We start from the raw sequence: 72,089 nt of genomic DNA, 5'->3' as shown, positions 1-72,089 counted from the left end.
CGTCTAGTCAACTCTATAGCAGGCCACTGACGAGCCTTCCAAATGGATGCCGTTACAATGGATTCATCCAAATGGACGGCATCCTAATATTAAACATTGTACGTTTTTGACATTCACGGAGCGATTTTGGATTGCAGCCACGCTATTTGGACTGTTGGAAGGCTCGTCAGTGGCCAGTGGCTGCTGCTCGACGCAACGATGGCACAATTACTGCGCAGCGACGCCATTTTCCATAGCGCTGACTAGACCCAGACACTCAAAAGACGCTAATAGTGTGGGGTGGTCCCAAGATAGCTAAAAACTAAATTCCCCAGCCATCTTAGTTACAATCAACGATCCAATAAGCCGTCATCGCCACTAACGGACGGCGGGCTGTAAGCAGACCGTTTGCATGCAACCGCGGCCGATCACCGCCACTAATATCGCGCGATCACATCGGAGACAATGGTTCATGGGCATTTTACACTCTACGACAAAACTTCTCGAACATAACCTATAATTTATAGTTATAATGGTTTCTAGTTAAAATAACACTCATTAAATCTAAATTCCCTAGCCATCTTAGTTACAATCAACGATCCAATAAGCCGTCATCACCACTAACGGACGGCGGGCACTGTAAGCAGACCGTTTGCATGCAACCGCGGCCGATCACCGCCAATAATATCGCGCGATTTTACACTCTACGACAAAGCTTCTCGAACCGAACCTATAATTTATAGTTATATTGGTTTCTAGTTAAAATAACACTTATTAAATCTAAATGTCCAAGTCATATTTATCCTTAGGATTTTATACTCTACGACATAGCTTGAAACTTTCAGAATGTATGTTATAAGTTGGCATTAAGGGCTCTTTCATGAGTCAATACAAAGTTCAAGATCAAACCTGGATCATCAGCGTCAGTAAAATATAGAAGAAACTGGTTCTATTCTAGGTACCTACAAGTTTTCTGTTTGACCCAAATAAATAAATAAATAAATAAAATTTTCAGTGTTAACGCAGCGGCATTAACGTTGGAACAGGAAGTGTGCTGCAGTGGGCTTCCGAAATCTTGAGTGGGCACCTTAAATCCTGGTCCATTAACGGGTGTGGCGACTAGCGCTTATCTAAACTATAGACACTATTTTTAAAAGTAAAACAATAACATAGTAGAATAGAAACAAAAATCTCTTGAGCGTGTCGTACACCCATCGTTCCGTATAAAACCCAATACAGACACGGATATAATCTTAGAAGGTATACTCGTTATTGGCTCACAATCTTCGTTATCGAACCCCTTTGTTCGATCCTCTTTAACAATTTATATGGACAGAGCTTTGAATAAATTGTATCTTAATACCGGTACATTTACCTTTTGACCACGTATAAAATCTTTTGTTTTTGGTTTGCTAAAACCTCAGGTATAAAACCTCAGCTTACATTTTTCTGAGTAGGTACATAGTTATTTTTAGTCAGTGATATGAGTATGTGTATGAGTATGTGTACGGCTAGACGGCTTTCCTGCATAGACGCCGTGTGAATGATTTTGAACGTTGCCATACAAATGATGCTGTCACTACGATATCAATAAAATCTCGTATAGATACGGTATACGGGAAAAAATAACGCGGTGTGAACCTAGCCTCACAGAGAAAGGTACCTATAGTAACCAAATAACTCTGGGTATTTTTACCTATTCCTACGTAGGTAAAGGCAGTTTACACATTATCATCTGACCTTATTTGCGAGCTGATCGGCAAAGATACCCGCATATCCCAACACAGCAGTGAAGCCGTATGACTACATCTTGACTGCTGATATCATTAACATAGCAATTTTACATTAGTAACCAAATAACTATGGGTATTTTTACCTATTCTTACGCACCTAAAGGGGAGTTACACATTATCATCTGACCTTATTCACGAGCTGATCGGCAAAGATACCCGCATATCCCAACACAGCACTGAAGCTGTATGACCACGTCTTGACTTCTGATATCATTAACAAAGCAATTTTACATTAGTAACCAAATACCTAACTATGGGTATTTTTACCTATTCTTACGCGCCTAAAGGGGAGTTAGGACCTTATTTGCGAGCTGATCGGCAAAGACACCCGCATATCCCTACACAGCAGTAAAGCCTGACTACATCTCGACTACTGATATCATTAACATTGCTACTGTACACTAGGAACCAAATAACTATGGGTATTTTTACCTATTATTACGCACATAAAGGGGAGTTACACATTATCTTCTGAACTTATTCACGAGTTGATCGGCAAAGATACCCGCATATCCCAACACAGCAGTAAAGCCGTCTGACTACATCTTCATACTGCTGATATCATCAACATAGCAATTTTACATTAGTAACCAAATAACTATGGGTATTTTTACCTACTCCTAAGTACCTAAAGGGAATTTACACATGATCATCTGAACTTATTCACGAGCTGATCGGCAAAGATACCCGCATATCCCAACACAGCAGTGAAGCTGTATGACTACATCTTGACCGCTGATAACGGTTACGGCTCACACGTCATTAAGCAGACCCGAGCGGCTATTAATACTATCTTCATTGGAAACATACGGGGTTCTGTTTGGCCAATAACTGATGCGTTTATGGCAGAAAGTCTAGAGTCAGACCAAGAGAAGTCTGCACCGATATTGATAGCACACGCAGTGCAAGTGTTATTTTAAACGTCAAACTTCTATGCAATTATGACGTATAAATAACACGCGTATAAATGCACTGCGTGTGCTATCAAACTCGTTGCAGACTTATCTTGGTCTAACTAGAAGTGTGGGGATGGAACGTATCATAACTGTAATGGCTCCTCTACAGCTACACCATCGGCAATGGTGGTCAATTACAGAATGGGCGACGATTCTATCGTGTGGGGCACACGCCCAATCATGGCCGCCACTTCCTTTGATGTTTGCCCGAAAACCGACAGAATGGCGATTACGCTTCATCATCGATCACTGGCCACTGTAGGCTATTAAGCCCTCCACACGATCGGGATCACCTGCAATTGCCCATCTTAGCCAATGGTGTAGGAGGAGAATAAAGACAGGCCCCTGTTTCGCGATTCGGACAATTGTCACCTGACATTGACAACTAACCGAATTAAACCGAACATTGATGGTCCAACAAGTAAACAAAGTAGTAAATTAATATAATAATCTCAAGTTCTTGTAAATATTCTACCGTGTGTTTCCATTTCAAGATATAGACGCGTAGCACGGAAGCGAAGGGAAATGGAGCCTTTATTTTTAGTGCTCTTTAACAATTATGTATTATAATACTATTGCCATTCACAAGAAAAATATTCAGCAATCAATAGGACTCAAAAGTAGCTACAGTGTACGCATATGTTTACTAAGGTCAAAAAGAATAGATAGTATAGAGGGGTCCTGTCATTGTAAATTTTGTAGTCACTGTAAATTTACTGCCATCTATCGACACACGACTAAAACTCAAAATGAAAACGTATAAAGTTATCAAAGAATGTATATATATATATATATATATATAAATGATTTTATTATTTTTATATCATTTTGATCCATGTTCATTCACTGATATCTATGTGTTAAAATTGTTAAAATATGAAACGGTGTCGTCACGCCATCTAGCCGAGGATAGGCTAAAGGTGTGTGCGGCATCTATTCGAGAATGACTATTACTTGAATTCCGAGGCACGTTTTTTCCTTAGACTTTATTCGTCTTATACGAAGTTACATATGTCTTTGCTAAGGTGGTGGTACTGGTGCTCGACGCAGTCCCAGTACATGTCATCTTGAAACTTAAGTCATTGTCAATAGAGGTGACAGCAGGGTGTCATCTATTGGGCATTAGCATGTCGAGCACTAGTACCACCACCTTACTACGTTTATGTAGACATACTTACTTTGCTTTAAATAGTCGAAATTAAAGTAGTGAGTTATTTCGTACTCATTTCAGCATGAAAATATTGGCAAAAATTATTAATACTACGAGTATACCTTCTACTACCATAAGTTCGAGAAAAAACATACGTTACCTGCTATTTATTACACCCACACATCTTACTTATACAGAACATCAATCTTAACGCCCGTTAAATCCACAAGTTTATCTGTTCGACATGCAAAACACCCATCGCCCGAGGCACATTTCCATACCCTTAAGTGTCCCTTACACGTCCCGACTTGTCCCTTACACCCGGACGTGTCCCTACAACGTCCCTTAACGCAGTTTGAGACATTAGAAGAATCCCTGGCGACTCACGATTTTTGGAATGTTGACTTTGGAAATAAAAATGCGTTGGGGACATAGACTTAGACTTATATCCACCGGGATATGGACCGTGATTACATGTTGTATTGTTTTCGAGCTCCCGATATTTCGACGCAGTTACATGCATCTTGTTCACGGGTAACTGAGTTCTCAAGTCTAATGAAACTATAAACTAACCGCGAATCATTCAAAACTGACTTACTATCTATAGACAGTTTTTTAATTCGTTTGAAGATTACAAGGATATAAAGATTAAAGAGGCACTAGATTGTAACTATAACTAGGCACCAGTTAATCCAGATGTAAACCCTCCTTTTAAAGATAACATTATGCTATTATAGAAATCATTTAAAATTGGTTGGGGTAACGTCTTTGTATTAAGAGCCCATCAACGTGTACACTAGCGCCACTGCTAAATAATCGCGTCTATGCATCCAAAGTTAAAACGGCCAGTTTTGTTTTGAGTTCAAAGATCGACGAATCCAGCAACATAAAAAACTAGTTTGATGTATTCAAAAGGTATTTAAATACAAAATACAGTACGTAGCGGCCCCCTTTTTTAAAGATCTTTCGTTAAATTTGAATAATCACGATTATTCAGCAGTAAACATAGTAGTTAAAAACGTTATTTCTGTGTTATCTAAAATATCTCTTTATTCGGATATTTTGAGTTGTATTATTCGAATATTTTCGGATATTATTATTGTAAGCCCTAATGATTACCGCGTGTAGTCTTGTGTGCTTCATCTAGTAGACAGGAGATCTACGTCTAGAACAATCGGATTTGGGAATACGTGGCAGAGGATCAGATTTTATTTTGTTTTTCCCGTGGTATTGGCAGTTTGGAAGGCTTCGTAATATTAGATCCATTTTTACTGAGGTTTATATCAGTTTTTGTGCTGTTTCTTTAGCGATTCTAATTGACACTTAAGTTTTTGGCATTTTTTATTTCTTAACACCTTTTTGTGTCGCCGGCCAGTATCCGCGCCATTTCAAATGAGGTAGCATAGCAAGGTTGAATATTAAACACGACTCATCAACATCCTAAATGAAACCGTCAGTAGAAATAAATTCCTCTGTAATATAATTTTTCATATTTGTATACGTATTTACGACAGGAGCTTGCATCTTGCATTAAAGGTTTATTTCTGCTATTTGCCGTCTCACCGGTGCAGCTGGGTCCTAATAGTATCTCACACACTTTATAACCAAATTAAACTAGTTCATAACTCTTCTCGAGTCTTCTAAATTGAGACATATCTCTCTTATCTTCAAATGAGATATTCGTAATAACGTGAATTCATATCATATTACAATTCCTCTTTTCTCGAAACGAAAAAATATGGTTATCTGTAAAGTCGGTTTACGGACGATAATTTTGCGTGATAACGTCATAAGAAAACATTGATGAAAAACGTTACCATGGAGATTTGTCCACAACGTTACCATGGAGATCTGTCCACAACGTGACACTTTTTCGTGCATGCAACCGATGTTCATCGATTTATAATACGTTATCACGTCAAAAATGGATATTGTCGTTTTTTCGTTTTTTTGGATTCACTTTTTAACATTACATTTGAAGAATTAGGTTAATATTCTTATAGCCTTATTCATAATCGCGTTACAAGCCTGAATTAGCTATCGTTTAATCGTTATCGTCTTATCGTTTGTCTTAATCTGTCATTTTGACTTATATAAGTTATATATTTGTAAGAAGGGATTAAACAAAATTTAACTAATGGACGCTTGAAAAGTTTTATTATTATTATGGATGGCCCACTAGGCCCGGGCCTAGAGCGTTAAGATATTAGGGGCGGCAGCAAGACGGCAGTCTATAGATGGGAGCTGAGAAAGGGGTGGCTAGTCGTTACTACAGGGCCTGGGGCCTAGGGCGCCCAACACTGCAAATCCGTCACTAGACATATCGGTAACAAACCAGAGTCGATTGTCCTGTACAGAAGATTCACTCTCTAACAAAACGCGTCTGTTACGATTAGGACAGATATGACCGCTAGGTGGTGCAAGTCCCACGCGCGGCTTATGGCTAGCCACCAAAATTGGTGTGGGACGGATGTACGTGTAGCTACTTGTTGCGAGTGAGCCACGCCTGCTATGGATGAGGTCTTGGTGGCTCAGTTGGCTGGGCGCTGGAGTATCGATCCAGAGGCCGTGAGTTTAAGTCTCACCCAAGGCAGTAATTTTTCCACTTTTAAATTTATTCTAAGCTTAATAGCATCGTTCGCAGACGTTTCTGCTTGTTAAAAAAATAATTATATTATCAGTAGCAGGCCGCAATAACTCCTTAACAACCGCCCAGTTAAACTGATGACCCAAATAAATAAGTAGGTATGTAGTACTACTTTACAAAATATCAGTTGAAGTACAGCGTTCAACAACTTCCGCTTTCCAATAAAATAACAATAAGTGGATCCAATAAATAGGAGCCAGGGAGCTTTGTTAAGACTTTATAATAGATTTGTATCGGTGGTCCACTTAGCGGTGAGTATGCTTGTGCTCCTCTTGACACTGCGAACTTATGACTAAAGGGAACCAAGTTACGTGACTGCTTTTCCTTACAAACTCCCATCCTCTCCATGTTACTCCCCGGATTTTAACATAAAATATTTATAAAAATATATATATTGCTGTCGTCCAATATCCTCTAAAAATTGGGTCATATAGACAGACAGATAAATATTCCTCCTGTACTTACCTGAAAGTAGATACTGGAGCCTGATTTTAGGTTATGACACATCGCCTGTAACCGGTTCTTAACTTTGTTTGATCAAGTTATAAGTACCTACTTAGGTACTGTTATGTGGTTTTGTCGCGTTTGCCTATCCAATACTATACTTGCAGCGACCAGTACGGCTACCACCAGTTTTGACATTGACATAACGCTCACGTTTACGTAACTTACTTTCTATGCATCTCGCTCGTACTCGCATATGCGAGCAATAGTGCAAGCGAGATGTACAGAAAGTAAATTACGTAGACGTGAGCGTTATGTCAATGTTAAAACTGATGGTAGAGGCTCTGAACGACCATAGAAAGGCACCCATTTCAGTCTAGTCTAGGTAGTTTGGCGCTCCAACGCGGTGAGATCCACTAACAATTTTTTTTATAATTGATCCAATGGGGGGATGAGTCAAATTAAAACTATTTCCAAGTGTTCCAGTTGGGGAAATAAGACAATAATTTTCCATTTATTTCCACCTATTCTAGTTGCTCATGGGCCGGAACTGATAGGGTCAATGCGTCAGTTCACCGTCCAGTGCCTGTTTCCGTCCTATGCCACTTTACAACTCAAAGGCCGAAATCACTTTCAAGCCGCTTTATAGATAAACAATGACACAATTTCAGAGCAAGAGAAATGAAAAATAATTTGATGGTATTCAAAAATAATAATACGTTGACCATAATACACTGTATAACACTTTAAAGTTTAAACTCTCGCGTTTTGTACAAATAAGTATTTAGTGATATCTCTCGATATCTCCGTTGACACGTTTGCTGGGACGTCAGTCATTCGTGACCACAGCTGGTGCCAGCTGAAACGTCGCATTTAAGGTGCAAATAATGAAATTATATCGCGGCGGACCCGTTTATATCACTAAATACATATAGAAGACTGATCCCGAAAACCAACATTTTTCTCTTGACTCGTATTAAAAATTACATCGATCGGGATATAGACTGTGATTAGCTTTTATATTGTTTAAAGCAGGGATGATTTTTTTTCTTGTACCCTATAGTGTGGTTGTCGTTGCATAGATGATTTAGGTGAAAGACCTTTGACTATTGTATTGAACCATAACAAACGTAAAAATATGAATTTTGAAGTAAGTTTTTCTCTAAGTACCTATTCAAAAAAAGCAAAAAGTGAGGTCGCGCTAAACCGCAAGGGTATGAGATACCACTTTCGAGGTCACATAGTCCTAAGACCTTTTCCAATTTAACGTTGTGTACGGTGAGTTTCATCAGTGGTTACTCATAGAGTACGTCTGAATGTCTGTCAAATTAAACCAGTTTGACAGCACTGGCTTCCCTCGAATGCGGCTGACCCATCTGTACTGTATTTAAAATTGTATCTATTCAAAAATATATAAAAACTTTGATAGCGCGATGCAGAACTGCAAATTTTAATGCGGTTGGATTGAACGAAATTGGACTTTAACGCGCGAGAATAAGGGTTGTAAGGGCTTCTTAGCGTATTGTCAAATACTGGCCCAATTTATGGATTGATTTTATTCTTCGTTTTTATTTTGAAATGTTTGTTATAGATACAGTTTAGTCGTAATTGGTCCCGGTTGCATCTTGTTCACGGGTATATCCCAGTCGATATTATTATAAGTCTAGTGACATTAACCGTGAATCATTTAAATGGTTATTGTATTAAGAAGTGTTAGGTATGGCAATTTCGATAGGTTCAAAAAGAAATATACTTGTGTAGGCACCTACTTAAGCTATTAATATTTTATGGCGCAGGTAAACACGAAATGCAGTGGAACGCCGTTTTTCGTTTCCTTTTCATTTTTGTTAGTTTAAAAAAAAAACCTTTTCACTACACCAACCCGCAGCAAATATTAAATGTAAAATATCAAACAAAATCAAATCTAAATGAATGTTATTAAATATTTATCATCCAAAATCATCATTTAAAAGTCAACTTTACCAGCAAACATAAGAAAACAGCTCAAAATTTGCATTTGATTACTTTGCCTCACATGTGAATAAAATGCAACTTTGCTATCAGTTTTTGAAGTGCAAAGTAAGCCTTTCCGAGCTGGTGTGGTGAAAAAACCTTAGCCAAGTGGAATAAATCGACGAGCGAGGCACTTTAATTTAACTCATTTCAGTTATCGCTTAAGCTGTTTGCAACTAAGTTTATATACAGTAGAACCTTGATAACTGGAATCTCGGTTTGATGAAATACGAGTACCTATATTAGTGTTTTTTCCCTGCAAACCCCAAAACCAAAGTAGGTATCGTTTAAGCCAAAGTAACCAACAATTAATTATACGGTAGGTAATTCAAAAACAAAATGCGATACGTACGTGTGTAGGTACTTCCTACGTTGGTACCCCGATAAAAAGAACTAAAACTTATATTTTTACGTGTATAAATACAAATGTTCAATCAATCAATCAAAATATACTTTATTCATGTAGGCCTAGCAACAAGCTCTTATGAATCGTAATTAATCTTAATCTAATTATCAGAGCAATTTATTGATGTTAATATTATTCCATAATAAAATTGGATTATAATATTATACATATCAAATTTCACACTAAAAATTTCACAAAAGGATCGTCAAACATTAAAAAGATTGTATAAAAAAATACTAGTCTAGAATAAAATCTAAATGTCAAAAAAAATTGGTTTTGTTTTATTTGAGAATAGATTATTTTAAATGAAATCTCTTTTAAGTCGAACAAAAACCTATGTTATAAAACCCACTTTTAATTAAGTTAAAAATCAACATAAGAGAAAACTTGTCACCACGAATTTCTGACTTTTCCCTGGAAATTCCTGTTTTCGAGGTTCTACAGTTACAATTTTAGACTTGGTTTCATAAAGCCCGGTGATCCTACGAACTTTGAAAGCGCCCTGGATGTTTAGATTATAATGAAGGAACGTGCTTAATTTTAAATGCATTATATAGGCATCATGTGATATTTTAATGCTTTGAGGTTACTTACAACTTTGCCTTTTATGGTCTATTTAACAATAAATTCAATAATACCTATTTATAGAGTTAGACCGAGTTAAGTCTGCAACGATTTTGATAGCACACGCAGTGCAAGTGTTATTTAAATATACCTACCTACGTCATGATTTCATAAAAGTTTTACGTTTTAAATAAATAAAGTACTTAAATAAAATAATCATTAATCATATGATTGGACAATTTTTGATTTTGTTATTTAGTGATATTGATTAAATTATATATTTATTTAGGTACATAGTTTAGCCTCTTATTGGCATCATTATATTAGAAAACCCACTGTTTTTTTTTGCATTGGTTCGTATACTAAAGATCAAGTTACACTGCTAGAGTTAGACCAAGAGAAGTCTACAACGATTTTGATAGCTTGACGTTTGACGTTTAAAATAATACTCGCACTGCGTGTGCTATCAAAATCGTTGCAGACTTGTCTTGGTCTAACTCTAAACGGTGAAGGGAATTGTCGCTTGCGGTATTTCCGGACCGGTACGACCCTCTTTGCAACCCCCATGGTGTTGCGGATGTCCTTGGCCGACGGTTTAGGGTCATTCTCGCATTTCGTGCAAATCGGTATTATTTGCAATTTACCAAAAATGTGATGGTGTTTTCGAATATCTGTTAATGCAAGGTTGTAACATAGGACCTAAAGTATATTGGCCCGCCATGAACAATTCTAAAAAGGTGGTTATTTTCTTTATATTTACAATTAACCCCCACTATTTTCATTCCTCTCTGCATGTAACGCGTGAAGTTAAACTTTGACCTCCATTTGAACCTTAAGATACTAAAAATAGAAAACTTGTTGTTGGTTCAGTAAACAAGTAATTTAGTTATGTTTTATATCCTATAATATTATACGCTAAGAAATTAACAATAAAACTATACAGCCTTATAAGTGATGGTCCAAGCAATTTCTTCATTACCGACGCGAGAAATGGATTAGCTATATTTTGCTATATAGCAAGGGTATATAGCACTTCCCGCGGATACAACACATTGTTCGTCAATCAGTTGGCCGCGTGCTACCACAGCGGTCGTCCGTATGTTGCTTTAGACGAAAATACCTACGTTCTCTCGTGTCGGGAAGGAGTGTGGTTCAGATAAATCTTCATCGCCATCTAGTGATTTATACAGTAAGTACCAATTGTACATTATTAAAATTATACCTAATTGATGTGTTTTAGGGTTGCCTTTCGTGTGGCTTATTCTGCGAAATCAAGGTCTGATATCAACCGACCTAGGCGACGAAAACTTCCAAAACTTCATTCATATCTGTTTCATTCATTTCTTTTCCTTCCAATTTTGCCAGGGAAGGTAATGAACGAATTTAGAAGGTAATGATAATGTATATCAGGCAGTGCATTTAATGGAAAGAGGGTTAAGTTATTATAAATAGAATGTTGGTATAAGCATTTAAAACTATGTAATAATATATAGGGGAGCCCAACTGGTGATTTTTTGGATTTAACTAGAGCGCAGTAGATTAACATAATCTGCCGCTCTATGGCCGCTCTATATATAATACCAGACCGCACTCAAGGACTGTGCTGAGAAATTTGACACGTTACTAAGAGACTAAGTGAGTTGGAATCATCTGATACCTGTCGACGATAAGGTAGAGAACGGGGCAAATGTTTGGAATAAAGGGCAGAAACTACAGAAACATAAACACAGGCCGATAAGCAATAATAGTGCCTCCGCCGTCAAAAGCGACAATTCCCAATCCGTGCGTGATAAATCTCAGAAAACTGATACCAGCAGTAAAAAGCGGTGTAATATCCCTCTCAGGGCGGTGGACCATCGCAAGTTCATCCATCTGTGGAATATAGCTTGAGGATCGGAGGACATACGGGCATATCTGCTGTTATTCATGGTGCACTGTCGATGAACTTAAGCTCAAAGGGGACTCCAAGACTTTCAAAATAGGAGTACCCTCGACAATGTATGAATCCTGTTTATTTCCAACTATGTAGCCCGATAATCGTGGTCATTTCGTAAATCCAACGTCAATGGGAGTCAGACAAAAACCAACCAGTAATACTTAGTTCGGAATCCTGATTTGAAACCTTCACTGGATCTAATTTACCAAAATGTAAGGGGTCTTAACACCAAAGTAAGTTTTTCGGGCTTCTATGCTGTTGGTCCAGACTACTTAGGTACCTGCATAAGGGGTCTTAACACCAAAGTAAGTTTTTCGGGCTTCTATACTGTTGGTCCAGACTACTTAGGTACCTGCATATATCTTAAAGGGGTGTTTAGAGCATTTGAATGGTCCAATACACTCCATGCTTAATCTGGTACCTACTCTCCACAAGTACATAATTATCATCACCATTGGAAGATTTCACGGGTAAGACCGACCCAAAGTCAAGGTATTCTTTTCTTTCAGCTTTAGCAAAGCTGTTTGAGTCCATACTCCATGGCACGTTGTCGAAACAAGTGAAACCATTATTCTTGTGCAACACTCAGCATGGTTTCAGAGTGAAACGGTCTGTGAAAACTAACCTGACCTTGGTTGACAGTGACATCATCTCAGAGCATCTGGATATGGGTATCCTGATAGACGTCCTGTATTATGATTTCCGAAAAGCCTTCAATCGTGTGGGTAACGATGTATTCCTACACAAACTAGACGCTATTGGGTTCAATCCACATTTGCTTAACATTTTTGCCGTTATCTGCGTGATAAACCGCAGCACGCAACGACCAGCATGGCCACTTCGTACCAGATCCGTACCATACTCGTTCTGGTGAAAGCCAAGATTCAATCTTGGGGCCTTTCCTATTTGGAAGAATGGTCAATGACCTGCCCTCGGTTATCCATAACGCTCGTTGTCTACTCTACGCCGACGATCTTAAATTGGTATATTGAGTTGAGAAGGAGGAGGATTGTAAGTTGCTGCAGGAGGATGTTTCATCATCTCTGTTCCAATGGAGTCGGGGTAACAAACTGACTTTCAATGCGGCTAAGTGTCAAGTGTGTAGTTTTAATCAAGCCCTATTTCCTACACATGCTCAAGAGTCGTCTCAGTAAAGGATCTTGCGGTCATATTCGATACGCGGCTAACATTTCACGACCATATCAAAGCACTTGGTACTGTAGCTTCAGTAGATTAGGCTTTGTCACTCGCATTGTCAGAGAATTCCATGACCCTTGCCCCATAAAAGTTTTTTACAATGTTCTGGTCAGAAGCAAGTTGGAGGCGTCAGCATTAGCCTGGATCCCTTACGAGTCACCGTACATTCTACTATTGGAAAAGGTCCAAAAGAATTTCCTTAGGATGTATTACCTAAAAATATTTATTTTAGGAACCCTGGGCTTCATTTCTTTGGAGGTGAGGCACAACTTAAGCCTACTACTTTTAGCTTGTTGGGCTTTTTGTGGAGACTCTGGCTGCCTTGAACTAGTAGAGAGGCTTGTAAGACTTTTTGTACCGGACATTAGAAATATAACCCTTAGGCTTCTCCTGGTGCATCTCCTGTTAACTCATGAGTGCTTGAGATTTTGCGAGTTTATGGAGCTACGGTGGATGGATTGGCAGTCGAGTGTATTTGGATGTTAATTTTAAATTAAAGTATGTAGTTTCTCAGTGTGTTGGTGACAAGACTGATGTAGTGCTGTGTAATCATTAAATAAATAAACAATACGAAATACGTCTTCAATCACGTAAATTGTGCTTGACAATCGCTACAAGCTAGGTGGTAAATCATAAGTCGCGATTGTCAAGCCGGAGTATTTGTTAAGTCGGCTTGATCGTCTGCACAGCGCTTAAGACACGTGATTTTAATGTTGTTCATTATATTAATGGTGTTAATTTTCATTAACTAAAGTTTTTTTATTGCGATTTCATAAGTTTGTTTCATTACCCTCCACTGATAAAATTACCATCCATGCCCATTTCATTACTAGCGCGTAGTTCATTACCACCAGTCTTATTAAATGAAAAGGAATAAGGTTACGAAGGTGCCTTTAGCATAAAAGTGTCAATAAATGAATCCACAATGCATGAAAACCCAAAAATTTACCATTTAAAAGAAAATTTACAAATCGAGAGAACATCACCGATTTGCACGAAATGAGAGAACGACCCTTTAATGCTTACCATCACGCGATTCCTCTCCTTGTTTGCCTCCTTTATACTCGTAATATATAATAATAATAATTTCAGCCTATATGTATACGTCCCACTGCTGGGCACATACGTCCCACTGCTGGGCACAGGCCTCTCTTGCGTGAGATTGCTTGGGCTTTAGTCCCCACGCTAGCCCAAGTCGGATTAGGGACTTCACATACACCTTTGAATTTCTTCACAGATGTATGCAGGTTTCCTCACGATGTTTTTCTTCACCGAAAAGCTAGTGGTAATAAATATCAAGTGACATTTCGTACATAAGTTCCGAAAAACTCATTGCCCCGAGCAAGGGTTCATGAACCCGCGACCTCCGGTTTGAGAGTCGGACGTCATATCCACTCGGCCACCACCGCTCCTCCCCACCTTTATATCATTAAAAAACATCATTTACTTGTCTAATGTTGTATACGGTCATTATACGATGTGGGAGCAAATATTTCATCTTATCACAATAAATACGTATAGTCCGTATCTTTAGGTATTTAAAAAAAGTTAACAAAGAATTTGTAAATTTTCGGGTAGTTACGAGTATATCATTTATTGGTTAATCAGCCAAATATAAAACCGCCTGTTCATTGAACGACCTGACTTAAACCTACATAATTATTTGATCATGTAATGTTGTCAAGTACCCTCAACTGGCTTAAGGAGCCATTTGAGGGTAGATTTTGTTTACTTTTATTTAAATACCTAAAGATACAGAGTATAGGTACAATCAGTCTATTATTTAAATAGCCATTGTATTGATGTTATTTCAGAATAGATTATACAATCATAAATTCTTCATGTGTTTTCCTTTCAATAAGCAGCAACTGTCAATATATGGATATTAATTGATAAACAAAACGGATGTTTTAAACACAATAATGTTCATAATTCATAATTCTTTATTGCAACCATGGTACAGTATAGATGTCAAATATAATATAATATATGTACAATGTCTCACATGGACCCTGTAAGGGCACAGCATAACTTACTTATAACTATTATAATTTTATTGTACTGTATGTACTTAACAAAATTGTATGTTATCAATGTAATGCCATACTTAATTCAAATTATTTTACAGATGTAGCTACTTAGTGCATAATTGAATTGTTTTCCTTCGTATTTTCTCGGAAACGTTCGTATTTGTCATGCTACTTCAATTTCAATCAACCTCAGTACTTTTTGTATCGAGACTGAATGAAATAGCAAGACACGTTCGTACGTTTCTGTGAAAATACGAAGGAAAATAATTATGCTCTACATCTGTAAATGAATGGCTACCACATTATAAACTTTTATGAAAAGTGGCCATACTACCTGAACACAATAGACTTTGAAATGCTTAAAGTAGTATAAAGAGTGTTTATATGTATTTTGTAATTGTATTGTTTTGTAAGTGTTTTTATATTTTACTTTTATATTCATATTATAAAACCTTAACCTAACCCAAGATAAATAAGAAAAAAAGAATAATCTAAAAACCCCGACAAAATTAAACAATATATTCATCATCATCAGAACTTAAGAGCTTTGCTCTTGTCGGTGGAGTACCTAATCGCCAATAATTTCTTTCTTGTGCCAGTCTTTTAATTTCCTCATACGACGCATTATTTTTTATTTGGCTGAGATAAGTAATTCTAGGTCTCCCTTCTTCTCCTGTCTTTTCAATCCTGCCTTCCAAATAAATAAAACAACATATTACTCCTCTCTAAATGTATTTTTTTCCATGAGAAATTAAAAAGAAAAGCGAACATAATTATTAAAACATAATTTCATGTATGATATTGACGGGTGCATTACATTTGTTATAATTACTTTTCATATATTATAGTTTGATATATCGTTATTTTGAATAACGTAATAAATGGCATACTACCGTAATACCTAATTAACGGTATACATAATGTTATTATTGGTATAATGGTCATAAGGTATTTTTACACTTCGTCTAATATACATTGTCATAATTATTACATACTCTAAAGCATATTATTTGTTATAACAAGTGACTACACATAATTATTTATGTGGCATAATAGTTGCATGACATAAATGGGTTAGGTTAGGTTGGAATTGTGACTCCGCACAAACGAATACCACCTAACAAAAGGAGGGTTAGGTTAGGTTAGAACTTTGACCCTCCGTAGAATAATATACTCTGGCAAAAAAGTGGTTTAGGTTAGGTTTGAACTGCGGCCCCCGTAAAACGAAAACCGTCAAAAAATTGGTTAGGTTACGGTAGAACTGCGACCTCCCTAGAATAAAATAGCTAGCAAAAGCAGTAGGGCTGCGTACTAGTTATAAAAAGTATGTAAAACTTTACGTTATCAGTAAATTAAATATGACAAAAAATGTTATACAATATATGTATTTATACTTGATAAAATTGTATGAAGTATTACGTTATACAAAAATATAATATAACAAATGTCATTATAAAACATGTATATATACTATTTGTAAATTATATTACACTTTATTTTTATTTTTTTTTATTTATTTATTTTCCCACATAGGTATACAAGATACACTTGTGTCCGTCGTGTACAATACATTATTGTTACATATCAGTTGTATTATTAGTAGTAATACTCGTAATTAAACACTTATACAGACTTATTATCTACTCTTTACGTTACAATATCACAATCATCCCAAACATTTTTATCAGTTAAATAATCTGATATTTTATAGTAGGCTTTCTTAGTTAAATTGGTTTTCACGACTCTTTTAAATTGATGGTATGGTAAATCTGTTATGTGACTAGGTATTTTGTTGTAAAAATGGATCGATTGTCCTACAAATGACTTTCTTACTTTTCCCAATCGCAACCGCCGCACCGCAAGTTTTCCTTTGTTTCTCGTATTATAGTTATGTATGTCACTAATTTTTAGAAATTCCTCATAATGTTTCCTGGCGTACATAATAACTTCATAAATAAAGAGCGACGGTAATGTGATAATGTTTACGTCTCTAAAAAGATCTCTTATCGACGTGCGTGGTTTTAGATTATAAATAGCTCGCACTGCTCTTTTTTGAAGAACAAATATGCTCTCAACATCTGCAGCTCTTCCCCACACTAGGACTCCGTACGACATCAGACTGTGAAAATAGCTATAATAAACCAATTTTGCTGTATCAGCATCTGTTATTTGTCTTATTTTTTTAACGGCATAGGCAGCAGAGCATAATTTACTACTCAAGCTAGTTAGGTGCGATCCCCATTGAAGTTTTGAATCGATAGTTAAACCTAAAAAAACTGTGCTTTCCGAAAACTCTAAAACATCCTGTCCGAGAATCAAATTGGGCTTGTGACCTATTTGCTGACGGCACTAGGCATTATATCAATGACAGTTTAGATGAAATCACAATATAATAAAGGAAACTTATAATAAAAATTACATTATAACATATAATAATATATCAAATGGCGTTATAACAAATGTATGATAGTTTTTTTATAATTATATTAAACATTACACACCCGATATTGACAGTCAAAAATAAAGTAGAATACTTAATAAGTCATAATTTTCCACGCTCATGGTATCCCTCAGAGAAAAACAATAGCCAAATTAACAACACAAATGCCCAAACTCCAACTGAACCCAAAAATGTCATAATCCCAACACACATAATAAAACGGCACAAATAAGGGCAAAGATAATCAATATCAGCTTGTAATGAGAAAACTTGTTGCGCAAACTGGCAAAGTTGGGCCGCGTTAGGGACGCACCTGGCAATGTATTAGCCATGCTTACAGAATAAGGCGGGTAATATACCTTACCAAACCTCTATCTACACCGGCCCGATTCGAACTTTAAGATACGGTAGTTACATCTAGAAACGATATGGATTAGATATGTGTCGCTTAACTTCAAACTCGGGTAAATCCATTCGACCCTCTCAGCAAATATCTACCCTATTACCTTTTCTTAATACCATAATCGCATAATCTGACAGATGGATTTACCCGAGTTCGAAGTTAAGCGACTCATATGTCAATGTTACGTTTCTTCAAACAAAATCGTCACTTTTGACACTGACACATCTAATCCATATCGTTTCTAGATCTACGAGTATTAACTAACGTATCTTAAAGTTAGAATCGTAAAAATAATTATAGTTAATATAATTATTAATTATGTCACAAATATAATGTATATAAACTTAATTTTGATATTTGTTACTTGCCAAATAAAAATAAAATCCAGGAGATTAGAAAATATGCTCGCGTAGAGCCGCAGTGGACTGTAATTTTAGAAATATATTGTATTGCTATGCTGATCCAAATTGAAATAGTTTGGCTTAACGTTTTTTGCTAGGGGTCCCCGGCGTGAAGAGGCCTCTGCTGATTGCTCCTTCCGTATTTCTAATGTAGCAATACACTTAGTGATTTTTATTGAGAATAAAACTGAACTTTTGTATAATGCTGTTCTTTAAACGAATACTTAGAACTTATTAAAAATACTTAGATGGACCTTATACACTAAGGAACTAACAAACAAAGCTATCGGGTCAGGTGGGGTAAATATAAGACACGGGTAAAAATAAGATTAAGTTTTTAAGACTCATAAACTTATTCTACTTCATTCCTATTCAATTTATAAAGAAGCCTTGTGTGTAGACTTCTTTTTAAATGGAATAGGAATGAAATATAATAAGTTTTTGAGTGTTAAAAACTTAGTCTTAATTTTACCCGAGTCTTATATTTACCCCACCTGACTATCCCCCGTTGGTTTAGTAAAGTAACTATGCGGTTTTATAAACACACATGATGTGTCATACACAGTAGGTAACGTTTTATTCATTTATCAAAGTATAGGGTGTATTCGGGTAATTTCGTATATCAGTTACTTGCGAAAATCAGATGAAAATCACCAAAATTGCATCATAATACGAGTCCCTTTAAGCAATTATCAGACGGTTTCCGACATTTGAAATAACCCGATTATACCTTAAATATTTATTTTAGTGTCGACGATACCACACCTAATTTTGTCACTGTTATTGTATTGAACCAATTGTATCAATATCTTGCACTAACCAATAAATTACCGCACTTACCAAAAAACCCGTATGTCGTTATAAAACTTCGCACGGAGATACGACCTTTCACCAATAACCGACATTACGTCACCACACGATTGCTTTGCGCGAACGCATCGAGTCAGTCTCATTTAGCGCACCGACATATTCGCCGCGTTCGAATTTCGAATTGTTTGTTTTTAAATAAATCAACTGTTTTCGCGATGCCGCTGCCATTATATGACACGTAAGTGGCCAGTGTTTTTTAATATTTTTTATTTTTTAAACGCGTTTTTAAAAAGAAAAGTTCGTATTGCGTTTTTTGTTTATGTAATTAGTTTGTAGTTGGCCTGGATTTTTTTGCGGGAAGTGAGTTGATTGCGATTAAATAATATGGTTGTGTCAGTTCTATCTATTTTTTTCCTGTTATCGAGTAGGTATTTGGTTTTTTTGCATTCGCAATTTTTTTCTACCTATAGGAATAGGAAACTTGTTAGTGCGTAATCGTAGTAACAATTTGACAATTGATTGGAATATTTTTTAGTTTGAATTTTTCTTTTACAAGGTAATATGTAGATAAATTAAAACTTTTCATTGTCAAATTATACATTTTTGTAGTATTTATTATGGAGTGACATAATTTTGACCATGGTAAATTGGGGTAACTATACCTACCCTACATTTACCATCACCGACTAAGATACTTAGTACACATTATGGTATAATAATATACTCCGCCTGGTACTCTATTCCGAGATTCGCGTATGACCTAACTGACACGGGCCTACGTCATCATGCTGTTTACAGGTTCTCAAACTTTAAAATGTGGGAGAATTTTAACCAACGGTGAAAATTATTTTAACGGCATTAATTTTAAGTTATTCATGTAGAAACATAGTAAAATAAAACAAATCTAATGTATTAAATTAAACTTTATTTATCTATACAAGACAAACGTTTAAAAAACTAATTCACAGTTACACATTAATTACCAAGCTTACGACGTGAAAAGTTTGGAAAACACTGCGACTGCTGACACTGAGCGAGAAGGAAATAACAATTAACACGCGTTCGACAAGGATGACGGTCAGGGCATGAAGTTATCTAGATCCGAATTGTCAAATGTGACAGCGCTATCCTGTGTTGCCAGTAATGTAAACAGAATTACCCGAACGTCTGAAATTTCTTTCGTGAATCGGAAGATATTGCTAACACATAATTAAAAATGACGTGTTATTGTAAAATTTAAGATAAAATACATTATAAATGAAAATTATAAAATTATAAAGAAATATTTTAACTTATTAACCATAGCTATAATGTACCCATGTAACATGTTATGTTGAAATAAAGTGGCAATGTTATTGTGACGTAGGCCCGTGTCACTCTGGGAATAGAAGACCATGTTTTATTAGACCATGGTACACATACGAGTAGGTATTCGTATGTATAAGCAAAGATATTACATATATCTCCTATAAGATAAATAAAGTCTAAGAAAAAAACGTGCCTCGGAAATCAAGTAAAAGTCATTCTCGAATAGATAGCGCCATACCTTTGGCCTATTCTCGGCTAGATGGCGTTGGCGACACCGTTTGATATTTAACAATTTTAACACATATCAGTGAAAGAACATGGGTCAGTATGGAACAATAAAAATTAAAACTCATTTATCCGTAAACATATTTTGATTAATTTATACATTTTCAATTTCATTTTAAGTTTTAATCGTGTGTCGATAGATGGCAGTAAATGTACCGTGACTACAAAATTTACTTTGGCAATAGCCCTCTATACTATCTATTCTCTTTGGTATAAGTAATCAAATCTATTGATATTATTAAAAAATAGTAAGTATAGTACAGTCGACGTACCCAAAAATAATTATGTTTAGGTACACGTTTGCACCGTACGCCTTTGTAATAAGGCGAAAAATGTAAACATATCATTGACGTCGATTGTACAATAAGCAGGTTTATTAGAAACATTTGATTTTTTATTTTATTTTTGTAAATATTATGTAAACACGTGTTGTGTATAAAAAAGTGATTACTACTACAAGTATAGTAACTATACTTGATTCTCGCGGGAAGTAGAATTAATAATCTTCCAAAAAATTCACGCATTGATTGATTTCGAGACGAATATATTACTCCTAATGATAATTAAGGTATTTCAAACGATTAACAAAGTAAACAAGAAACCTTTATTCGTCCAACGAAACGAATAAAGGTTTCTTGTTTACTTTGTAATGTAATGTTTTTACGTTTTTCGTATATTTATTTCCAGTCTTTGCAGCTAATAAATACAATGAGTTACTGATCCGGCATAATTTATAAACACAAATTTTGGGTTGTAACAGAAAATAAATATTTTCTGTTTGATGTTCAATTCAACCCAAAATAGGCTTTATTTCGTTGGATTTTATTCAATCAAAAACATTCAATTGAGCACTCCGTTGCGGCAAAAAAAATCGTGAATAATCTAAGAAAATTGTTTGTTAAGGGCATTCATTTTATGGTGTTTGTATAGGTCTATATTATATCTGCCTATCGAAGTCTATTTACCTCAAAACAACTCCATGTTAATGGAGTCGGTACCTAAAACGTATTTATATATTCATTTGTATTGCTTGCACAATTTAAATCATTCTGGGGAAAATTCGGCCTTCTTTTAGTTCATAGAGATAGGGAACAGTATGGAAAAATTTGATATAGTATTCGAATTCGTCGCGTCTGTCGAACCACGTTCGAAGTGGTGCCTCCCTGTCACACTTACGTACAAATTTACAAGTGCGACAGAAAGGCAACACGTCGCCGGCAGGCCCTCAGCTCCCGTGTGCGGTTAATTGCCGTTACACTCGCGCCGGTAATTGACCGTTTCTTTTTTTTTCATTTTTATTATTGTGACCTTTTTTGCCACTTTTGTGTTATTTCTAGTCAGAATCGCGAGCCCTTTTCATCCTTATAGGAGAAAAAAGTGTCTTAGAATTTCCAAACATTTTTCATACTTTCCTTTTTGTTACCGTCATACAAAGTAAATGGGGAAATGGTAACACAATAGGAAAAAACCCTGGGACATCTTTTTATCCCATCAGGATCGAAAGAGCTCGTGATTCTGAGTAGAAATAACACACAAGTGGCAAAAAAGGTCACAATATATAAAAATGGCAAAAAATAAAAGAAACGCTCAATTATACACGCAACAGTGACTAGAGGGCCGGACCGTGTTCGACGTGTTGCCTATCTGTCGCACTTGTAAATTCGTACGTAAGTGTGACAGGGAGACAACACGAACGTGGTTTGCGGTAGGCCCTTAGTCCTTTACATAATTACAGTTTATCTTATTATTCAATTTAGTATTTTTCAACCTTTTAAAAGAATAATTTGTTTGCAGACCGCAAAATTTAAGGGCAGTTATGTAGTTAAGACTTTAATGAACACACTTTCATAGGTTTTATTTAAAATGTACGACTTTTATTTTTCACCATAAAATAATTTGGCAAGCAATGTACTCGTACCATTACTTTGTTTTAACTAAAAAAAGTCCGATTTACTGACGCGATGTAACAACTGTCATAAGTGATTTGTACCAAATTGTAATTAATTTGTGATAATTTGTAAATTTTTCGAGCGGCAATGTAGTTCGTACATCGTACATCGACATCACTTGTGTGACAGATAAAAAAATCAGAATCGTTTTATAGAACTGAAACCTACATCAAGTTCAAATTTGCGGTTATATCAAAAATACACACTATAGGTATATTAATAAGAAAATGTAATGCATATTAGTAGTCTATAATAATTACGTATCTCTAAAAAGGGGCATTTCACGTCAAGCGGGCAGCGAAAAAAGGGTAACGATCCGGATTTTGTTTATAACTGGGTTAATTGAACATGTATGTGATCTAAAAAAAATGGCATCTTTACTTTTTTTATTTATTGCTTGGTTACGATTATATACGACTTTAAAAAAAATACAAAATCTGAGTAATGGATTTTTCAAATGTCGTGGATGCAAATCATCAAATGCATTTTAAAATAACTTAATGGTGTTTTATATAGAATAATAATGGTATTTCTTGAAAATGAAAAAAAAAGTTAATTTTTTTTTTTCATATAGTAAACTGGAAGTTTATATTTAAAAAAAAAAATTTTCTAACTTCGCATTTTTTCATTTTTTTTATTTTAGTATAAAAATGTAGTTTATAACCTGGAAATGTTATGTAAAAAAAATTATAGTTGTATCTTGAAATTCGTAGAAGACATGTGATCAAAGTATGAAGGTACTGCGCTAGGTTACGCGTCTCTCCGTACGGAAATGTTGCTTAATATGGCAGTCTAAATGGCAAACATAGGCAAACACTGCAATATGTTATAAGTATTTTAATGAAAAACACTTCTTATTTACTTTTGTGATACGAAAATAAAATGAGAAGCAATATTTTATCTCCATGTACATGCTGACTGTACATAATTAAATAAACAAATCTCTTATTAAATAATTGGTACCAGTAAGTTATCACCTCATATCGACGTTATATGCTAGAAAGAGATAGATAGTGACGCTATGCAAGCGTCATTCGATATTTGAATTTCCGTTACCTCTTAGTGTCACTTAGGCCGCTACCGCGTTGTGTTCTGTTTTCTGCAATTAGTCGTATTATTAGTCGCAATAATATTCAATATTTGAATACTATGAATTATTACGGTGATCGATGTTATAATCCTTTTAAATTAACATCTCACCCGAGAACTAAAATTGTGAGAAAAATTTCTACAAGTTTAGCTGAGAAGTGGGGATTGTCAGCATTTGTTTACGTGTGCACGTCCTGCAGAATACGACTTTCTAAGGAAATATCGCCGGAAAACAATCCCGATATTGTGCAGTCGCAGTCGTCTCAAGGTAGCCAGATATCAACTGATTGTTCACAGCACCAAGAAAGTGATTCATTTGTTCCGGAAGACGAATGTCGTAAAACTGTTTCTACTCAAACAGACATAGCTATAGCAGATGAGGAAATTCTGTGTCAGCTGAAACAGAAATACAATGAGCCGTCTACATCTGCGTCTAAGAAAATGCTAATACTTACTATTGCTCCAAAGTCTTGGAGTGAAAGCAAACTCGCAGAAGAATTTGGGACATCGCGACGACAAGCTAAAAAGGCTAAGGAACTTGTGGATCAATTTGGCGTTTTGGCATCACCCAATTCCCGTAGTGGCCGTAAGCTACCGGTCGAAACAGAAGAGTTAGTCAGAGCATTTTATCTTCGTGAAGATATTAGCAGAGTTATGCCTGGAAAAAAAGATTTTGTATCAGTCAAAACGCACGACGGCAGAACACACTTGCAGAAACAACTTTTGATGTGCAACATTAATGAGTTGTATCAACAGTTTAAAAATGAGTATCCTGACATTAAGGTAGGCTTAACTAAGTTTTACACACTCAGGCCGAAACAGTGTGTCCTTGCTGGCGATTCCGGAACCCACGTTGTGTGTGTGTGTACATATCACCAGAATGTTAAACTTATGCTCAATGGAGGAAATATAGATTCACTTACTGCAGAAACCAACATCCACCTTGCTTGTTATAAAGAGTGCCTGCGAAGAATGATGTGCCCTAACCCTACGTCTAAATGTCACTTGATGACATCTAAATCATCCCCAACTGAACGTTGTAACGATTGTCCTGGATTGGATGCGATTCGGGATCACTTAAAAAATGTTTTTGATGACAATAACATCACAAACGTTCAGTATGAACAATGGATGGGAACGGACCGCTTTTCGATAGTCACCCAAGTGCTTCCCGCAGATGACTTTGTGGATAGCTTTTGTAATGCTTTAGATATCCTAAAACCACATGCATATATCGCTGAACAACAAGCACTCTTTTTTAAACAGCTAAAAGAGACAATATCTGAAGGTGAAATCTTAGTCCAATGCGATTTTGCCGAAAATTACAGTTTCGTTATACAAGATTCCGCACAGTCCTTTCATTGGAATAATGATCAGTCAACGCTGCTAACATCGGTATTTTACTACAAAGACCAGAATAAATTACAACACGGAAGCATTGTAATGATATCCGATGATCTAAAGCACGATACAGCTTCATTTTACGCATTTCAGAAAATATTTCACACACATCTCTCAGAAAAAAATATTGCAGTGACAAAAATTATGTATAGCACCGATGGAGCCTCACAACATTTTAAAAACAGATTTAACTTTGTTAATATACATTGTTATAAAGATGACTTTGGCATTGAAGCAGAAATTCATTTTCATGCAACTTCACATGGAAAGGGGCCTTGCGATGGTCTTGGCGGGAACCTGAAAAGACTAGCAACTCGTGCAAGCCTTCAAATGCCAACAAACAGAGCAATAACTACACCTTTGCGTTTATATGAATGGGCGAGAACATCGTTAAAGGAAACAGCAGTATATTATTGTGCCAAGGAAGATATACAGCAACACAGACTGTTCTTGCAACCACGATTTGACAGGGCTATCACCATTCCTGGAACGAAAAAATACCACGCTTTTCTACCGACACCTGAGGGTATAACTATAAAACGGACCAGTTTTACCACAGACTCTAAAGTAGTTAAAATAACCAAATAAATAAAAGATTTTATTACATGCTACTCTCTTGTTTTACTTATTCCAAGTGCCCAATGAAAAAACATAAAAAATATAGAAGTATTATACTTAATTTTAATAATATCGTAATAGTAATAGCCGTTTTGCATACTTATAAACCATATGTTACACTTGATATCACCGCACTACGAAACAACTCAGGAAAACGTGCCGTGACTACCGTGCAGCACCGTAGTTTTTTGATCAGTTTCTTTTACGAATTTCAAGATACAACTATAATTTTTTTTACATAACATTTCCAGGTTATAAACTACATTTTTATGCTAAAATAAAAAAAATAAAAAAATGCGAAGTTAGAAAAAAAAATTTTTTTTATATATACTTTTAGTTTACTATATGAAAAAAAAATTAAATTTAACTTTTTTTTTCATTTTCAAGAAATAACATTATTATTCTATATAAAACACCATTAAGTTATTTTAAAATGCATTTGATGATTTGCATCCACGACATTTGAAAAATCCATTACTCAGATTTTGTATTTTTTTTAAAGGCGTATACCAAGCAATAAATAAAAAAAGTAAAGATGCCATTTTTTTTAGATCACATACATGTTCAATTAACCCAGTTATAAACAAAATCCGGATCGTTACCCTTTTTTCGCTGCCCGCTTGACGTGAAATGCCCCAAAAGGTACAATTAAAAAAACTTGCAGACGTAGCTCGACGCTAGTTAAACTCCTTATTCTGCCGTTTTTAATGAGGATTAAATATTGTTTATTTTGTGTTAGTTGCGCGTTCCGTGAGCTCGGGATTTTAACTTTTTTAGATTTAGAATATTACTAGTGGCTCTGTGAGCTGTAGACCTCGCGAGCTGAGCTTAAAACTGAGTAAATATATGGCTTCGTTGTTTAGAATAATTTAGAGAATCTAATTTGACAATTAAAACCTTAACTATCGAACCTGCTTACAAAATTCGGGAATTGGTTTAGAAATGCGACCAGTAGAGTAGAACAGATGGACATTCGAAACAATTTTTGGCTAACAGGCCAATTCAAACGTACACTGATATCAGAATAACGTCTAACTGATGTCATTTAGTTATCGTGCATTTCGCTGGTTCTTGTCCGTACATGTATTGGCGCAAGCGAGACGCATGATGACTACTAAATAATAACATGATAAAAATATCATTCCGATGTCAGTGTACGGTCGGTGCCCCAACTTAAGTATCCACGTCGCCATACTAATTGTATAGAAAAGTGGATAGAGTTAGACCAAGAAAAGTCTGCAGAGATTTTGACAGCACACGCAGTGCCAATGTTATTTGTGCCAGTGTCAAAATCTCTGCAGACTTTTCTTGGTCTAACTCTACTTATGTTAGGGAACCAACATTACCTTTTAATTAGCCTGTAAACTGCAACTGAGAAGCTTCGTGCGCGTTTGGTTTGCCAGTCTTTTCAGTCTTTGTTCCTCCTCGAGTCGCAATAGAAGGAGTTTCATGCTTTTAATTTTTTAGTCGAGAGAAGAATTTAAATATCTAACTAATCTAAATTCTAAAGAGAATAGATTGTATAGGGGACGTGCATGAACTATAGGGGGCAGCACAGGAGCCGTCAGATCTTTGGCGCGAAGCGTAGATGTGTAGTTTATGATTCCGATGTAGCCCACAAGATGGCAGAACCTACTATGCACAAGAAAACGTACCTACGAGAACGGTTGATGGTAGAACTTGCTTTGGCAATGTACATGTTTCCGATTCAGACCACAAGATGGCAGACCCTCCAACGCGCACGGTCCCTATAGTAGAGGGTTATTGTCGTACTAAATTTTGTAGTCACTGTAAATCAGTGCTGTAAATTTACTGCCATCTTTCGATACAGGATTAAAATGAAAATGAATAAAGAATATCAATAAATGTATATATGTATGGATAAATGATTTTTTTATTTTTAGAACGCCATATGATTTTGACCCATGTTCTTTTACTGATATGAGTAAAAATTGTTAAATATAAAATGGTGTCGCCATCTAGACGAGCATAGAGGCCAAAGGTATGGCGCCGTATATTCAAGAATCAAATTTTCTTTAAAGCGCAAAAAGCCATCATCTCTTGCAAAAATTAAATGAATACCCTTAGCCCGCGCTTGATAAATAAAAAATACAATTTATTTCATTTTTTCAAAATAAAATAATAAAATAAAAAAGAACAATTCATACGAAATTTAAGTATAAAAAAATACAAAAAGTTGTGTAGCAGCATACAATTACTGGGGATGGAACCAGGGACCTCCCGATGCAAACAAAAAAAGCGAACGTTTGCAAAATGCGCCATGATAGTTCTTACTAAAGCTGACGAAATTTAGCTACTCATTCTCAAGTAAAAACGAAATATCTAAATACCGCCAAAACCAGCGATACAAATTTTCTGAATTTTTGGACATTTAATCTATAAACATATATCAAAAAGAAAAAACTCTTATGATATCGATACGATTATTTGTTTAAGCGCTAGGTATCACGACTCCGCCATTTTTAAAAATTTCCAAAAACCGGATTGACAAATTTTTTTTATTTAGTCATAGAATCTGGTCACAAAATTTCATGAGAATCGGTTAAGAATTGCGACCTGTAGAAGAGAACATCCGGAAATACAAAACTAAATATCTAAATACCGCCTAAACCAGCAATAATTTTTTTCTTCATTTTTTGCTATTTACTCTGTAAACATGTCTCAAAAAGAAAAAACTCTTATGATATCGATACGACTATTTGTTTAGGCGACAGGTATCACGACTCCGCCATTTTAAAAAAATTCCAAAAACCGGATTGACAAAAAAAATTATTTAGTCATAGAATCTGGTCACAAAATTTCATGAGAATCGGTTAAGAATTGCGACCTGTAGAGGAGAACATCCGGAAATACAAAACTAAATATCTAAATACCGCCTAAACCAGCGATAATTTTTTTCTGCATTTTTTGCTATTAACTCTGTAAACATGTCTCAAAAAGAAAAAACTCTTATGATATCGATACGACTATTTGTTTAGGCGACAGGTATCACGACTCCGCCATTTTTAAAAATTTCCAAAAACCGGATTGACAAAAAAAAATTATTTAGTCATAGAATCTGGTCACAAAATTTCATGAGAATCAGTTAAGAATTGCGACCTGTAGAGGAGAACATCCGGACATACGAAAGCAAATTGCTCGAGTCAAAACGTAGACCTTCGCTACGCTTCGGTCAATAAGGCTTAAAAGTGAGACCTGGCTATAGTAAAGTAGTAATAGTAGTAGTCGTGGTAGTGTAGTATATAGTCCTATAGTAAAATCACTTTTTCTTTGTCCAAATAGAAGGATTTTTTACCATTAGAATTTTATATTATAATTATAATTTAATACCTACTCGTATTTTATGCCGAATAGATATAGAAATACCTACTGACCTCAAATCATTGCAGATTACTTGTAGTACCAACCTTTTAAGGCTGCGGTCGGCAACCTGCGGCCCGCGGGCCGCATGCGGCTCGTGAAACTGTCACTTGCGGCCTGCGAACCTCTCTGGCTATGTAATATTGAGAAACGACAATGTCTGATAAAGTCATAAATATTAACAAAGTGCGGCCCGCGTCAACTTACTCATCGTCAACTACGCTACTAAAACTACGCAAAAAAAGGTTGCCGACCGCTGTTTTAAGGGATAACGCAAAATTTTAGTTTTTATATTGAATTTTTGCACACTGTAACGTTTACCTATAGGTTTTGAGAAAATAACATTCGTCTCGTCGTCGATAAGTTGGCCTTTGCAATTGTACTAATAACAAAGGCGAACTTATCCCTTTAAGGGGTTACTACTGGTGCGGAATAGTCCGCAGGTACTGAGGGTCTACAGCGAACGTTCGACGTGTTGCCTCTCTATCGCACTTGTAAATTCGTACGTAGTGTGACAGGGAGGCAACATGTCGAACGTGGTTCGCGGTAGGCCCTCTGGTTTGGGATTCGTACGATTGGCCCACTTTAATATTACTTTGCTAATCCGCAAAATAAATTATAACGACAATCAATGCTAACCTTTATGCTGCTTTTCGGTGAAGGAAAACATCGTGAGGAAACCTGCATACATCTGCGAAGAAATTCAAAGGTGTATGTGAAGTCCCCAATCCGCATTGGGCTAGCGTGGGGACTATAGCCCAAGCCCTCTCGCGCATGAGAGGAGGCCTGTGCCCAGCAGTGGGACATATATAGGCTGAAATGATGATGATGAATGCTAACCTTTATATACCTTTTGTGCCGCAAGTGAAAAACTTGGGGTTGACCATCGATAGCGGACTGACTTGGGATCCTCAGGTGTCTGGCGTTTGTCGTAGAGTGACTAATACTCTTAGAGCACTCTATCGGTTTAAATATTTTCTCCCGACCTGCACCAAGACTCTTCTAATCCAAGCCCTCGTTCTACCCATCCTGGATTATGCTGATGTGTGTTATAGCAATCTCACCCAAGCTTACCTAACCAAGTTCGATCGGTTACTCAACAACTGCACCCGGTTTGTCTTTGGACTACGAAAATACGACCATATCTCCGCTTATCGCAAAAAACTTAACTGGCTTCCTATTCGTGAACGTCGTTCCTTGCGTATTCTCTGTACTTTGTTTTCAATTCTATTCGATCCTTCAACCCCTGATTACCTTCGTTCCAAATTCAAATTTGTGACTCCGCGCCCCGGCACAGATCTCCGAACCTCCCGTAGCCTTCAGCTTATTGTGCCCCGTCATCGTACAGGTTTCATGTCGAATTCCTTCACCATCCAGGCAATCCGGCTGTGGAACGATCTTCCTCTCTCTATTAGACAGGCCCAGAACAAATTCTCTTTCAAGCGCATGTTGCGCAAGCATCTGTCTGACCAGGTTCATAAGTCGTCCTCATGATGTTTACAGTGGGTATATATATGTATATAAGGTGTATTCGGGTATTACCGAATGTCGGATAATTCCGAAATTCAGATGAAAATCACCCTTAATTCCATCATAATAAAAGTCTCTTTCGGAATTATCCGACAGTTTTCGACATTCGGAATTACCCGAGTAAACCTTATATATTTATATATGTGTATATATTTACGTATGTATATTTATTTATTTATGTATAAAGACAAGGGTTCATCATTCCTTTACGCCATACTTAGTAGAGTGCTGTTATGTTAGTATTTCGTACATTTTCGTAAATTCGTCATCCTACAATGCTGTTTTGCTAATAAGCTAATCTTACAAGATTTTTTAACGTAGATTTCATGAACGCTCGATATTGGTTTGGTCTGACATTGCTTTTTAGTTAGTGTAGCCACCGTTGGCGCTAGTAGTATATACAGCTGTAATGCTCAGCCAAGATATGGTCGGACCGGATCGATACAGCGATTTAGAGCACGATGCTTGTTTTTGTATTAATTAATCTTAATTGTAAATAGTCGTTATGTTGTATCTTCTTGCTGTGTAACTTTTTTCTTATTTAACTAACTGTTTACTGTATGTTATTTCTGTCTTTTTTCTTCTTGTCTGTTACCTTCCGTGATTCTTCTCACTTGATGGTCTCATCGGAAGATCAGCGCTGGAAGCCACCAGCAACATGCTGAGATGGGGCCATTTCGTGGCACTTTAATCTTATTTTAAAAATAAAATAAAATAAATAAATAAATATTATAGGGACATTCTTACACAAATTGACTAAGCCCCACGGTAAGCTCAAGAAGGCTTGTGTTGTGGGTACTCAGACAACGATATATATAATATTGTATAAATAAGTACTTAAATACATAGAAAACAACCATGACTCAGGAACAAATATCTGTATCATCATACAAATAAATGCCCTTACCGGGATTCGAACCCGGGACCATCGGCTTCATAGGCAGGGTCACTACCCACTAGGCCAGACCGGTCGTCAAAACCGACCGACCGACCGGTCGGTGTATTTTGTGTTTTCTTTTATACTATGTACTGTTCCGATTGTTTGTGCTTACGAATAAATCTATTCTATTCTATTCTATAATATTACTTATGATGCATATATAATGTCATATATTATAGTTTAGTGTTTTTTTTTTCTTTCCAAATTTACTGTAACAGTATTCTGAGCCTGCACCAACTAGATCTTTCGGTTTAGCCCATGGTTGACTGGTAGAGAATGCCTTCAGGCATTAAGTCCGCCATTTGTACTCTTCATTTATTGTGCAATAAAGTTTAAATAAATAAATAACCTTTAGTACTTGCGTATTTTTACATGCAATTAATGTCCGTTTCCAGACGCCTTCTTTGACTTCGAAAACTTAAATAGGGTAATTCGCCATTAGTAATTGGCCACCCTAAACTAAAAATGAATTCTATTCACCTGTAAACAGAATTCATTTTAGTATATGGTTTTAATAACTGGCCAGCCTTCAATAACTAGCCGCCATATACTAAAATGAATTCCATTCCAGGGTGGCCAATAACTAACAGTGGCCAGTTACCTCCGAATTACCCTAAATCCTAAAGAAATTTTGAAAATAGACTAAAAAAGTCTGTGGTTTAATTTTGTGCTTTGTTGTTAGATGTACAGGTGCGAATGTTCAAACTCCCTGAATATTCATTTGGTTCGAATATCAAATTCCTCGAACGTCAATTTTCCTCGAGTGTCCAATTCCTTGAAGGCTTCTGTATGCGGTCTGGTTCATTGAGGCGTTTTAAAATTCGAATGTTATTTGGCTGTGCCTCTCAATATTGGACGTGTCGTTTCTGCGGTCGCTGTACAAAAAATACGAGGCGTATTTTACTGGAAAATAAGGTAGGTACAAAAATATTAGGTAAGTTACTATTATCACTAACTCGAGCACGTATTGCACGTGACTAAGCCGAGATGATATTTTATGCTCCTAATAATAATTTTACCGAGTACCTAGTACCTAGCCTTAGCTCACGAGATTACCGCCATGTGGGATGTAGACTCGACGATCATTGTTCCGATAGTCGTGTCAGCGAACGGTCTCATAGCGAAGAGTCTCGACCAACACCTAGAGAGACTCTCGCTGGGTGGTTGGATCAAGGGTCAGATGCAGAAGGCGGTAATTTTGGACACGGCGCGTATAGTACGTCGGTTCCTCACTCTGCGGCCCTGACCACCGGCAGCTTGGGCCAAGCCCCGCTGCCGGCGGCAACCTAGGTTAGGTTTTTTATAATGTGTTTATATGTATTTTTTATTGTTTTGTTAGTGTTTTTATATTTTACTTTTATATTCATATTATAAATAGCCTAAGAATTCAAATAAATAAAGATTTTTTTTTACTGAATTTCATTGAATTGGATCATGGTATTGGGTGAAATTATTTTCGAAATTAAACTTTCGTGAGACATATTTTTTAATTATTAATGTATCCATTCTTCTCCTATATGAGAACGACGTCACGGGCAGAAGCTATATTTTGCTCTTAGGGGTTAGCTTCCCAACATTTTAAAAATATAATTATTGAATTTCATTAATTTAATGATTTTCATTCAATTTAGGCTATGCTGTACGTTATCTGTCAGCATCTATATAACCTGTCTGTTTTATATATGATGAACTAGCGGTCCCGGCGAACTTCGTACCGCCCCAGTCAATTAATGTCATACATTTCGAAATCCGTACCCCTCAACATAAAAATACATGTACCTCTATAACTAGCTATAACATAGAAAACGATACCCATGACAACTCCTAAATAGGAGTTGTCATGGGTATGGGTTGTCCGCTTGGTTTCTTAAATAGTAATTTTTCAGTACTATCCGAGCTATCTTGTATTCTAAATAGGTCATAATTTTCGAAATCCGCACCCCGTAAAACCTAGACAACGCCAATTTTTTAAATATTTTATTTTTCGTAAGTTTTCCGATATTTTTATCGTTGCCTATCCTCCTTGGGGCAGAGACGAAACCAACCAGTCCAAAATAATTAAAGTCGGTTCTGCCATTCTCGAATGGTCCAAGGAATATATATATATATATAATATAACACACTTTAAGTAAGAAACACCTACTTAAAGCAAAGATATCCCGAAACATCAGAAAGCGATTTATCAAGACCTACGTCTGGAGTATAGCGTTGTATGGGAGCGAGACGTGGACATTAACCCAGCGTGATAGAGACAGATTGAGCGCTTTTGAAATGTGGACATGGAGAAGAATGGAAGGTATAAGCTGGAAAGAGAGGAAAACAAATACGGAAGTATTAAATTTGGTAGGTGAGAAGAGATCTCTGCTAAGAACAATTGAAAACAGAAGGGGAAACATGTTGGGGCACCTGATACGTCACGATACTTACATAAAGTCTATAATTGAAGGCAGAATAGAAAAAATAGCCAAAGAGAAAATTAACGTAGTGACGTATCAGGAGCTCAAAACAGTAGCAGAGAGAAGAACGGAATGGCGATTACTCCACCAACAAGAGCTAGGCTCTTAAGAATAATGATGATGATGATATAATATAGGTATATACGAGTATTATATAAATTGTGACATCCCACGGGTAAAGGATACTTACCTTATGGCGGTTGGCGCTTACGACGCCTAGCAGCTTATTCGTATAGGAGCGTCGTGAATAACAGCGTAAGCGCAAGCCGCCATAAGGTATATTTTCCCGTGGAACGTCACAATTGGTATTGTACAATATTATCTCATATCTAGACATCTAAATTCGTAGAATTGGTCCGCATCTCAATTAGCGCTGTCCTTGCCCATTCAGTTGTATACTTTAATCACTTAGGCGCTGAGTGAGGTCGAATTGATAGACGTCACTGAAATGGACATGCATCGCAATGAACCATCGTCGACACTTGCAAACTGTTACCTAACTGTTTACTGATAATTGCAGAAAATGAAAAACCGGCCAAGTGCGAGTCGGACTCGCGCACGAAGGGTTCCGTACCATTACGCAAAACGGCAAAAAAATCACGCTAGTTGTATGGGAGCCGGCACTTAAATATTTATTATATTCTGTTTTTAGTATTTGTTGTTATAGCGGCAACAACAGAAATACATCATCTGTGAAAATTTTAACTGCCCAGCTATCACGGTTCATGAGAAACAGCCTGGTGACAGACAGGCGGACAGCGGAATCTTAGGGATAATAGGGTCCCTTTTTACCCTTTGGGTACGGAACCCTAAAAATTGCAGAAAAACTATTTTTGTTTAAAAACCATCGCCCACACTGTAAATTGTACATCGTGCCTTTTGTAATAATGTCAATTAAGGTCCACCGATGTACAGTTAGAAGTGTTTCTGTTTGTACCTACCAATTTGTAGGTGTTTAAAAGTATTGTAAAATAAATGAAGCTTAACTTAAACGTTGTACCTATACAAAAATACACGTTTTACTTCGAAATAATGGTAACCACATTACATATATAAAATACCGTGTAATCGTCATGTAAAATCCGTACTATTTACGAAGTAACAACCTTTGCCAATGCGATTCGGTCGAACGCGTATCAAAATAAACATAATGTCACTGATTACAAACGTCGTAAATGCACTACTTTTTTAATCACATATAAGCCCTTTTCAAAATAACCAGAAAGTGTTTACGAAATTAAAAAAGCAACACGTTCAAAGTTAAGTACATTCGAATATGAATTTAAACGCGAGTAAATAGAACGTAAATTTGGACGGCAGTAAATGATGCAATATTTTTAAATACGCAGAGACAGTGAATGAACTCTGCTTGATACGATATTATCTCGACTTTTAGTTCAGATACAATAAACATGGACTTGGTATAGTCACCTGCAATAATATGTTACTCTTCGGATATTTAAGAGAATGTTCGTGCAACCAATGTGTTCAAGTACCCTGTAGAGCCCCCCGCGACTGACCGTGTCAAAGGCTATCTTGAGGTCTACAAAAGCGGAGAGGGGCACTTGTTGTTCACGGCACTTTGGTGTTGTTGTTTGGCATCGACCCGAACACCTGGGAAACGAAGCCCTTAAAAGAGCGGAATGGCGTAACCTTTTACATGACGGCATAGCGAAGCATAATGAATGGCTCGATGACTTAAAGCAGAAAAGACTTCGGGCTTCACAGGAACTATCAACGGATTCGCGTTTCACCTGCGATCTTTGTGGCAGGAGGTGCCGTGCTGCGATTGGACTTGGACAGCCATAGGAAAAGGTGTGCCGCACCTCCGATCTCCGACGGCGCACAGACCTCTTCTTCTTCTTAATAAACTGTCGCTGCAACAATCATCTGGCAAGATGCTGTGGCCAATGATGACTCTTCGGAGGCCGAAAAAATATGTGACACGCCCTTATGGCTCTACAAATAAGATCGAGTCAGATATTTTTGTGGCCTTCGTTGTCTAACATGTTATTGCAGGTGAACTGTACTCGATATAGCCAGAGGGAACGAATGATTGTTAAACGTTCCCTTAAGCTATATCGAATTTGTAAAAAAATACTAAAAGGCAGAGGTGACACTGAAATATCAGTTCGTTTTTGTGATTAATTACTTTTCACAGAATTTATATCATAAATCGGTTTTAAATTTTACCAAATGAGTAAAATTAATTATAATTATATGTCAGAGCTTATATGAATGCTACTAATAAATAATTATCAGTTTAATAATCTCAACTAAAGACTCCCAAACATAACATTAATAATAGTTCTAATAAAATAAAATTGAAACTTGCTTGTTGTACAAAATAATAATCTATATACCTATAAGATAAATTTTATGTACGTATTAACGACCACGACATAGCATGTTACACCAAGTAGGTATTGATTTGTACCTCTCTTTACATGTACCTATGTATTCTATACTTTTGTGTCATATCTTGCACGGCCAAATTACTTAGCCAATTTTTCTTGTTAAGTACCTACTACTTATCATGCAATGAATTCCAGAGACGATATTGTTTGATAATACGATTTAGAAATATTGAAATGTTTTTCAAACAACTCGGCTACGCAAGACAATGATGTTGAACAACAAAGAATGTGGTATTACATGACCACCGATAACACGATACACATTATGCATATCATGCACGTACAGCAAAATAATGGCGTTGTGAATGTTTTTAACACCCATGCACTAGTTTCTAAAATGCAGTTTAATTTGTTATGCAAAGTTATTAATTATATTCTGCAGCATATACGATTTTAAGATAACATGGTCATTTACATTACAAAACGGGTATTTACCAGGCATAGGTGTTTCACCGAGTTCCCAATATTTTTCCACTAGCGCAAATGTCATCTTCACGGAGCTGATTTGCTGCGAGTTTTAATTGTAGGTACTCAACTTATAATGACATACTAAAGCGATCTCTCCTCTTTTAGAGCTAATTTTTTTACGGTTATTTTGCGTATACATTTTAGTTAAGTACCTACATTGCGGACTGTGTCAAACCGTAGACCGAAGGAGGGAAGCTCTTCCTTTCTGACTGTATCTGAGCAAAGTACGTATACGTATAGTCGTAGGACCTTTCTACACAGTACACAGGGTTAAATAGGGTATTTGACTGTATTTAAAATAAATTATATCATTTCACACCATGCATGAAATAAAGCACCAAATAATTATTAGAAAAACATAGATAGATTTTATTTTTAAACACAATATCTATTTAATAAATCGGATAGAAATATAAAAAGTAGGCGAGTTGACCGTGAAGTCACTGTGTAATATTTCATATATGGGCCATTATCTATGAAAAGGGACCTTATTGTCGATCGCGCTTACGCCGCACAGCATCGCGCGGTATTGTATTTATATCGGAGCATCGTTAATAATGGCGTAAGCGCCATCGACAATAAGGTCCCTTTTCATAGATAACGTCACATATACATACAAGAGTTCTTGCTCTATGACGGTCTACCCAACCAAAAAAAAAACATTTGCCGGTTTTCCCCAAATTGACCTTAGGCACTTTCAAAATAATGTTGATATATATAAACAACACAATATACGTAAATATATTCCCGCTATGTTTACTACGAGTTTAATTAATCTATCAGACATTTTATGCGGTAAAATTTGTGACAGCAGCACTCAAAACATTGGGATATACTTAAACTAGTAAAACTGAAATCATAATTTCATTTTGTAAAATTTAAAGTAAACTTTATATTATGTTATAAATTGCGAGTATAACAAGCAGTTATGTTTTTAATTAGTTAGCTAAAAGTAGGATGCTAAGCAGACAATATTTATTGCTTATTAAAGCTTTATGCACTAGATGTTTCTTGAGCAACACGGGCGTTGTACTAGCGCTTGCAGAAATTTATTGTAGATTTTTAGTTCAAATAAAGCAATTCGGCATGGCTAAGACAGCAATGACCCAACTCGGCAAAATATGGAGAGACCGGAACATTTCGAACCGCACCAAAATACATCTCGTCCGCACACTTGTTTTCTCCATATTTCTGTATGGAGCCGAAACCTGGACGCTGAAAGCCGCTGATAGGCAGAGGATCGATGCTTTCGAAATGTGGTGCTGGCGCCGTATGTTAAGGATTCCTTGGACAGCCCACCGCACAAACGCCTCGGTCCTCAAAGAACTCAGAATGGAGAACACCCAACGTCTGTCCTCTATATGTCTATACCGTGTTGTTACCTACTTTGGCCATATCGCACGAAGAGGGGCCAACAATTTAGAAAAACTAGTGGTGACGGGAAAGGTCGAGGGTAAAAGACCTAGAGGACGAAGTCCAAAGAGATGGTCGGACCAGATCTCCGAACAGCTGGGGCTAACTGTTACCACCGCCCTCCATCAAGCCACAGACCGAAACAGTTGGAGGCAATTTATAAAGCGCAAGTGGAGTCACGATCCTTCAGCAATGGGGGAGCGATTAAGAAGAAGAGAAAGCAATGGAATATATCAAGAATTTAATGTAGTTATCTATCTGAGGGTTTCGTCCATCTGTCTAGTGTCTAACAGTGAGCTGAAAGTCATAAACAATAATACCTACGTGTATTCATTTAGTTTTTAGTACCGTAGAGGCTCCAGTGCCCGACACAGCTCCAATAATCGACTTTTCCAATCATAATGTCATAGCAATAAAATTGACAGCAAGGTGTCGAATATTGGGTCTTAACATGTCGATTATTGGGGTGTTTGGGAATTTTCATTTTAACTTGCACTTTAAAGCGCGACTTAAGGCGTGTTTAGGACATTGACCGTCAGTTTTGTAACGATTGTTAACCGGCCGTTAAAGGTGCACAGTTAAGTGAATATGCCCGTTTACGCTATGTTTAGTTATACTTATTACACTTGTATCTATCTAAATCCTATGCGAGATTCGTTTGCGCAGCAGTATTATAGGTATGACACGCTGTGTATAACTCGCATTAATTTTGTTAATTACCATTCTGAACTCGTTTACATTTTTTTTCAGAATTTCCACGACTTCGCAGTCGCGAGCGGAGTCCATGTTTACAAAATGTTGCTGCTGCATTCCACTGAGGCTTGGGTGTTTCATCCTCGGATATTTAAATCTGGTTCGTATTATTTTAAAGAATCTTGGTATAAGGCTTAGAACGCACTGTGATTAATTTCTTGCGGGTTCAGTCTTATTTCTTGCGGTTTCAGTCTTGCAAGTGCGTGCGCTTATGAAGCATGCATGTATGTTACACTTTTTGCGGTTCTGAAACCGCAAGAAATTAATCGCAGTGCGTTCTAAGCCTTAGCCAGTACTGTACTGACTTTTGTAAACACACTCATATCAACTCTCTTCTTGTTACACTTGAAATCTGCGAAAAATCTTAAGATTCTTATCAGTAAGCAAGTGGTATGTACCATCCTGTTATACCTAGTCTGTCCGCTTTTCTAAGATCAAGTACTTACGCCATCTATGGCGAACTAGATCGTAGAAATCGGACAGGCTATACGACTGGTTAGATCATTTTCCCAAAATCATAATTTACCTGTAGCATAATTTATATTCTCATTTTTTCCTATTCTTAATTTACACCAGACGCATTAATTCCTAGGTTAAGTTTTTCTCATAATTAATACTTTCCAAGTCGTTTTATTCGCATTTTTTTTATTTCTTAGGCGATAATATTACCATGGTCCCAACGCACTGTTTCTTTTCAAAAAAACATTTAGTTTACAACTTAGCTAGACGGAGCCCCGCGAACGCGGGGCTCCTATTTCTGGGCGGTTCGCCCTTCGGGCATCTGAAGCTACCTAACGAACCTAACCTACCTAAACTTTTTTCCCCAAAGTGTAATGTTTTCATGGACGTCACACTAAATTAATAGGTTAGGTAGGTTAGGTTCGTTAGGTAGCTTCAGATGCCCGAAGGGCAAACTGCCCAGAAATAGGAACTCCGCGAAGCGGGGCTCCGTCTAGCTAAGTTGTGAACTAAATGTTTTTTGAAAAGAAAGTGGGGTGGGGTAATCGATTTATTGATTATAGAATAAACGCCGTAAAAAATATTTGTGAGTGGCTAAATTGTCTAATGGGAAAATATGCGAATGGAAAAATCATGTTAGGAATTAATGCGTCTGGTGTAAATTAAGAATAGGAAAAAATGCGAATAGAAATTATGCTACAGGTAAATTATGATTTTGGGAAAATGATCTAACCAGTCAGCTATACATTTGTTTTATAATTTGTCTTCTTACCTTCCAGGTATTTAACACCTACCACACGCTTGCCCTGCTAACTCTGACCACCTACATCGGCATCACGACCCACGGCTTCGACCACTTTGACTCTGACCGTCCCCGCATGCTCTCAGACCAGGTGCCAGACATCGAGTCTGTTGAGAGACCCTTCCTCAACCAAGTTGGGGTTCTGCTCATGGTGGTGCTCTGCGCTAATATTGCTTGGCTGATGATCAATGTGGCCTGTCTTGTGGGACTGCATAAGGTAAGCAATTATTTGGTTAATATAACATTGATTTTGTTTTATAGTGCAGTGCAAGACGGATAAATTTTAGATTGAAATAAAGGGTGATAAATCTGGACTCGATCAATTCTTTGGAATTGCACGCAATGAATTTAAATCAAACAGAGCTGCATCGGTACCTACAATAAGCGAATTACTTATATCTAAAACCGGAAGAAAACCAATGTATTTCAGCTCTATACTGTGTGGTTATTTGTACAAAATTTAGTGACAGCAGCAATATTAATTTACATCTACGTAAAGTTCACATCAAATTTTGCAAAATTTGCCTAATACTAAGTTTTCCTTTTGTCGGTCCATAGTTTTAGGTAACATTGAAAACAGGACTTCTTTTGTAGCCTGTGCTTCCTGTTGTCTTCCCAATTCACCCACCTACAAGAATAAAACTCCCAAGTTTAAATACCTAATATCATTCTTATTCATCTAACTAATGGCTATCTTCATCCATAATTCTAGAAAAGTCTCGGCCCGATCCGCGTCTACATCGGTTTCGCCACCGTACGACTGCTGTTGTCTCTAGCTGGCTTCGTCTACCTTGTGATGTCTTGCAGTGCTGGCACTCAGACTATCATTATCCACAGTTTGGATCTCGGTGAGTTTGAGATTAGATATAGATCTAGATTTTTCCGAATCTGGCCCCTAATTAGGTATGTTTCTCAGAACCTATGTTCTCAGGAAATCCTATAGCATCTACTATTTACTATTTGGTAAAAGAAAACATGGTGACGAAACCTGCACAAATATAAGAGTGAGTGTGAAGCCAACAATCCACGTCAGGCTAGCAGGAAACTTGTATCCCGTTGCAAGTTATACTTATTCGTCTGGTGATGATGATACTTTAATATAATTTAAATGCCAATTACTAAAATGAAACCCTAATAGAAAATTTACATTCATGAATGCAATGAATCATGGACACAATCATTCCCTGAGCACTGGAATGAGCGAAGCTTTATGAATAAAGACGATCTGCAAATAGAAGCCATTGTAATCTCTACCGTCCCACGGTTCTAATATTGGTACAAATGACATGAAATGAAATTTAAATCATTATTAAATGGAATAGAGTTGCTTCTGTTTTGTGTCGTTTGATTTTAAAAGGAAACGAATTTAGTTTTAGATTCTTATACGATTTATTCCAATTTGACTACAAAATTTTCTTATAAAGCCTGACCAGTAATATATGATCAAGAGGGCGCTGTTATTCTCAAGTATAGAGTGACAGTTGAGTGTAGAATGAAAAAAATAGTTCCAGAAAAATTCCGCAACTTGGCGCCTGATCATATGTATATTACTGGTCAGGGCTTAAATATGGTGGGTCGCTAGAGGTGGGTTACAGTAAATTCAATGCAAAAAAAGGATTCTAATAAAATAGTTACGGCGCTAATAGGTTATTTACTTACGGGCAATTAGTTTTCTTAATAATTATAACAAGCTAGTACAGTAATAAATAGCTCCAACTTCAGTACCCACTTCGTAATACTAGATGTATAGAATAGTGGATACTTATGGGGCACCAACCGTTCATAATTATTCAATGATTATCATCATCTTCTTCGCGATATCCCGGCATTTTGCCATGGCTCATGGGAGCCTGGGATCCGCTTGACAACTAATCCCAAGAATTGACGTAGGCACTAGTTTTTACGAAAGCGACTGCCATCTGACCTTCCAACCCAGAGGGGGAACTAGGTCTTGTTAGGATTAGTCCCCAGAGGGGGAACTATAGTTATTGAATGATGTTAAACATAATTTAATTAATCCTTCAATTTCACGAATTCCTTTGATTCCTAAAATAGTATTTACCTACGCAATGTTCCATTAAAGTTTTTCGTGTCACAGGGGGACTTAACTATTTCCAAACCAAGCGTAACGCAATATCTGCATTTGAAAACACAATTAAATTTATACTTTGTTGTCAATGAATAAAGTTCAGATTGGAGCTCGTTTTAAAACAGAGTTACAGTAGGGAAGTTAAGCCGGTAGTAGTATTTCCGTGTGAATCGTCAAAAAGTTTGCCTTTGACATTTTTCACGGGCCGCCAGAGGTGTTTGCGTACAAATTCGGGTTCAAACGCGCGGAGAATTTGTATTCGTAACGCCGGTCAATGTACGCTATTCGAGTGTACAGTCAGTGATAGAAACAGAGTAAAAGCAACGTTTTTTTAGGATTATGCCTAAAAATATAAAAGGCACATATCTATGTTTGCGAGATTTTCATAAAGCCGTTTCATGGGTGAATCAACATTTTCTTGTCATCCGTTGTTATTTTTACGTTACACAATATGCTGTAGCCTGGCTGGCGGGACAGAATAACAAAAATAACTTGATCTACTCTTATACTACTTCGTAGCGACAATGCGAAATTAATGTCTGTGAAGTTAGCATAATCAAAATCTAGCAGATCACGTTTTTATACTTTTTATTAGTTCTATTAGCATGCACCATAGTTCTAGAGTTCCTGATACTTTTTAGCAATAGTTAATTAGTTACAAACTAGTGGAAATAGTTTTTTTTAAATAGCCCTTATCCTGTATAATATTTAAAACTTTCGCGTTTTGAACACATAAGTATTAACTTACATAATATATTAGTGCCGACCCCAAGTAAATGGGATAAGGCAAGGATAATGATGAATATATTAGCTAGCCGCGACGTAGCCAGTGAAACCTGTGTCGAAACGTCGCGATAGACCCGTCTATAAATTGAGTTAATATGTAGCCTTTATCCTGTTTTTAATAGTAGGACGGTTTAAGTCTAGTGCAAAATCTGTATAAAGTATAATTACCAGCGCAGACTATCCCTACTAGCTTCTGTTTGCGATTTCATCTGCGTGATATGATGATGAGGACAATTACGAGTCAGACTCGCCCACCGAGCGTTCCGTACTTTTTGGTATTTGTTGTTATACCGGCAACAGAAATACATCATCTGTGAAAATTTCAACTGCTAGACACGGTTCATGAGATACAGTCTGGTGACAGACAGACGGATAGACGGACAGAAGGAGAGACGAGGAGACGGACAGATGGACAGATGGACAGACGGACAGACGGACAGTGGAGTCTTAGTAATAGGGTCCCGTTTTTACCCTTTGGGTACGGAACCCTAAAAACTATCCTATGTCCTTCCCCGGGCCTCAAACTGTTTACACTACAGAGTTACTTTTGAAAAGGATAAGTAAGTATTCCAGTTGTGGTATCATAGTCACATTTTTATCACCTGTCATGCCATGCGTCACTTTCGCACTTACGTATTTGTTAGAACGTGACAGGCATGGCGACAAATGATAAAGAGCCGACCATATTAGCCCTACAGCACCGGTATCATGGTCGCGTTTTTATCTCCTGTCATCATGCGTCACTTTCGCACTTATATACTTATTAGAATGTGACAGGCATGATGACAAATTATAAAGAGCCGGCCATCTTAGCCCTTGAAGATGGTAAAGAGTTTTGATGCATTGTATCACATATTTAATTACACAAACGGGTCTACCGCGATATAATTTCATTGTTTTTACCTTTAATTCCGACGTTTCAGCTGAGTTGCACCAGCTGTGGTCACGGAAAGACTGACGTCCCAACAAATGTCAACGGAGATATTAATAAAACACCACTAAACTACCCGAAATTAGTTTATAAAAATGTTCGGGGTAGACAAAGAAATTGCAGCTACCCGTTAAAGTTTAATGTTTATTGTCCACGGCACGACACGCAACACTCACAGTAGTAGTAGTAGTTCGGGTAGTTTAGTGGTGTTTTATTAATATCTCCGTTGACATTTGTTGGGACGTCAGTCTTTCCGTGACCACAGCTGGTGCAACTCAGCTGAAACGTCGGAATTAAAGGTAAAAACAATGAAATTATATCGCGGTAGACCCGTTTGTGTAATTAAATATGTGTACAAAACGCGAGAGTTTAAAGTGTTGCATTGTATCATCCGCTTTTATTGATGCTGACTGTACCTATTAAACCATAAAACCATTTACATCTCTCCCATCACCGCGAATTTTGACGTCATAGCGTACCTATCTCAACAATCAGAAGCCATGACAAAGTAATATTTGCGTTTCAAAACAGCAAAATAAACCGTGTCACATCGTTATTACTTTGCAATAAGGGTAATTTTTGAAACAAGGCTTTAATTTTATTCACAGTAGGTAACTTCTTAATGACAGGATGTTGGCGTGAGTGTCATTTAATTCTAAAACGTCGTATGAAACAAAGTCATGACTGGTTGGAAATCCTTTATGGTAGTAAATACGTAGGCAAAGTAATTTTATGGTCAAGTGCACATGAAAACGTTGTACTTTGCAATTTTTCTAATTACTTTGTAATTAACTTTAATAAGACACTGTTCGAAAATGTTTTATAGGTTTTGTGTTAAACCAAAACGGGAAAAAAATTTACAATGTATACCTACAAATTATCACACCATTTTCGTTAGTACATTCTGGTATATATTTCATATTGCATAGTAAAGTACACGTCATATTTCACTAAAACATTTGCTATAAGTATTCGGGATGACATCAAGCATCAGTCAGCATCAAATATAGCGGATCAGACTACGCGTCAAAAGTGTGTACTATTCTCTAATAGCTTAACAAAAAGATTTTTATTATTACTAAGCGTATTTGCTTTGTATAGTAAATTCATACTTGACTGTTGACTTACCATGTAATGATCGTGTTACATTATGGTTACAAAAAAAAATAGTAGTTTAGTTATCTTTAAGTAGAACAATTAGCATATTTATTAATTGCCACTAAGTATTACGGGTTACGCTCGTAGCGCGTAGCCACGTCTTTGCGGTATGGAGCGCGTAGTCGCTATGAACAGTGTACCCGACAGTCGGGTTCTTGGCGCTGAGTGTGTTAGACTGCAAGAGACACTTTTTGTCTGGAACTCTAGAGATTTATCTCTATTTGGAAAAGTATTCCAGATACTTTTGGCGCGTTTATTGCTACTGACTGTATTCACGCTTCAGTAAGTCCAGTAAGTCATTGGCGTATATATACGACAGAAACTGTTGACATTTAGCATATACATAAACCGGTCAAACGAAACAGTGTTAGCAAAACTACATAACAAAATTGCAGAGCAAGTTTAAAAATACAACTCTGTAACAGAAGTTAAACTTTGAAACGGAGCGCGAACTATAGTAGTTAACGTCATAAAAAGTGGAAAATATATTTTCTCTGCATTTGTTGTTCTATTCGCACTCGCCAAGCACGTTTAATGGATGGTCATAACAGCCACACTCACAATTTATGATCTTTACATTGTATATTGGAATCGCATTTTGTGGCAGATGGTTTCTGCGTTGATGACCAAATAGTAGAGCGGCCAGCGAAAGAACTTGGACTTTGGACTAATCCATTCAGCCATTTTCAATTTAGAGCACTTAAAAGTCAACTGTGGATTGTAATTTTTTTTAATGCCTTCTAATAATTTATTAGACCAAGTATTGAGAATGTTACAGTATGTTATATCCCACCAAAAACATTCTGTAAAAAAATAGCCAAGTCTCGATGGAGCTGCTTGTTTATCTCTAAAAAGTAATGAAATCTAGACAAAGGCGTGCCAAGTCTAAGGTTCCTTACTGCGATTTCTTTATTATTATAGTTAATGTTGTGTGACTTGGCCGGTGAAGGGTACACAAGGGTACAAAACCAGGTGCTCCATGACACCATTGCACCAATCTGTCGCCAGAACCGCTACCCATTCACGATGGAAAATTGACACTTGGAAAAAGTTGATTCCATAATCAGTCAATTGTAGGCTTGATAAAGCTGCGTATTTCAATAATACTTATGTATAGGCGAGCCTGAAACAAACACTTATTTTTGGAGCATCAAATCGACCATCGATATAACATAAAATAGACGTACAGACGGACTTCTATCAATGATTAGAAGTCCGTCTGTACTGGAAATAATTTTTTATACTGTTTGTTTGGTGTCATGGAGCACCTGGTTTTGTACCCTTGTGTACCCTTCACCGGCCAAGTCACACAACATTAACTATAATAATAAAGAAATCGCAGTAAGGAACCTTAGACTTGGCACGACTTTGTCTAGATTTCATTACTTTTTAGAGATAAACAAGCAGCTCCATCGAGACTTGGCTATTTTTTTACAGAATGTTTTTGGTGGGATTTCACTTCTTTTTGTAGAAACGTGGGCATATTGATTTATTTTATTAAATTTTATTATTTGACACATTTTTTTTCTTTTTAGGAGTAGTTTTTTTATTATTACAAATCTTTCTTTTCTTTTTTTCCGGTTCTGATTCTTGTACAGTTTTTCGTATTGCCCATTCGCGTTCATAATTTTTTTTTAGACGGTTTAGACGGTTTAATTTCTGAAAGATCGGCGCGGTATTTGCGCCTAAGCCGGTTGTATTCGGTGATCGCTGAAGCTTGAGCTTTTATACTCATGAAGTCAACATTTATGAGGTGCACCCCATGAAGATTGGTTACTCGTGAAAGCGCCACGTAGGCTTGGCCACAAGAGAATATGGAGGTGCCAATGTCCATGAGGGCATTGGCACCTCCATATTCTCTCATTCTTGTGAATTGTTAGGGCATACGCCACACAGATTGGGAATTGTTCTCTGTACACGTATGCCCGGGGTATGATCTCAAATTTTGACTTAATAGGCAATAATTCGTGAATTAAATTATTAGCGAATTTTACTACCAATTGTTTAGGCTTTGTTTGGTCTTCCGGGTCCCACCTCACTTTTTGTACAACGCCTATCGACCCATTCACTAAACCTAAACTAACATCAATGTTTCTCCTAAGCATTACTTTACCTCCCTCTTTAATGATTATAGTTTCTTCCGGTCCAGCAGTCATCGACGCATCATCTTCATATTTTTGTAAACACGCCCGGGCTTTCGTTATCATACATTTTGAACAATCCAAGGAATCTTTAGCAACTAACTTTATCTCTGGGTGCGGAATCGCTTTTAACATAGCATTATTTAACTGCATACACATATTTCTAGTCAGTAGTAAACAAACAGTATCTTCTGGTACTCCCTCAAACATTGTGCTATTTCCATTAACCTTCCTTCATTGGAATGCGAGAGCAGGGGTATCAATCGGTTTGACAGTATATCTCTGTCTGATTGAGTTGTCACTCCTACTCTGATTCTTTTTAACATTTCTACAAACGTAGAATCATCCAGCTGTCTCATATTCAACGTAAGTTCGTCGTAACTAAAAAGTTCAGTCCATAAGTTTGGAATACTTAAGGAGCCTATAAGTTTATTAATTTCTGAAGGGGTTAGTTTTTCAAATGGCGACTTTTCTCTAACGGGTGCAAGTTGCAAAAGATCCCCAAGCACTAAAATATTTTTTTTTCCAAACCAACCATCTTCTACATCAGAAGTATCAAACACTTCGCATAAACGAAGATTTATGTAGGCTAAAGTTACATTAGATATCATAGACACTTCATCTATAATAAATAATTCGACAGTTTTTAAGTCTGTCCTTAAAACTTGAAGTACTTCGTCTGAAAGCGGTTTGTATTTAGGAGTTTGTTTATGCTCTACGGGCAGTTGTAGTAATCTGTGAACAGTTAATCCGTTTACGTTAAATGCTGCAATTCGAGTCGGGGCAGTAATAGCAACATTTTAATGCAGGTTGTTTTTAATCCATATTTTTAAGGTTTTTATTAAATAGCTCTTGCCGGTGCCACCGGTGCCACTAACAAAATGTCGCAATATTTCTTTTTGGTTCGTAATTTTATTAGTGACTGTATCAAATACCTTTTTTTGGTCAGAATTTAGTTTATCTATCATTGCTTGCTCATTCATTTCAGAAATATCCGCTTCAACTAAATCAAAGTTGTTTAAATCTTCCATAGCATTTACCGCTTCCAAAGCTTCAAACTCTAAAGGAATGTCGGGTCCTTCATCTACTATGTTTTCCCTTTCTTCGTTTAGTTCTGCTACATTTTCTTCTACCTTTTCAAAAGCTGTTTGTAAAATATTTCGTAATTCAGTCCGTAAATTTCCGTAGCGTAACGCTTCTTGTAAATCGTCCTTTACAGCATTAAATGCTTCTGTGTATGTCTCATGTTGCATTTTTAGGTCATCTAGTATTCTCCAAGGTATAAATAATAACAACAAGGAAAATAAATATTTTTCTGACATTTGCTCTACATCATACAGGTAATGGTTAATTAGGTATGGTCTATCTTTTTTTTTAAGTATTTTTTATTTGCTAAAACATAATACTCTACTTTATTTGAAACAGGCCGTGTATTAACTAAATCATAGTCTTTCGAAAAGTCAAATAGATTCATGTCTTGTAATTCGTCAGGTCTGGCAGGGTAAACGTTGTCTATCCAAGAATCGTAATATATGTCAGTGGAATTCGGGTCCAGTGCAGTCATTTCAGATTTCGATTTAACCCTGCGATTACGATGAATGTTTACGTCTAACCATCTTATTGTTGTGTGTGGGTCCGTGCCGTAAAGTGGTATTCCCAATAATGTATCGCTGGCTTCTAAAGCTCCGCATTCTCGATTCGATAATACTCGGAGACCAATATTATATAACCGGCTTCTAAGACTTTTTGTAGAGTTAATATCGTTAAACATGTCGGTTGCATGGGTCTTTTCACCTTTAGTAGTATACTTGGTCACATAATAGTTCAAAATGGCTGTTTTCTCTCCAACATATTGAATGTCAATATTTCCATTCCACGCCAACAGCAAAGCGGGATTGTAGTCATTAATCATATCTGACTCCTTTGAGCGGACAATATTGTAGAGACGATTATTAGATCTGAGAGTTTTTCTTGCCGCTATAGTTTGAAAAATGTCTCTTATGATAAGAGAATTCGTCACAGTTCGAGGAAATCCAAAACGGCAAACTGAAACGAATCCTTTTTTCGTTTTCTTTCTCCTCATGCAATAACTGTTATGTTTATGCATTTGATACGAAGTGACCCGTTGATGTAAAGTAGGAGAAATATCTTTATTTGGAATGGCACATGTCACGTATTTAGAAATAAATGACGCTACCTCGTCTATAGATGACTTATGTAGAATAGGTGCATCCTTAACCTATAACATTAAATGGAAGTGCTAAGCACCCCTAGATTGGTACTCTCGACGCCAAAAGTAATGAATAATCTTACCTAAAGGCTCATCTGAACTAGTTATAAAGTCTAACATGGCATGAAACTTGTTATCTATAAAACGTGAGGTAGATACGGGGTCAAGAGCAACCAATTCACTGATTGTTTTATTAGCCATTTCAACGCCATTTACTTGCCTGATGTACTCTCCCAAATCCTCCCACATCCACTCAGAGGGACTCATGGTAAGAAACCAAGTTGCTGGACCGTAATTTTGAGTCATACAATTTACATCGTTTCTTGGTTTCTTCCAGAACTGTTCGGTGTTCCTCAGTCGGCCAAATATTGCGGTCAAATCACCTTCCAGCTCATCATTGTTAAGCATTTGGAGATACTGTTCTGCCGTAATTTTATCTCTCTGATTAGCACAATTCATTTTATAAAAGATTCCGGAGTTTAATTGGCGCATATTAGCATCATTCAATAAGAAAAATAGATACTGTTGGTTAAGTCTAAATTGAGGATGTTTTGACATAAGCCTTGCTTTAATAAATTCACTAGAAGTTACTAACTGCTGCCGATTATGAAATTGGCCGTATTTTCCTTCTACATATAAATGTGGAAAACATTTAACATCGAGGTCTTTATCTCGGGCATCAATCGGTGCTGTGTTTACTTTGAGCATTTGGTAGAGTTCTGAAGCTGGTGCATTTTGTCTCCGTTCATTCAAAGGATATATGGTGTAATGCTCATAATCAGTTTTCTTTTCTCTTGTGATTTGGGTCAACACTGCTGCTGTACCATCTTCTAAAATACCTTCTTCAGCATTATCTGGTGTATTTGTAACATTATGTTGAATATTTTCATGCATGTTTATGAGCTGGTTAGGTAAATCTGGTAATTTGATATGAGCATAATGTTCGTTTACATTTTTTAAGTATTGTAATGCTTTGTACACTTTATTAACGTCAACAATGTCTTGCCATATAATATTTGCTTTGTTTGGCGTACTTCGGACTATAATATAAAGTTCTGGGTTTTCAATTATTGCGTCTTCAGGTTTTGGGAGTTTTTTTAGGGTTTCTTCCATCGGAAGCGGTAAATGAAAAGTCCTGCCCTTTACTTTTTAACCATCTGACGATTGGGTAGACGTTTATTAGCCACAGGATTCATTGTGACAACCACCTGAAACGCTTTAGCGCGTTGGATTAAAATGTTTTCATAGTCGTTCAGCTGAGCTATTTCTGGTGGAACAGTGCTTACGTGCATGTCATTGAGGATACAGACAGCAGGCATTTGGTTAGCACGAATCTTAGCAAGGCATGTGTGGCATATGTACGGATTGTGAGTTATTAGGCTAGAATTATAGAATAGAATAGATTTATTCGTAAGCACAAACAATCGGAATAGTACATAGTATAAAAGAAAATACAAAATAAGATTAAAGTGCCACGAAATGGCCCCATCTCAGCATGTTGCTGGTGGCTTCCAGCGCTGATCTTCCGATGAGACCATCAAGTGAGAAGAATCACGGAAGGTAACAGACAAGAAGAAAAAAGACAGAAATAACATACAGTAAACAGTTAGTTAAATAAGAAAAAAGTTACACAGCAAGAAGATACAACATAACGACTATTTACAATTAAGATTAATAATACAAAAACAAGCATCGTGCTCTAAATCGCTGTATCGATCCGGTCCGACCATATCTTGGGTGAGCATTACAGCTGAGCATTATAGTAGTTCAGGAGCTGATTCCAAACATCTGTTGATATGGGCTTTCTTAATCGTTCTATGGAACTAATATCTCTAGAATAACAAAGTTTATTGCACGACATACTATCCAGTTTCGGTGTGTCTACACTTTTTTTGTTAAATAATTTAAAAGCAACCTTATTACTTTTTATTATTTCATCTTCCACGATTTCACTATCAGGTGTACGCTCTACAACGGCACTTCCTACCGTCGGTTGCTTTCCTAGCTCCATAAGCTTATCCACATTACCACTCGCCAAAGAATCGTCAATATCAAGCAATAACTTACAGTCGCTGTGTATTTGATAAATCTCTCTAATAATAGTCCGAAGATGTGGGAAATGCGATTTAACGTTATTAATAAAGTTGATATTTTCTTGCAGTTTTCCTGTTTTTACAGACATCGAGTAAATTTGCGCAGTAGTTTGGAGGCTCAATACTTCGAAAATGTTTTTCAATTTTAGTAAGATTCCATCATTTAATACGCACAATGAATCCGAACAAGACCATGTCAGACTTTTAGACATTTCTTTAACATTTGTAAAGGTTTTTGCTTTGCCAGTATCATCAATCTCAATAGGTTTTTCTTTATCTTCATAAACCTTATAAGCGTGTTCAGAATAAAATGGCTCCTGATTACTGCGATGTTCTGATTTACCAAGAAATGCTTCAAATTTGTCTTTAATATCCGTGCTTTCAGGACATATTTTTAACTTCTCTAATGCCGCTATTATTTTTTCTTTTAATTTATTTGCAGTCTTGTTCAAATCTTCTAAAGTTCTTTGCATATTATGGAGAGTCCACTTAACTATTTTTTCTGATTCTAATCTATCTTTAAGTTTAGTTGTAAGAACTCTAGTGATTGTTTCTGTGTTTCCCTTAAACTTTAGTTTGTCAGTAGATCTCTTTCGCGCTAAGTTTTGTCTGTTTACTTCCGAATGTGAAGCATGGTAGCGAGATACTGCGGCCTGATTGAATTCCGGATGTGAAGCACTGTAGCGTGCTACAGCTGCCCGGTTTACTTCAGGGTGTGAAGCACTGTACTGTGCTACAGATGCCCGGTGGGCGCCTGGATGTAAAGAATTATAAAGTTCTACGGTTTCTCGACGTTTTTCAGGGTGTTTTTGTCGGTAACGAGCCGCAGCTTCTCGAAGTTGTTCAGATCGTGACAGTTGGGATACCTTAGGTCTTCCTTTTTTAGTTCTAGTCGGTCTACCGCCTTTTCCCTTATGCTTCATGTTCAATTCACTTTGCGTAGAGTTTAAGTCATATAATGTACGTAATGTACGTTACAATATTAGTGGCAGCATACGCCGCTCTACTTTACCTTGGCCTCTCAATGCATCGAACTCCGTTGTGCTTGCTTCAATTTTTACCCCCGAACCCACAATATTATTAGCTATACTTTTATCGTCGAATTCTAAAACAAAGTAGACGAACACCTCTCCTGGTCATATCATGTTAATTTTATTTATGAAAAACTTAGAGTATTATTAGGTAAGTTCTTTCACTTAAAATTCAAAGTTCCTATTAGCACTCTTAAATGTTTATATGTGTCACTTGTAGATTCAATACTGAGTTATGCTCTTGACAGCTATGGGCTCACAACTAAGACCAATATCGATAAATTAGAGAATATGCAGATTAGATTTTTAAAATTACTTGTCAGCCATAAAACTAAACTCAAATGTAAAGGTAACTACAGACTTCTTTTCAAAACTTGCAATATTTTACCGGTCAGTTTAAAACATAAATACTTACTTGCGGTCAATAACCATAGTTACCAAGAGCCTAACTCAGCTGATTCCTTAACACCAGTTAAACATACATACATCACAAAGGCTGTGACTTCAGGTAAACTATCCGTTCCTAGAATTAATAATTACTACGGGGATAGAACCCTTAGGAAAAGAATTCCATACTTACTTAATAGTTTGCCTGAAGCCATAAGACGTGAAAATAATAAGCCTAAATTTAAAACTATGTTAAAAAAACACTACCGTAATAATATATTGTAATAATTTAAACATTAAGTACATACAAATTAAGTTAATAACTAGAGACTGATGACCCCGCAGTCAAACTCACTGATGAGTTTTGCGGGGCTATGCCTATCTTTAAGAATATCTTGTATTTTATTAAATAAATAAATAAAATAAATAATATGAAGACAGCTTGAGGCAGCTCTCCGGGCTCGAGCTGGTCACGGCGCAGTGCAGGCCATTCAATTTTCTTTATGACTCCCATAGCTCCGTTTACTAAACCGTGGCCAACATTTATATTCTTGCGCAGCATGACCCTCGAGCCTACGGCGATCTTTAGAGCTTTAGGAAATCCTCCGGTTTTGTTGGGGTCGGTAGATATAAACTCCGCCTTCGGCGTCTGTCCATAGCTCTTCGCCTCAAGAGACACGTCTACAGCAACAATATCGTACATCAAGCATGACTGAGCTAGCTTGTTGGTCATCATGTTGTTATAATCGTTGACCTGTTGGGTCGTGGGAAATATGCGTACGCATTCACCATCTGCAAATTGACCGACAAGTGGGACTCGACGACGATCCAACACTTCCAGTTGCTGCATTGTAAGTTGACCGACCCGTAAACTATTCAAGATGTCCACAAAAGATGTGTCATCGGCTTGCCTCATATTCTGAGGTAGCTCGCAAAAACAAAATATCGCCCACAAATTCACCTCGGATTCCAAATTCTGCGGTTGCTTGAAGCAGTACGCACCGCCAGCTGATTTAGACACGGGAGGCAATTGCATAAGGTCCCCAAACAGTAGGATGTTAATACCACCGAAGAAATCATCACTCATCTTCAGCTGCTGTAACCTGAGATGGACATTACGTAGTGTAGTGTACGGAACCATAGAAATCTCATCAATGATGAGCCACTGTACTCCACTCCATCTTTGCCTTTCCCGTTGGAGGCGCTCACCGGTTAAAAGACGCATCGTTTCGTTTCTGCCTCTTTCAATGGGAAGGGCAAATGTGGAGTGCAATGTAGCGCCTCCAATTAGTCTTGCAGCTACCCCAGTTGGTGCTGTAACTTTCACAGTTTTGCTGATTGAGTTGTTGGTGAGGCGATAAATCAGCTCTACTATGAGTTTGAGTGTGAAAGTTTTCCCCGTACCTGCACCACCAGTGATAAAGATCCGTAAAGGCTCACGGTCGTGTTCTGTACGCAGCAGCTGATCGGAAACTTTTTTGAACAACTCTCGTTGTTGTATATTCATGGAGTTAACAGCTGCTGCGTACTGTAGGTCAGGCATGGAACGCACCTCAGCCTCATCGACCTCTTCTAATGCAAACCCTTCATTTTCATGCATTTGATTCAAGTCAACAATTTCACCCTCATTTGCATCACCTGAAGCTGCGTTTGCGTCAGCCGCCAAATTTTCAGCAACAACGCGTGAAATTGCTTGCTGAATTTCTTGTTCCCATCTTGCCATGTCTTCTGCACTACTACCCTCTTGCAGAGGTCGTAGAAGTTCCTTTTTTGCGAAAAACGCCTCTTTGGCCGTTATGTGTCCCTCTTTTAGTTCTCTTTCAGAACGGAATGGGACATGCGCCGCCAGAAGAGAGTAGTAATAGCCTTCAGGGTCGGAATTTGGTGTATAGTACCTTGTACGCAACACAGCGGGCCGGATTCGCTTCCTCATCTTTCCCCGGTTATCAAGCAGTGTGATTGTTCGCTGTGGTGCGCTGTCTTCAGCAGCATCCTCGTAAGCGTCAGCGTCCTGGTCGTCCTCGGTGTAGTTGTTGCGCGTTACTGGCTCATACCATACTGCAAACTCTCCTAAGCTTAGTTGGTCCAATATAAGCGGTCTAGACATATAGCGGTCGAAAATATTTTGATACGGTTCATTGGCACCGTCATCCACCCTCAACATCCGATATCGTTCTTCCGGGACGCAGGTATTTACGAAAATGACTTTTCGTGAAGAATCACGCATCTTTATGTGACATAACCGCACTGCTGCCTCACATGCTGAAACTTCCCTGTGTGTCAATATAGCGTTTTGCATAGCAAACACTTGCTTAGCCATACTGCCGCCCTTCTCCTGTACTCGCTTCATGGCATCACGAATACTTTTCGAAACTTCTGCTGGCTCGGACTTCGATATGTACTTGGTAATATAATACGCTATTCCCGTTGCGGTGCCGCAAGGTTGAATATCTATATTACCCTTCCACATGCGCAGCATACGTGGGTTGTAATTATTGACGTCCTCTTCACCTTCTTCTCTCTTAAGTACATAGAAACGGCCGCCATTGCGTATTGCCTCATCTTCGTCTAATATTCGAGATCGAGGTGCAGTAGGCCTCGAAAACCCAAACCGACAGAAATTTGCCCCGTTTTTGTAGCAGGTGTGAGTGTGTTTATGCGTCTGCACCCACAGTACCAGTTCGCGCATTTCTGGGTCCGTGTTATTATCGGGTAGGGCGCAAGATACAACTTGATCGAGAAGCGCAATCCCTTCCTCAGTGTCGAATGACGGCATGTCGGCACACCACACTACCATGTGCACGTGAGGACTCCCACGCAGCTGGAACTCGATGCGCCACCAAAAATCAACAATGGGCCGACCCAGTACGGGGTCATCTCGTCGTTTCATTTGGGTGAAAAAGGTGTTCAATCGAAGCATAAATTGTCTGCACAATGTAACCGGATACGATTCAACGAGACGAAGTTTCTCCGGGAAAGAAAGCTCTGACACTGGAAAGCCGGGACGTCCATCTGCCACCAAAAGCGCCGTCAATATGTCTGGCCAGTGCAGATCATTGCACGACAAAGTTATGTAAAAATGAGGAGCTCCTAAATTACGTACCATGGCCATTAGGTCTGTAAACGCCTTATGCCAGTAAGATTGCGTTCCACGGATATTACGCATTACGAGGTGAACATTTTGAACAACGTTAGCAGGTTCTGCTCCATTTTGACGCAATCTACCGCATACAGAGACATTTTGCTGGGCTTTGTAAAGTTCAACCACTGAAAGTGCGAAGAACAGGTACTCATTCGCTTGAAACCTCTTATCATGGCTCATAACGCGTGACTGAAAATAGTCTAGAGGCGTTATAGGTACTTGTCGCTGTTCTCTAAATCCATTTTTACCGTCCGGAAATAGTTTTACCCAAGCTAACTCTTCGGCTCTTTGTTCCCGGAGAATACTTACAGGAGGAGCTGTTTTGCGCCTCAACTCTCGTACGGGAACGCAGCGGTCTACGTCAACGTTAGGTAAGACTGTGGTCATTTCCGGCACGTCTGTATCGATGGGCATCAGGCTGGTGGTTATAATTTCTCCGTCATTTAAACTTTCCAGAATATCAACATCTATCTGAACACTCTCACTGTGGTCGCAATTAACTGCAATCTCCGACCCAGGCGCGAGAGATATTTCGGTGGGAGTTACAGTGTTTTCAGGAGAAAGTATTGCAGTTATAGAAAACTGCAAATTTCTTGCACTGCGCACATCCAATACGACCAACAGATGTCGACACAGTGGTTGCTCTAATGCAAACTGCATAACAATTGCACTTCCTCTATCGCCAGCTACAAAACCTTTAGGCCCGCGTGAGTGTGAATCAAATAGATAGTATTCTGCGCCCCGTTTCATTATAGCTACTGCATAACCGGTCTGACAAGTAACAATTCCTGATTCCGAGCTCCTAAAGAAATGCTGTACGGCGTCATCCAAACTAGTAAACGTTTCTGGTGGCATAGTTTCTGGAGCGGCAGGTCTGATAAGTCCAATTACGACATCCGGCTCAATGCGCACATTTATGGTTAACCCAGCAATAGTCAAATTGGGTAACAGCTCCTCTGTATTCAGATAGTTGGGTCTATCTGGTAAACGTGACATGCACTGTAGAAAGTACCCATCGCCGGCCAACAACACCCGATCTACGTCCGAGGGAGTCCACTCACGTAATGGTTTCACAGCCGAGTACGCGATGGCGGTAGCCGCGTTAGCAGTACACTGCCGCCCTCGCGACTCCATCCCAAACCGGTCACTACCCTGATGGAAGTGCCCTCTCAAAATAGATTTATCACAATTGATTGCTTTGAAGTGGTATGTTTCATTTCTCGGTACAGGCTGTGAGCTGGGCTGGGTGACTTGGGTGGATGGAATGGACACAGCTTCCATTATTTGTTGGTTAATACCTATCTCGTCCATTGTAAAAAATATCTGCACGTTAGCATAGAGATGATTATTCAAAATAAGCCATTCCAATGCTTTTTTTATTTTATTTGTATCGACAAGGTATCTTCGGGAACTACTAACATTTTCCAAAGACTCGGCAACGATGGTAAGGCCCGCGTCAGAGGCTGAAATCGGAAGCTGCTCCGATAATTCCTCCACCTGCTGCGCGAAAAGTGTAGCCTGCCCCTTAAATCCTTGCTGGCCAAATCTACCGCCTAATCGAACTACTTTTAAGAATGGGCGGACACGCGAAATAAGCCTCACCTCCATTTCATTTAGGCACTCTAGCTCAGGAGGGATAGGAGCCACACGCATGTTGTTCCAAAATGCCATTGGTGGTGTTTTATTTTTTGATATACTATTGGCACACCTGTTGCAGCACATAAGAATATCCGGGTGATCATGTGGTAATGGTATAGTAGTGCCAGCAGCAGAAATACGGCGCGTCTGCTTTTCGTAAAATGTCTTTTCACAGCAGTAGCATATGTGCTCTGGGATTTGCAAAATTTGTCTTTCAAAATTCGAATCGTCACAAAAGAGCTGCCTTCTGCAGTCATGGTAATAGCGTCGCATGTCTGAGAGTCTTTCTTCACGAGAGGATGGTGTCTCTTGTGTACGTGCTGACGCCTCGGCGTACTCACGGCTTTGCGACAACCTAGTATCACGTGCAGTAGGAGACTCGAGATCACGAATTAGCGATGCATGTTCGCGCATCTGAGTGAGTCTTATCTCACGTGCAGCAGGAGACTCGGAATCAAGCATCATTGACGCGTGCTCACGCATCTGAGTCAGCCTCGCCGAACGAGCAGACAAGGACTCCTCTTGGCGTATTTGAGTCATATGTGAGCGATGCTTTGCGAGCCTTACTTCTCTTTCTTGTATTGTTTCACGCCTTATTGCAGAAGACTTATTTAAGGCAGATCTTTTGGAAAGCGACTGCCTTTCTTCATTAGAAAGATGAAAGTAATATTCTGACATTCTATCTCTCATATTTTTTAGTCGCCGTTCGCGGGAACGCGGGGATTCATTACTAAGTTTATCTGCTGTTTGACGAGCTTTCTTAGTTTTCTTTGAAAGAACCATTTTTTAAAAAATAAATGGGTACTTTGACGTCCAAATATATTTCAAATATTAAAGTCCCATAGTCAGTAACCCAATAAATAACAAATTTAGTCGCAAGTTCTTATAGTAGTATTCAAACCGAAAAGATCGTAAGTACCGAACATCAAACAGTCAAATTAAGTGGAAAGAAGGAAGCCTGAGGTGGTACACTGATGGCTCCAAATCCGGATCTGAAGTAGGTTGCGGAGTATACGGTGAAGCGCCTAGGAAAAGCATCAGCTTAAACCTAGGACGTTTTTGCTCTATATTCCAGGCAGAGGTATACGCCATTCTAGAATGTGCGTCAATCAATCTGCAAAGCAACTACGGCAACCATACTATCTATATCCATTCGGATAGCCAGGCGGCACTCTTAGCTCTAACCTCCGATGTCACCACATCGAGGCTGGTTGAGAACTGCAGGCAACTATTGAACAACCTTGGAGCCAGGAACAAGGTTGTTCTACGTTGGGTCCCGGGGCATGCGGGTATCGTAGGAAACGAGAAGGCCGACGAACTCGCGCGAGCAGGGGCTAAGGGGAAGAACTACAGTCCTGAGCCCTTTTGTGGTATCCCCAAAAGCCTAACGCGGCTCACCCTAAAGACCTACTGTCACTACAAAACCATTCAACTCTGGAGAGAAACAACAGGTTTGAACCATTCCAAAGCGCTTATCAAGGCCTTCAGCAAAAAGGCGTCTTCGAACGCCTTAGCGCTGTCTAGGAACCAACTGCGCAACTTGGTAAGGGTGCTTACCGGGCATTGCGGCCTAAATAAGCACATGCGCACCATGGGGAAACGTGACATAGGGCGGTGCAGACTCTGCATGGAGGCGGAGGAGACGCCCTTGCACATCCTCACAGAGTGCCCTTGCCTAATGCGTACTCGTGACCTAATCTTGGGCGGACACATATTACGCCCGGAGGAGGTAAAGTCTCTCGAGACCAAAAGGATCCTGCAGCTATTCGAAGTTGCAGGGTTGGATCGAGAGTTGTAATAGGTGGCGATCACAATAGATCAGGAATGGTCGCAGTGATACATAGGCTTTGGAGCCTTATATAGCCCCTAATAAAGAAGAAGAAGAAGAAGTACCGAACATGACATGTCAAAGCAAGTGACATATATAGCTGCCAAGAAAAATTTCAATAGCGCGATTTAGAACATTTCGTTTTTTCTCTTCATCAGTACGATTAAACTTATAACTTATATATATTTGTATAATCGGCTTTTAAAACCCTTTCTGCTGATACCCTACTTAATAGGTTTCGATAATTTGTTCATCTTTCCGATTAGATTGCATTTTACAAAATCTCGTCTAACCAGAGGATGCATTCAATATATATTTTTGATATCGCCTTTCAAAACCCTTTATTTTGATGCCCTACTCGATAACTTTAAACGACATTTTTTTCTTAATCTCGGGCAATTTCTAGTGCAGAGCCCGCCATATTGTTTTTATGATGACATCACATATCCTATGTTACTCGGAATGACGTGAGGATTCTAACAATACCTCACACGTTCAAATCGGTTAAGGCATTCAGAAGTTATGGTGGAATAAAGAAACTCACATACATACAAACATGAACGCTGAAAACAATACACTCTTTTTGTTTGGGCAGTCGTGTAAAAAGTACGGAACCCTCGGTGGGAGAGTCTGACTCGCACTTGTCCGGTTTTTTTTATTGACAAGCACAATTACTTTAACTTAACTAACAACAAATAAATAACTAGGCATTTTGTTCTAAATTAGAATCTTTTGAAACAAAATGAAGACTTTAGTGTCATGTAGAATTAAGTTCAGAAGGTATTATGATACTTGGGAATTTATACCTACTTTAGTTCGTGAGAGTTATATACAATTGTACTGCGTTTGATCTTTTTGTGTCTGCTCCAATTCCATGTTAAAAACAACTAAATATTTCTGAAGTTTTTGCTAATGTTTTATATTTAAAAAAAAAACAAAATGTATTTATTTCAAGAAATTAGCATTCCAAGAGAATAAGGCTCATCCGTATAATTAGTATCTTTACTTTATTCACGTATTTTTAGTTACAATAATCGTGACACGTTTCGAATGCAGGCATTCATCATTAGAGTAGTTCATGTGTGTCACCTTCGCACGTTAGTGCCTTTTGCGACGCGGAGGTGAATATACCTATCTATAGGTACGCGACCAAAATTTTGTTGGCTTATTAAGGATCTTGTCGGTTACCGCGGTCTCATGAAATTAGACAATTATAACGGATTATATCGCGTATATTGAATTTATACTACATCCCGACATTTCGAACCCTTTACAGCATTTGTGGGCAACGCGTGACTAAGGAAAAACCGGCCAAGTGCGAGTCGGACTCGCAAACGAAGGGTTCCGTACCATTATCTATAAAAACGGTCACCCATCCAAGTACTGACCCCGCCCGACGTTGCTTAACTTCGGTCAAAAATCACGTTTGTTGTATGGGAGCCCCACTTAAATCTTTATTTTAGTCTGTTTTTAGTATTTGTTGTTACAGCGGCAACAGAAATACATCATCTGTGAAAATTTCAGCTGTCTAGCTATCACAGATCACTAGATACAGCCTGGTGACAGACGGACGGACGGACGGACAGCGGAGTCTTAGTAATAGGGTCCCGTTTTACCCTTTCGGTACGGAACCCTAAAAACGTCGGGATCCAGTATAAATTCAATATACGCGATATAATCCGTTTTAATAGTTCTATTTAATTATTAAGGATCATGAACGTTTGGAATCCGCCTAACTTCACTCTTGTCCACAGGTCTTGCAGTCTACTTCATCCTGGTGTACTACATCTACGCGATCCACCTCGAGCGTGAGCTGGAGCAGGCCCGCCCCGCGCCTACTAACGACATCTCCTTCGTTTATCCCGTCAAGATTGACAAGGAGAAGCTCGTTCTATAGATGGTTCCAGATTTCCAGCAACGCACCACTCTTATAGGTTCTCTATGAGAATCATTCTAAATGAGTCATTTTATTTAAAGTTGTACACTACACTTGTTTTAAGTGGGTATATTTATAATTATTTCCACTCAGAATCAAGAGCTGTTTCGATCCTTGCCGGAGGAAAACTTTTTTCTTTCTGTTACCATTTTTTATGAGAGTAAAGGAATGCGAATAATGTATGAGATTTTTGGGACACTTTTTCCTATTAGGATGGAACTCGTGATTCTGAGCAGGAATAACAGAAAAATTCCCAAGGTTTGAAAAACAAATTTAGGCCCAAATTTGCCGCGATTATTTTGTCACTGGTGGCAGAACACCGCCTGAACATCTAATTTTGCGAGTACGAAAATCTTGTCCTGTAGATAATTTATCGCTTTTCCAGCTCTAAACAACTAATTGGCCTCTAGGTCCTATTCTAATACCTTTTTAATTTGGGTTGTTATCGTTGCCGCATTGCAGTCGCATTTAGAACGATCAATCCGTCATTTTTTATCACTGCTGCACACTTGCTATAAGTATTACTATTTTTTTTCGGTGGTCCTAAATTTCTTTTTTCATAGAATTCAATATTAAGTAAAGAGGGATGTGCAGTAATTAAATATTTTGTGAGCTTGCAAAAACATATGTAGCCGTTAGCACATTAAATGAATATTTTAGATTCATATTTATTTAAGTATACCTGTAACTTTAATTATTGTATGAATAAAATAATAAAGTTTTAAACCACATTTAGTAGTTTTTTTTTTCATTCTAGTTGTATAGTGCTATATTTTACTAAAAGCATAGCTAACAAATGAAATTAAATGTATGTGATATATTATGTATTCAATGACGCTTAAAAGCAAACAATTGTAAAACTGAAGTACTTATATAGAAAACGTCAAAAATGTCATAGTTGTTGACGTATTTAACGAATCACTATTAAGAAAATGAAATCTCTGTTTTCCGTTTTCTTTAGAAGTTAATATTATAAAATTATCAAACATACATTATTAGGTAGTATTCCTTACTATTCCTGAAATAAAGCAAGCTAAGCATGTGATGTAGGTATTTATAAAAATAATTAACATTCTTGCATACATAAAAAGATTAATTAAGATTTTTTGACAATAGAAATTATATACGTCAATTTGATTAGATTACGTTACTGTTTAATAATGGAATTAGTTAAGTAGGTACTATATTTTTCTTCTGTGTATTTCTTTTCTAATATGTTAAATGTATTATTTGTTTTTAAACTAGTACTTAAATAAAATATTGCGTAAGATTTATGTGTGTTTAATCCAAATTAATAATTTCCATGTATTGTGTGCCTTCATGAATATATTTTTCTGCCCTCCGGCCGAAAAGCGTCAAATTTTCGCCCGCTCCGCTAAATAAAGTTCCCACTTTCCGGCTCCGTCATGCAGAAAAATAGTATACACACCTCAGCCAGTAAATAATATAGACTTAACGGCCCGATTCGAACTTTAAGATACGTCAATTAATAGATCTAGAAACGATATGGATTAGATAAGCCAGTGTCAAATGTATCTTATACATCTAATACATATCGTTTCCTGACATGCCCCCAAATTGCCCGCTGTAGTGCGACGTATGATTATTATGAATTCTTAAATGCAACATAATAATTGACTAGACATCAGTTACTTTTACGATCATGGACTTACATTTTCTTAGCCTAGAGTCCGCGTTACGGCCTGGCCACGACATTGGTCTTAAGCGACGAGCGGGGCGGCGGGCGGCGCGGCAAGGTAGAGCGGCGCGGCGAGCATGCCACGACTTCGCAGCAGCGGCGGCGGCGTCGAGCGAATGGGACGTACTCAAGTGTTTAAAAATGTCTTTGTCAGAAGTGGCTCTTCAGTGCCTCGACAGCGGCTCATATTTCATGAGAGATATTTTAAATATAAGAGAAGGTGTGCACGAACTTAATAGACGCTGTTATACGTTAGGCGAATTTAGAGTGTTATACGAAGAATATAGAAAGCATCCCGCAAAATTTTACGAGTACACTAGAATGAGTGTAGAAACATTTGATTATATATTCCAACACTTCTTGGACGAACTTTACACACACATAAATTCCGATCAAAAAGAGTTCTGACCAAAGAATATAATACTCACTAGGAGAAGAACGAACACTCCATACAAAAAAATGTCCCTTTCAAAAGTTCGTTTATACTACTAGCGCTCTGGTAGGATACCATTGTAATTAGAATTGACAACTCGTTTAGCCTAGCGGGTATTGGCAGTAATCCAGTTCAGGAAGCTAATGGTCCTGGGTTCGAATCCCGGAGAGGGAATTTCTTTTTGTATTTTTTTCTTTTTTGTTGGGGTCAGGTTTCGCCACTGCTGAATACATTAAACTAGTTTTTATGTTAGTGGATTCGTCAATCTACCCGTCCAAAGTTAAAACGGCCGTTTTTGTTTTGAGCTCATAGATCGACGAATCCAGCAACTTAAAAACTAGTTTGATGTATTCAAATGGTACTTAAATACATAATACAGTCCGTAGCGGCCCCTTTTTTAAATACCTGTCGTTAAATTTAAATAATCACGATTATTTAGCAGTGCGCTAGTGTGCACGTTGTTGGGCTCTTAAATTAGCATATCACAAATAAATAAAAAAATACGTTAAAAGATAATGATTAGGTACTATATTTAGAAATTCATCAAATATGAAAGGTAACAAAAAGTTACGTATTAAGATATAAATATGTTCATTCCTATTAGCATTACTGTATATATGTTAGGAGTAATGCATATGAATACATACATTGATATGGCAAATAGTTACAAGTTGTTATTACATCTATCCGGTTATCGGACATTTTCTGCTTCACAGCTCCGCGCAGCGTTCTTGGTCACCGGGAAACTAGTCTGGATATGCGGCAGATACGTGCCCTTTGAGCTCAAAGCTTTTTCCAAGAAATCATATGATGGCCCAGGATTATATTATTACTATCTCACGCTCAAGCCATCTGCTGATTCAATTTCTAAAACAAAATAGTCACAAATTAAACAATATAATCTAACTTCCTAATTACTAACGTCGCTAATTCCTAGGGTCTAAATTTACCAGCTCAAACAATGTGAAGTTTTACATCTATGATGAATTTGGATTATAATTTCGGACGCGATATAACGTCCGCGGGTTTACGGGGATAGTAAGATTAAATTATTGTATTTGAATTTGGTAATTAGTACGCTCATTTTTATTTAAAGATTAATATATTATTTTCTTACCTTGAAATTATCGCTGTTTCTGGTTTACTACAACGGTTTCCACACACACATTAGGGCTTTTCATAATCCGGATAAGAATTGTTGATAAAGTCGCCATTGCCGGATACAGCAAGGAAGGAAGAGAGACAACGGTTTAATTTTAACTAAGCCTGTGCGAAGACGCATTTAGATATGTTGCTCGTACATATGAATAGTTTTTATTTTAAAAATTTATAGGAACCTAAATAAATATATTTCAAGTGAATAAATCGTTTTATATGAAAACTGATATGATATTTTTGCGTTAAATGACTTTACTGACAGCATTGACATTACAGACTTTTGTAATGACCTATGTTCTTACCGGCCAGACCCAAATCAAGGCCTATCAAAGAGGTCTATTGACAAAGATTTTTTTTTTAATTTTATTAAGGAGGGTAAAGGCACGTCTACCCTTCGTAGATTTTATGAACATAGACAAAGGCAAACTGAAATATAATAGATAACAATTTACATATATCAAACAATAAATAATAATTTACATATGACTACTTCATAGTTCATACAATACAAATCAAAATATATTTTATAAAATAATTTGATTTGTTCATAGAAATCGTATCTATAGACAAAGCCAGTTCTAGCAATGTTGCTGTAGTAAAATATTTTTATGTAAATTACTGGCAATCTCGTCTGGGAACGGACAACACATGTACAATTTTGAAGGGTCACATCGTTTCAAGGAAGTCCATAGGCCTTGGTTCTGACTGATCAACAATATTTCCGTGATAAACACTTCCGTATCCATTATCGCGCGCGAATATTATAAAAAAATTTGTTCTACGATTCACCGCCCGATGCTTACCGCCGCTAAGACCGGTCGCGCCGCTGTGAGTCGTGGCCGCGTTCCTCTCGCCCGTTGTCTTTGTTTCCATCGCCCGCCGCGCCGCACTCCGTCGCCGCCGGTCGCTCGAGTAAATTCGCGCGAGTCGCCGCTGGCAGCGGCGCGTCGGGGCCTCTCTCTTCTTTTCGCCTTATTTTGTACTGCGATCATATATAACCATGGATACCGCCTTTAGGAACATTACCGTTCAAATTCTCGGGCCAAATTAGCACACATACACAATTACGCCTACATTCAAATAAGACGACGCGTTTACAGAGCCTGTAATCAAAGCTGGTAAACAAAATAAGAGTCATCTTTATTACACTAATGGTACATAGCTAAGTGTAGATGAAATGCATATAATGTCAATAACTACCAATCAGCGACATTAATCCGCTAATAACCTTCTTGCTGTACGTACTGGCCGCTGAGAGTTTGCGGTTCATATTTGATTAGAATATGACTTGGACAGGGATAGGTTTATGCCATACAGTGAAGAACCAGTCAAATAATTCACGTATAATAATTTAATGCAGATTAAAAGATAACTAGTTAAAATGTTGTTATGACATGACAGACTAACTCAACATAAGTAAATATATCATTGTTGTATAAATGTATTCCGCTATAATAAGTATTTTGTATATTTTATTATCAATCTGCATGGCAGTGCGAAGTCACGTTCAGGTATAGTCTGTCCGTTTTTCTAAGATCAAGTACGCCATAGTAAATGTATGGCGAACTTGATCTTAGAAATCGGACTGGCTATACAGTCTGCTAAATTTACATGGGTACACGAATCGGGTCAAAAATATTTGAACAGGCGGAGTCACAATAAATCCCCACTTTCAGTTCAGAATATTTTATATGTATATAGCCGGTCAGGCAAGTTTGTCAGTAGAAAAAGGTGCAAAATTAAAATTTTGTATAGGACCACAGCCGTTCGCGCGCTTACATTTTCTAAATTTGCCGCTCTTATAATATTTTAAACTTTCGCGTTTTGAACACATATTACATATGATTTACGTCGGTAAATCAAGGTAATTGAATATAATTCGCGTTAGACCCGTCTATAATGTGAGTTAATATGTTTGCCGCTCTTTTCTACTGACGGAAATGGCTTGAGAGAGAACCTACATATATGTGACAGTAGAGGGTGGATTCAAATGATCAACATTTTCAGATAATGTGTGTATTTGTTAAATTAATTCAGTGAAAGCATGATAGGAAAAATGTATCTACATATAGGAGACCGGGTATGATTATCTCACGGGCTATATCTCATGAATAGAACATATTCTAGATATCTTGCCAGGCATCCACTCAATTTCATGTCTCTCTAATTGGACAGCTTTTTTCCATAGTTCTCTGCGAATAGCATCTTGTGGGAATCTGAATGGAAAGTAATGTAAAATGAGAATACCAAATTTGATTATTAATTTGAAATAACTAGGTAGTTTTTTTATAGCTCCATCTCATGAAATAAAAAAGGAAAATACAAATCTGTAAGAAGGAATTTATTACTACATTTATAATTATATAGAAAATACCTAAACCAAACACAAGTTAATAAAATAGTCTACTTCATTTAGCATAACACCATCCCTATTATCCTCGCAATTTAAAAAGTCGTATGGTGTTATGAAAGTCGAATGCAGTTGTTACGTTTTAGCTTAGCACGGTAGTATTGAAAACAAATCGTCATGTTTTTTCCAAATTCTACTGAAGTTATCTGTTTACTACAAGTGAAAAGTGATTCCACTGTCCTTGGTATGAACTAAAATAACTTCTGCACCACTTCACGACACATGAATATATTTTTAATTATAAAAAAACGTTGTTTTTATAAATCAATTTAGCCATTTGTCACTGACTGTCATCTCGGTCGTACTGAGATTGCCAATCGAGCAGTTTGTAAGTACCGCCTATCGCGGGGTAGTTTGCGTTGGGTCATAATTGAGCGGACAGAATACTTCCATGTATAGCATTTCGCTGATTTTGTAACATTCGCTTTTCGCTCGCCGCCGCCGCTGCCGCTGGTCGCGCGATGTCGTGGCCAGGCAGTTAGCATTTATATCCCAAAATTTTAAAGAAAAGCGACTGCCATCTTACCTGTCTAACTAACCTAGTGGAAACTAGGCTTTATTGGAACCAGTCCAGTATTTTAAAATTGCTCTCCTGGGAATTGGTGAATATCAACATTTCGAACATAATTTCCGAAAACCCATTCGTGCGAGCCGAGGTTTGAACCAGCAACGTTTAGTTTAAAAAAATTGCTACAAACCATTGAGATATTATAAGGTACTATAGAGGAGCAATACACCAAACAATGAAATTGTCGAAATCGCAACCCGCACCACTCGATCAAAACGTCGTAAGCGCCGTAAACATTCATGGCGCTTACACGTTTAGGTCGCGAGATTCACGCTCCGCTTCTATGGTTTGCTATCAAAACAACACCAACTCATGGCGCAAAATCAGTATTTTTAGAGAATCAGTGTTCTCTGTGCCGGTTCTACATATATCGCTGGCCCAATATTACAGGATTTACAGGGTTCTATGTTCCACTTTTATCGAATTGAAATTTGAACATTGTCATAGTGACATTAAGTCGAATTTCAACTATCTTAAAAATGTAACATAGAACCCTGTAATATTGGGCCAGCGTTATGTAGTAATAATACTTCAATGCTACAATCTCATGGACTTACCTTTTTATATATCTTATCTTACTTAATAACAGTAAACTACCTAACACCAGCAAAGCCCCTAAGGGCTTCCGTCTCGCATATCGAAAGTTTATATCGGAAGGATGGAGTAAGATGTCTCCTTAGAGAATACCTGTTGCCCTTCACCGCGTTTCCGGAGAAATATCAGCTGAATATTACCAATACAATATACCTATATAATAATACATAATAAGTTCAGATGTAGTTAGAAGGTTAATTAGGTCCTTTAAACGAGCAATTCTTGTATATATATTTATTTCGGAGATCGCGGAAACGGCTGTAACGATTTCGATGGAATTTGGTGTATGGGGGTTCGGGTAAAAATCGATCTAGCTAGGTCTTATCTCTGGGAAATCGCGCATTTTTTGAGTTTTTATGTGTTTTCCGAGCAAAGTTCGGTCTCCCAGATATTAATCAATTAGTGGAGCAGATTAATTTACGTTGACGTCACAAATATGTCACCTTTCTTACTCTAGCGTATCTGAATCTGTTTTTTTTAAGGCCGGTACAGACGGACTGCAACTCGACTGCAACTTGCAGTTTTATGCAGTTCCCTTAAAAATTGCAGTCTGGTTGTATACCTATACACACACCAAACAATTAAAATAAGTGACAATAAATATTACATAAGTATTTTAAGTCGAAGATTCCTAGACATGTTTCGGTAAGAATTGCGAAGAATGGGAAATAGCGTGAAAGTACACAGCCACAAATCTCAATTAGCTAATAATCGTTTGTCTTTATCTGTCATTTGGCTTATATAATTTGTAAGAAAGGGATAAAATATAATTTATCTAAATCAGGCTCGTAATGAATAAGGGGGTAAATCTTTAACGTAAACATGTAGGTACTTATATTCGAGCGAGAGGCAGATAAAGAAATTCCGATATTCGTTTTTCACGGCAGGCCCTCTCAGGTGCACTCTGTGAGCGGTAAATCCAAACAATTGCTTCTTAAACACCATTATCAAACTTTTCCTCAAACATCCAAAGGCGGTAAAGTAACAAGGAAAAAGATAAGTATCTTACGTGTAAGGGCTGATAAGACGGCGCGCGAACTCGCATGCGATTTTAGTTACATTGCGGACTATTGGTTACGTCCAATTCAACCGACCCATCAAAAACCGCAATGTAATGAAAATCAGCCCAAGAAAAGGTAAATATAACATAAGCACCGTTGAGTTCAAATGTTTGAGACCAAGTGAAAATGGAGTCCATATTTCCTTGGCACGTGTGTGCTGCAGATTGCTTTTACAGGATCCCGCATTATTAAGTTCCAATGTAGTGATCCGAGTCAGAGGGCCTACTGCGAACACAGAAGTTCGCAAATTGCGGGCACCTTTCTCTTTTATTCCAATTAGAGTGTCAGCGAAAGATGCCCGAAATTTGCGAACGATGGTGTTCGCGATAGGCACTCGTGGCGTAAGTAGGTACATATTGTGATCGCAGGTTGGCAAATATGAAACTCATAATAATATGTAGGTACTTATGTGATGCAAAGAGTTAACACATTCACTACCAGGGGCCCGTTTCTCAAAAGCTTGTGACTTTGTAATACAAGCGGATGTCCCTTTTTGACAGCTTTTGTTAGAAAGGGACTTCCACTTGTATTACAAGCTTTTAATAAACAGGGCACACGTCGCTGGTAGTGAATGTGTTATAGTCCGACAAGAAATTGTAGTAAATAATTGAGGGCGCCACTTCCTACGTAACTGTCACATTTTTGACGTAAAATGCTTAAACATGGCAACAATTTAGTATGGAATTTTTTTAGTCACATTTTATTTAATTTCTACTATTTTATGTCGCACTGTAAAGGTCTACCTTAAAACAAACCGGCGCGGCTCACGCTATGGTAACTATTTTACTAACTCAATTACATTATATTCTATCTGATGGATGTAATCATTTGTCAGTGCAAATATTGACATGGCCTATGCGAGAGAGTATTTTTTGTATTGAATAGTTCTGAGCACAAATCTTTTCAATTTTCAATTTGTATTTTAACTACCTATGTGTTAAATGAGTATTCATGGATTATTAGAGTAAAATGAGCTTTAATATTTTGCTATAGGTACCGTAAAATGGGGTGAGTAGGGACAAAACTGACATTTAAACCTCTATAACATTTTATTTTTACATTTTATGCAAACTTAATTTTATTAATAAATGTTCCGGCCGTTTGTATTTTAGTAGAGCATTAACACAGGCTTTACGTTAGTTCTCGTTCATGTCGTCTTGGATATGGGTGAATATGGTATCGATGCATTCAGTGTAATGCCCTGAACACTGAGAATATATGAGATGACAAGCGCGAAAGTGGAGGGGGTAGTTGCTGTGACGTCATAAAGTCGGCAGTACAATTTTTTTTTTTTTTCTTTTATACATACCATGTGGGGAACCAAATGAAAGGGCTTTGTTAGTAGATCACAAATACTGTAACATTTTCAATACTTGATCTAACTAATTATTAGAAAACGTAGAAAAATTTCACAATCCACAGTTGACTTCTAACTGTTCTAAATTGAAAATGGCTGAATGGATTAGTCCAAAATACATACCAAATGACTATGAATATACTCTATAAGAATGAGCCGTGGCAAAATGCCGGGATAACCCGAGGACAAAGAAGACTATCTAAAATGCCGCTGCCGTATGATATAAGCAATATGTGATTCAACATGAAGTCTAACACGACTATATCAGAAATTCTGATTCTTTCAAATTCAAATTCGTAACTTCATGCACGAAGCGAAGGGGCAGTTTTACAAGTATGATTCTACCAGGCTACCAGCGCTTCGGAATCAAATGGATGGCTGGTAAAACTTTCTGCATTCTGCAGTAGAGAGGCCGATTTTGAAATAACAGTTTTGTTTTTGTAAAATCATTTAGGTAAGTACCTACATATTTACTTCATTAAATTTACATAACTACAATACAAATACTAAAATAAGTTAATAACTAGCTTATAAATCTAAAATAGGCCCTTGAGGCATTGTACCAAGGATGCTGGCGGCATTTTCTCGTTGTATCGCAATGCTGATACGTTGTGCGAGGAAGCCGTCAGCTCTTCGGTCACCAGTTACGTCAACCAGACGCTTCGCGATTTCTGCAAAAAACCTTTGCTCGCTGGGACCCCATGGACCTTGAGTTCGAACTCCAAATGGTACTGTCTACCGAGGCTTTTATATCTATTACGTTTCAAAATTTCGGCGCTTTCGGCCGCTCCATTTTGTTATTTATTTATATATTATTCGGAGAACCAACAGCTGTCAATTGCACAATAAGTATGTAAGTAACAAGTAACCAATTATACATACAATTATACAAAGTAACTTATTAGTACGAGTAGAAGTAGAGTAAGGTCACTGTGGCGAAGTCCGGCATACTTTATTTTTTTTTGTCTTTGGAGTGATCTA

General features: G+C 37.5%; 1 protein-coding gene across 1 annotated transcript; it reads left to right on the top strand.

The window, feature by feature from the left end:
• The first annotated feature begins 19,306 nt into the window (after nucleotides 1-19,306).
• On the top strand, nucleotides 19,307-61,827 carry LOC134794714 (uncharacterized). The gene is made up of 5 exons (XM_063766498.1): nucleotides 19,307-19,407; nucleotides 39,175-39,277; nucleotides 40,416-40,655; nucleotides 41,151-41,286; nucleotides 61,647-61,827. The coding sequence occupies exons 1-5, from the start codon at nucleotides 19,385-19,387 to the stop codon at nucleotides 61,787-61,789; spliced, it is 645 nt and encodes a 214-aa protein (XP_063622568.1). The 5' UTR covers nucleotides 19,307-19,384; the 3' UTR covers nucleotides 61,790-61,827.
• The last annotated feature ends 10,262 nt before the right edge of the window (nucleotides 61,828-72,089 follow it).

The sequence above is a fragment of the Cydia splendana genome, chromosome 11, assembly GCF_910591565.1.
Source record: "Cydia splendana chromosome 11, ilCydSple1.2, whole genome shotgun sequence".
Taxonomy (NCBI): Eukaryota; Metazoa; Arthropoda; class Insecta; order Lepidoptera; family Tortricidae; genus Cydia; species Cydia splendana.
The sequence above is the reverse complement of the archived record's forward strand: the minus strand, read 5'-3'. Positions and strand labels throughout refer to the sequence as shown.

Coding starts and splice junctions, on each gene's coding strand:
- LOC134794714 (XM_063766498.1), top strand. CDS start 19,385: ATGCCGCTGCCATTATATGACAC. Junction 39,278..40,415: donor TCCTCGGATATTTAAATCTG/GTTCGTATTATT, acceptor CTTACCTTCCAG/GTATTTAACACCTACCACAC. Junction 40,656..41,150: donor GTCTTGTGGGACTGCATAAG/GTAAGCAATTAT, acceptor CCATAATTCTAG/AAAAGTCTCGGCCCGATCCG.